Source organism: Mercurialis annua, linkage group LG1-X (genome assembly GCF_937616625.2).
Source record: "Mercurialis annua linkage group LG1-X, ddMerAnnu1.2, whole genome shotgun sequence".
Classification (NCBI taxonomy): domain Eukaryota; kingdom Viridiplantae; phylum Streptophyta; class Magnoliopsida; order Malpighiales; family Euphorbiaceae; genus Mercurialis; species Mercurialis annua.
The window spans coordinates 40,991,947-41,064,035 of record NC_065570.1 but is presented as its reverse complement, the minus strand read 5'-3'; the positions used below and the strand labels follow the sequence as shown (position 1 = coordinate 41,064,035).

General features: G+C 34.8%; 2 protein-coding genes across 2 annotated transcripts; one reads left to right on the top strand and one right to left on the bottom strand.

Moving 5' to 3' along the window:
- Positions 1 to 27,330: 27,330 nt before the first annotated feature.
- Positions 27,331 to 31,930, top strand: LOC126662254 (ras-related protein RABA5d-like). Its single transcript, XM_050356183.1, has 2 exons — positions 27,331 to 27,786; positions 31,140 to 31,930. The coding sequence occupies exons 1-2, from the start codon at positions 27,453 to 27,455 to the stop codon at positions 31,460 to 31,462; spliced, it is 657 nt and encodes a 218-aa protein (XP_050212140.1). The 5' UTR covers positions 27,331 to 27,452; the 3' UTR covers positions 31,463 to 31,930.
- Positions 31,931 to 32,548: 618 nt separating this feature from the next.
- LOC126662245 (pirin-like protein) lies at positions 32,549 to 34,393 on the bottom strand. The gene is made up of 6 exons (XM_050356171.1): positions 34,106 to 34,393; positions 33,917 to 34,005; positions 33,797 to 33,825; positions 33,650 to 33,712; positions 33,457 to 33,560; positions 32,549 to 33,267 (listed from the first exon to the last, which is right to left on the bottom strand). Exons 1-6 carry the CDS (start codon positions 34,228 to 34,230, stop codon positions 32,781 to 32,783), a joined length of 897 nt encoding a protein of 298 aa, XP_050212128.1. The 5' UTR covers positions 34,231 to 34,393; the 3' UTR covers positions 32,549 to 32,780.
- Positions 34,394 to 72,089: the final 37,696 nt, after the last annotated feature.

The window sequence follows — 72,089 nt, the reverse complement described above, 5'->3', positions numbered from 1 at the left end:
CATCAAGAACAAAAACCCATAATTTCAGTTTAACTAAACAACCATAATTTGATTAATAATCCCAACGAAGGGTTTAGCTAGACATAATAATAACAATACTAAAAGCAATCATAAAAGAATTCATACTGAGATTAAAGAAAATATTGAATATGAAATCGATATAAATCGTACCTTGTTCGAAAGTAAACTAATGATAATCGACAATAGAATAATGAAGAACTAAGTAATTTGATAATGAATAAGAAAAACTACTAATCTAGGGTTTATGTCTAATACAAAATTGAGCGAACCCTTGTTCAATGTTACAAATTAGTATTTATACGGCTTCCAACTCTAAAATCTGATGTTAGGTTGAAGTTGGTGGATACCCAGAAGTGCCCTCGTGTTTTTGCGGCTTTCGGAAGTGATTCAGGGGCATTTTTGTCCGTCTGGCAAAAATCTTCACAAGGTGTGCGAACGGGTACTGGAGTGTGCGAACGCACACTCCCTGCCTTTGCCAAATTCCACATTTTTATCAATTTGCTACTAAGTTCCTTGAAATTTGCTCGCACACCCCTTCAGCACTGGGTGTGCGAGCGGGTTGAGGTGTGCGAACACACACTGAGGTGTTAGTGTGTGATCGCACACCTCCTGACTTGTCTAATCTTCAATTTTCTTCATAAGCTATTGTACAACCCATGTTTGCTCGCACACTCCTTTGGCAAATTGTGTGCGAGCGAGTCAATTATGCCTTGGGACCAAAATCTTCACTTTCAATCTCTTTCCAACTCTAAACCGCTCCTTAGGCATCATGACTTTTTGAAAACACCAAAAACCCTCCAAAAATAGTCATAGTTGCATTTTTCTCCTGAAACACTCAAAATGATAATAAGCCACTAATAAAGTCTAAAACGACAAATATAATGCAAATAATGACTCAGAAACGACCTACAAATAGGAGTATTTCTACTCCTATCAAACATCCTCACACTTACCTTTTGTTTGTCCTCAAGCAAACATAGAACAATGCTACAGTGTCAAATGTCATACTTTGTCAGAATTGAAGAAATCAAAGTGTTTTTACCCCCCTAAGTAATGAACCAATCAAAATATGTTTTTGAACCAAACAACAACAATGTGAAAAACATCAAATAACCAAGTCAATTGCCACACATGATTTACTAACACTGAGACTACTTTGATGAATTCCTTCAAACATGGTTTCAAATTCACATTGGAAAAAAGACAGTCTATGCAAGTCAAAAACAACTATTGAAACTTCAACCAAATGAGCAATATCACAAATTTTGTATAGCAAAATCACCAAGTACTCCTCACTAGGTATTCTCTAGCACACAAGTGTTTGAGGTTAGACAATTTAGACTCTCAAATCAATAAATATAATTTTTCCATAAGCTTGCCCATAATCCACAATTCCACTACTAAGTTAAGCTAAACAAAAAGAATCAAATTGGACTTGTTTTAGGGGTTGTAACGTGTTTTAGGTTAGGGTGTGGTAAAAAGGATAAAAATAAAGGGGTAAGAGTGACTTGACAAATCTCAAAAACATACAAGGAACGAATATTTACTTTCCAAGCTCAAACATAATTTCAATCTCTTTTTCTTCATTTTTCATGCCTTAAGTTCATATTTTTCTTTAAATTCTTTTCAACTCAAATTTTCTGCTTCTTAATCATCTTTCTTTTATTTTTTTCTGAACTTCATAAGGCAATTATTCACATAATCCAGAGATAATTAATTAACACATGAGTTTAGGATGTTTATCATCCTCACACTAGTTCCTTTAATACTTATTCAATTTGTCAAGCCAAAAGTGGTGAAAAAGAGAGAAATGCAAAAAGGTAAATGTAAAATGTGGGGTAAAAATAATAAAAATAGGCTAAGGCTCAAGTTGGGTAAACTAAGGGAATAGGGAGTAGTCTATTTAAAGTGGTCTAAAGAATGGATTATCCTAATTGCCATTTACCACTTTCTAATTGTTCAACCTACAATGCAATTTTACTGCGGACACAAGACAAGTTCTAGAAAATCACAAGTATTGACTCACGCCATAATAAAATGAGACATGAAAAGTATGCTTGATAAGACTCAAATAAAAATTCATCTCATAAATTGGGTAAAAACTAGGTGATTTGTTACAAATACAAACTTGTTCAAATTGCTCAAAATTTTTGTTTTTCAAAAGATTGCTCCAGTCAAGATTTTCATGCAAAATTTACAATGTTTAAAAGAAAATCGTGCTTTTCAGAATATAAATTTTCACCCCAGTCATGTTAAATCATGTCAGCTAAAGGCTTTGTTATTTAATAGCTTTTCACAGTTCCATTGTTTAAAAACAAAAATATAATTAACCAACTCATTACAAAGGGGGAAGACAACACAGATATTTCTAAAATTCTGACATGACATTACTGCAGCAATAATAACAAGGACAAAACGCAAAGTAAGCATGAACACGTCTGTGATATCAGAATAACAAGCATACACCCCACGGGTTCACCATATCAATACATCAACATAACAAAAATAAGGGAAATCCTAAAACAAACTACAGACATAAATGAAATAAAAACATAAACATAAAGCAAATAAAGTAAAACATAGTTTTTCCCCTCCCTCGCACTAAAACATGCATTGTCCCCAATGCATCAAAAATAGATAAAGCATGAAAAACGGAAAATAAAGTGAAAGGGATAAAAAGAAAAACTCTAGATGTCCTCCAGTGGTGGTGATGGTGAGTAGACTGGCGATGGATAGTCGCCCTCGGGGTCTGTGGCACGCATGTGCGCCCTCTGCATGCGGAAATGATCCCGCTGCTCTCTGTGCATCCTCTGCACTCTCGCCTCCACCACTAACTGTCGCCTCTTCATCTGTTATCTCCACTCAGCATTCGACTGTGGCTGCGCAGGTGCGTCTCTAGTATGTGGAATGCCAGCTTCTCTCGCCGCAAATTCCTCCTCTCTCGCCTCCATATGCATCGAGGTGCCCGGATAATCAAATGCCTGCCTATGTGCTAGACGAAGTCGTCGTACCGTGGCGGTACCTCTCGTGCACTGCCTGAAGGTTTCCGCTCTTATCTAGTAAAGCGGTAGCCTTCAAATGCTTCATCCTGAACCAAAGTGGTGCGTGGCGATCCATTGCCTTGCACTCGTCATCTGTGTAGGCCTCCACACTGATAGCTATGGCCCTGACAATGTTACCCATGCCCAGACACTGTTCTTTGCCTGTCCTATCGTTCATCCCCAATAGCATGTCAAAAATGCGGAAGCCCATGTCAATCTCAAGCGACTCAGGATGCATCAGACTGTTGAGAATAAATAAGTCACCCCTGTTAACCTTATTGGACTCCAGACGCCCACACACAGTTTCAGCATACCATTTCTGCATCAGGTACAAGGATGGATCCATGATTGACTTTGTCTTCACTGTCCTGGTATTGAATTTCACATGTCCGTTGAGGTCTTTCCATATGGCATCTTCACTAAACTGAGGCGGTATGCGCTGCAACCCTCTCCGCTGAGTCTCAAACAGTTGTCTAATCTCTCCAACATTAATGGAGTATTCTTGTCCCTTGAGGCAAAATGACAGAGATCCGACACCTGGCTCAGGCTGACAAACAGTAGTGAAGAACTCTTTAACAATATCAGTCACAAAATCGTGGCTCATGTCTGCCAATGAATCCAAACCCCAGCGTTCTAAATGGCTCCCAACCTCAACATCTAACCCTAACGCTTCCAGAACCTCAAAATCAAACGCCCTAGCAAGAATAATCTGGCGCTTATCAATACACTGAAATAATTCACCCTCCTCCTCAGACCAAATATCAAATGGATAGTTATAATTGTCCTTCAAGTTCACCCTCTCATCCTCACTCGACGAGTCCACTGCCCTAGATGGACTACCAGTCTGAACCCTAGGCATAGTTTTTGCAATCTCAATCAACTGAACTCAATGGGTTATGGAGGTGCGGAGGACTTACTAATTTGTAACTGAAGTGATTTCCTCACGTAGAATTTGCTTGAATGAGATTGAAATGACCGGAATTGATTTCTATAAGGGACCCAAGTGCTAATTCTGCCTTATCTTGATGTTGGAGTTGGATGGAGGTGGCTTTTGTGGCTGCTGTTAATGGCGGGTAGTGGTGATGAGAGGCTTGGTGGTTAGCCTTGGCGATGATGGGTGTTGAGCGGTGGTTATCGTGATGAAGGTTAGGGTTTGGCGGCGGTGGAGAGGGTTGTGGTGGTCGACTAGGGTTTCTCTCTTCCTTAACTAAAGATTGAAAGAAAATGAGGATAAACCCGCTGATTTTTAAAAATAAACCCCACGTGGCAGCAGTCATAAAGAAAAGTGTGCGTTCGCACACTCCAATGCGTGCGTTCGCACACTTTAAAATTGAGGTGTGCGTTCGCACACTCTGATTTTAGCCAGAATATCACACTTTGCACCTGTTACCTGCAATTACAAAAACAAACCGATATCGGGATCAATTTGAACTAATACAAATAAAAATAAAACGACAACATAAAACGAATCAATAAAAACATAAAAGACTGAATTAACAAAATAAAAACTACTGATGCATAAAATAAAACTGAAATGCAGTAAACATAAATGATTTGGAATTTAATCCAAATACCGCTAGTTTATTATCGCTAGCGTTGACCGTATGGTACCTGAATCAGTTTGGAGCATCGAGAGTGTAGCACTCTCATCCTTCGTCTGTCAACGGACCTAAGTACGGCTTGCACCGCTGTCCATTGACTTTGAAAGTCTCTCCACTCGCGTTTTCTAGCTCAATTGCGCCATGTGTAGCTACGTGTCGCACTTTGAAAGGTCCGCTCCATCTCGACTTCAGTTTTCCCGAAAATAGACGCAAGCGAGAGTTGCACAGTAGCAAGTGACTGCCTTCTGTAAACTTCTTAGGGACAATATGAGCATCGTGCCATTTTTTGATATTTTCCTTGTACAACTTTGCATTCTCATATGCTGACAAGCGAAACTCATCAAGCTCATTTAGCTGTGAAGTCGCTTGTGCTTAGAAAGCCTTGAGTCGAAATTAAGCTCTTTAATGGCCCAGTATGCGCGTTGCTCAAGCTCCACAGGCAAGTGACATGCCTTTCCGTAGACCAGTCTGTAAGGTGACATACCAGTTGGCGTTTTAAATGCCGTTCGATATGCCCATAGCGCATCACCCAACTTTTGAGACCAGTCCTTGCGAGAACTATTCACTGTCTTTTCAAGGATGCGCTTCAACTCTCTGTTGGACACCTCAACTTGTCCACTTGTCTGGGGATGATATGGGGTTGCCACTCTGTGATAAACATTGTATTTCTTCATCAGTGCTGCAAACTGCCGATTGCAGAAGTGTGAACCACCATCACTGATGAATGCCTGCGGTACCCCAAATCAATTTATTAACTTCTTCAGGAATGCTATGACCACCTTTCCATCATTAGTAGGTAGAGCAGCTGCTTCCACCCATTTCGACACATAGTCGACACACACCAGAATGTATAAGTTGCCACATGACATAGGGAATGGTCCCATGAAGTCTATACCCCAGACGTCAAAAATCTCTACTTCTTGAATAGAAGAGAGAGGCATCTCGTCTCGTCTCGAAATGTTGCCTGTCCGCTGGCATCTGTCACAATGCTGCATAAAGTCCCTCACATCCCTATACAACGTAAGCCAGTAGAAACCACTTTCTAGTACCCATGCTGCTGTTCTACTTGAAGCGTAATGACCCCCATAATCCGAAAAATGGCATTGAGTCATAATAGCTAACATCTCTTCCTCTGCGACACATCTTCGAATCATCTCATCTGCACAAACTCGGAATAGATATGGCTCATCCCACAGATAACGTTTAACATCAGAAAGGAACTTCTTGCGCTGATGACTGCTCATGTCAGGAGGCATAATATTAGCTGAGAGATAGTTGGCGAAGTCAGCATACCATGGATTCATCGTGTCCTTAATGAGCATAAGTGCCTCATCAAGAAACCTTTCATTGATGACTTCACCTTCTATCACTGGCTCAGGGACCTCTAATCGCGACAAGTGGTCTACTGCCACATTCTCCGTCCCTTTCTTGTCTCTGATCTCCAAGTCAAACTCTTGTAGGAGCAACACCCACCGAATCAACCTAGGTTTGGCATCTTGCTTGGCAAAAAGGTATCGCAATGCAGCATGATCTGTGTAAATGATAACCTTTGAGCCAAGCAGATACTGCCTAAATTTATCCAGCGAAAACACTACAGCTAGCATTTTCTTCTTTGTGGTAGTGTAGTTCAGCTGAGCTCCTGCTAGTGTGCGACTAGCATAGTAGATGACATGAAGCTATTTATCCTTCCTTTGCTCCAGAATGCTTCCCAAAGCTTGATCGCTCGCATCGCACATGATCTCAAAGGGCAGATCCCAATCCGGACTAGATATGACTGGGGCAGTGACCAATGCTTCCATTAACCTGAGAAAAGAAGCTAAACAGGCATCAGTAAACAAAAAAGGCGCGTCCTTGACACGTAAGTTAGTCAAAGGACGCGTTATGGAAGAGAAATCTTTGATGAACCTGCGTGCCCAAGAAAGGCACGGACTCCCTTCACTGTGATTGGAGGTGGAAGCTTCTCGATCACCTCTGTCTTTGCCCTGTCAACCTCGATACCCTCTTTGGATATCTTGTGCCCTAAAACAATGCCCTCTTCCACCATGAAGTGGTATTTTTCCCAGTTCAGCACCAAGTTTGTCTCCTCGCATCTCTGCAGGACTCGGTCTAAATTTCAAAGACAACACTCGAAGGAGTCCCCGAAGACTGAAAAGTCGTCCATGAACACTTCCATGATGTCCTCAATCATATCACTGAAGATTGAAGTCATGCACCTCTGAAATGTAGCAGGTGCATTGAAGAGACCGAATGGCAATGCGGCGGTAGGCAAAAGTGCCATATGGGCAAGTAAATGTGGTTTTCTCTTGGTCATCTGGAAAAATAATGGTTTGGTTATAACCAGAGTAACCATCGAGAAAGCAGTAAAAAGCATGCCCTGCCACTCGCTCTAGCATCTAATCAATGAAAGGAAGCGGGAAGTTATCCTTCCTAGTTTCTGCGTTCAGCTTCCTGTAGTCAATGCACACCCGCCACCCAGTAACTGTGCGAGTAGAAATCTGCCCCCCCTAGTCATTCTCTACGACTGTCATCCCGCCTTTCTTAGGCACACACTAAATTGGGCTCACCCATAAACCATCTGAAATGAGATAGATGATGCCCGCATCAAGTAGCTTCACAATCTCCTTGTGAACCACTTCCTTCATGTTTGGGTTCAGCCGTCTCTGTCTCTGCGCAGATGCCTTAGACTCATCCTCTAAATGAATTTGATGCATCACTACTGAAGGGCTGATCCCTCTGATGTCTGAAATCTCCCACCCCATAGCCTTGGTGAGCTTGTTGCTGATGATAATCGGTAAAGTGCTATCAGCTCCCAAGAAGGCATATCACAAATGTGCAGGTAAGGTCTTGAGTTCCACTTTTGGTGGCTTCTCTGAAGAGGGAGGAGTAATGTGCTTGCTCTTTAACAATGGTTCGAGGACTGGTTCCTCTATGTACTCCTCCTCTTCAGCTTCTTCCTCTTTACTCGGCATAGAAGGCATGATGGCTTTGTTCTCTGCTAGTTGCTCTTCCACTAACTCATCCACCATGTATACCCGCATACATTCTCCTCTAGAATTGGGATGACGTGTGATCTTCCTCATGTCAAACTCGACGCTTTCATCCCCAATCCTCAGAGTCAGCTTGTCAGCATGAACATCAATAAGTGCTCTGCCGGTGTTCATGAATGGTCTCCCCAATATCATCGGGAACTCCTTGTCTGCTGCATAGTCAAGGACAACAAAATCCATAAGAAATATGAATTTTTTGACCTTAACTAAGACGTCTTTCACAATCCCATGTGGCTTCTTCAGAGAGTGATCCGCTAACTGCAGCATCATCGGCGTAGCCTGTACCTGTTGATCACCAAACATACTACTGAAAAGGGATAAGGGCGTCAAATTAATACTAGCACCTAAATCGCAAAGGCAATTAACAGATAGTACAAGGGATAGTAAAACTCCCTGGATCCTTGAGCTTGGTCGGTAGGTTGCTTAATATGATTGAGCTGCATTTTTCTGTCATTAATACCGGTCCCTCTACATCCCAACTCCTCTTGTTGGTGATGATCTCCTTGTAGAAATTTTGCATAGTGCGGCATCTCTCTCAGTGCGTCTTCTAGGCTGATGTTTATCTACAGCTTCTTGAAAGTTTCAAGAAATTTGTGAAACTTCCTAGTGTCTTGCGGCTTCTTCACTCTATGTGGGAATGGCACTTTTGGCACAAAAGGAGGTGGTGGAGGTGGTTTTGTAACTACCTTTTCAGGCTCGCTACCCTCACTCTGTTCCTTTTCCACCTCAACTCTAGCACGTCCTGCATATGGATCATCCAGTGCTTTCCCACTTCTCAGCTCAATAGCCTTGAAATGCTCTCTAGGGTTTTCCTCAGTAGTGGATGGTAAACCCCCTTGATTTCTGCTTTGCAGTGCTTTAGCCATCTGCTAATTCTGCACCTCAAGATTATGATTTGTGGCAGCATGATTTTTAAAATTCTGCTGCGTCTCAGCATCCTTCTTCATTATCATCTCCATCATTTTATCAAACTTGATGTGGAGAGACTCGCCCTGCTCTCTCTGCTGAAAGCCAGGTTGATGCTGCGGTCGGTTGTTCTGATGTTGGACGTTCCCTTGATTCTGAAAGTTCCCTTAATTCTGGAAGTTGCCCTAATTGTGCTGTGGCCTCTGTCCTCCTTGAAAAATCGGACCTGCCTGATTGTTGGCATTACCCCCATTATCCTTCCATGAGAATACGGGTGATTCCTCCATACTGGATTGCAAGTGACTGCGTATGGATCATTTTGTGGTCTCTACCCTCCAACGAAGTTAACTTGCTCATTGATAGGCTGAGACCATATAGAGCATTCATTCGACATATGACCATGCTCCCCACATACCTCGCAGTTACTCTGAATTGCAGCTACACTGTTAATATTGGTTCCTGCAGCTTGCCTTGTAAGAAAATCCACTTGATTTTGTAGTGCTGCAGTCTTCAATTTCAAGGTGTCCATTGCAGGATCAACACTATCTGCCATAACCCCTCTCTGCACGGGTGCGTTCGCTCTTTCCTTTGGCCAGAAACAACCATTCACTACCATCTCATTTAAAAGGTCGAATGCTTCATCGGCCGTTTTTCTCATTAGAGACCCTCCTTGTCACGACCCAAAATATTGAGCCGCAACCGGCGCTAGGGAACGGGAGTGGTAGCTCCGGAACCCGTAGCAAGCCTAAAATCACAATTAATTTTTCGCAAATATAATATAAACAAATAATATCAAACAACGGAAGCAAATATACATATATAACATATAATCATACATTTACACTAACTGTTTCAAAACCTCGCGGGCTCTAGTTACCGTACCCTATACGCACTGGCCTCGCGGTATTATATACATCAGTTAGTGTTTCAAACATCTCACCGGCATCTGGGGCTGTGGATCATATACTAAACACGTAGCCTATCAAAATGCATATAAAACAATAACAGCAGTTAATATATACAATCAAAATGAACTGCTGTCTAGGCTACTATACTATCGACGAAGGACCACTACTGCAGCATTCACAGAAGTCAGAAACTAACATATACAGCTGACTTCTGGACTTTAAAATTGGCCTCTAGCTAAGTCCACAGGCTAAACACCTGAAAGACATCAAAGGTGAGGGGTCAGTATTTGGGGAAATACTGAGTGAGTGTGCATTTACTAACGGTATTACCATAAAAACCTAGCATCGCATTTCAAGAAACGATAATACAAAACATATAAACATGTATTTGATCCGTACGAAACTAATAACCTAGCATGCGACACATTTCTCAATAATCATTATCATTCAACTCAATCGTAAACATCAATCGCGAGTCTAACTCGCTAGTGACCCAGCCACTAAATACGGGGACTCCAGACTACATCGTAGCCGAGTACTCACTCGTATCAAAAACCCAATCGTAAATATCAATCGCGAGTCTAACTCGCTGGTGGCCCAGCCATATAAATTTTATAATCATCATCAGCTCCCAGCTGTGTTAAGTCATTTCTCAAATGCAAATATACTAGACTGACTCGATACTGGTGATCACACAGCCTATTGACACCCAATAGGTAGCTAGTTTCTTCGGATCGCATACTAGTTCTCGTATATAGAAATTAATGAAGCATATAACATTTCAATCAATTATATAACATGCGATGCGTATAAATAGTATATATATATATATATCTATACAAAATAACTTTATATATATAATACACGAAAGTAAAATGCAACTCACAGTGACCGCAATCCAAGAAATGATATGATCGATCTGATAGTACGCTCTCGCTAGTCCGCTTCTACTAACTCCACTACTTGCTGACACGTCTGATAAATCGTTTAATAGTTAGACGTGATTCTCGCATTCTTATACGTATGATACTTTTAAGTTTTAGGATTTAGTTTCATTTTATACTTATTTACGTATTCAATAACTTTAGTCGTATAAACGACTTAGCGAATACTATTTCTCATAATTGAGAATCGCTTAACGTCCTTGACGTTTTCCATTATTATTAATTATCTAAAACGTCGAGCTAATCTCGAGATTAATGATTCTCAAAGTCCGAAACCCGTCCTTTAGAGTCAAATTACTCAAAACGTCACACACCTAGATCAATTACAACTTGCATACGCGTGGAGGCAAGTCAGGGTGCACGGGCGTGCCCTTCAGTGGGTACACGTTCGTGTAATCAAGTACACGTTCGTGCACCTCACTGGTGCACGTTCGTGTAATCTCAGTACACGTTTGTGCACCATGAAAAGTGCACGTTCGTGTACTTTAGGTACACGATCTTGTACCTTGCTAGGTGCACGTTCCTGTACTTCCAGTACATGTTCGTGCACATGTGGTGCACGGTCGTGCACCACGTGCACAGCTCCCCGGAAGTCGATTTTCCGGGGTTTTATCACCATTCCGACGTGCTTCACACACCCATACTCAATACCCATCTCTCGGTTTCTTCAAAAACACCATAATAACTTCAAAAACGTCAAAATTCAACCTAAACTCGATCCTAATCAAAACAGCCAACAAACCCATATTTTTATGCCAAAACCCGACCTCTTACCTTAATTTGATGGCCGGAGATGATAGAGCTTTCGGTTCTGAAGAAATCGCCGCTTGAATCGCTTGAATCGGACGTCGAACGGAGAAACGGCGGCGAAACAAATCGATCGAAGGTTTTCTCTCAACTCCCTCGCTCTCTCTGGAAGTCTCTCTTCCCTTCTTTCATATTTTCTTAATTATATATGATTTGGCTAAAAGCTCACTTGAGTCCTTGTTCTTTTTGATTCTTATCATTTATCCTTTAAACTTTTCTTTCGCACGATTTAGTCCATAGCTAAATCGATAACTTCTTTTATTACGACTTATACGTATTATTTTATCCCCGATAAATAATACGAAACTCGATATTAATACTTTCCCGTTAAAATCCAATATTTCCATTTTCGACACAAAGTGGCTAAATTACCACTTTGGTCCCTGTATCTTATTTTGGACTTTTCTTGCCATTTTTCCATTTAATTCCAATTCTAATTTTAGAATTGAAATATAATATAAATTTTCTCCGTAATAATCTTTTCTAAACCGACCTACTAAAACTTATTTATCGGAAAACTTTCCGATATCGCCACTTCTGCGACTCAAAACTGGACACGTGGTCCAGTTAGCTAATTAAATACTTTGGAGTATCACATTCTTCCCCCTTAAAAAAAATCGTCCTCGAATTTTCATAAATCTTGTTGGGATCTTAAGATTATCCTTATACTTCTCTTAATGTTCATTACTACGCGTTAGTGAAACCATTAGTTTTTCCCATGCACGGCTATATCATCATATTGGTTGCCTAGTTGATAATCTTCTCATTGTCACTTCTATCCTATTCATCATTCCTAAAATAGTGTGGCTTCAGGCGTATCACTAATATTGTAATCCCGACGTCCTGTACAACTAGTCTTAATCTTTCTTCTGTTCGTCATTAGCGTCGATCAATTCTCACTCGGTATTCTCCAAGTTTACTATTTCATTCTCAATCGTCCTCGGGTTGCTACTTGTCTCTTTTACACGTGAATAGTGACAACGTGTCGGCTATATCCTTAATGATGTACTTACTTCATTCTACTAGTATCTAACACTTCGTTCTTTATCAATCAATCTTTTCTCAACTTATATCTTGTCTATCATATTTGTTGTTTCTTAACGTAGTTGAGTCTGATACTTCCTTTACTTCCTCCAACTTTTCCTTGCTTTGCTTAAGTTATTGTGAACTTTATGTTGTTCTATTGGTCGTGATCCTTCGTACATTCCCCATTGCTATATGCACTTTTCTTTGTGTTGACTTTAACCGTGTAGCTTATACGCTCGTCTTCGTTGACCGATACTATCCGTATTTTTATCTTCTTGACTTTCTCTGATTAGTCCTTAAAGATCCTCTCGAGTCATTAATTGACTCGTCAGTCAAAAATGTTTCTCCTTTATGTCACAATTCCCTATTTATAATAATCTCATAAGAATCTCGTATGTTTCTTTAACATTTAACTGTTTCGAGAACTTTTCTCGTTAATTAACTTTCGCTTAACTTCTTTCTTATTGATTAAACGACTTCCCCTTTCGTCTTATACTTCTTCTTCTTACTTCGACTAGCTTCATAACTTCATTCTCATTTTCCAAAGTATCATTTCTCATTCTTATCACATAGTGACTTTTTAAATATAATTCACTCATATCTGTCCAATAGCAATAAAGTATTATCTTATCTTTTACTTACTGTATTCACTACGCCTTTCCTTCTTTTATAATAGCTCCATTACTGCTGTTCTATTCTGATAATCCTTCTGACGTATCTCTAGAACTTTGCATTCTTTAATTACCTTACTAAGTTCTGAGGGTGTTTGAATTTTACCCTTACACTTTTCTTCACATTATCCACCATTCATACATTTACTGATACATATGTCTATACGTGTGCCTTTCTCCTTTCTGTTAACGTAACTTACAATTCTTAAGGCTGATATTAGTAACTTTACTTAATACCAGTTATATAGTATCATTACCTCTTTTGATCTATCTAATTTAAACTTTCATATCTTGCAGAATCGTATGCTTCATTATTTCGTATCCTTTCTCTTTCTACTTCTGTATCTTTAAACACTGATATTGATAACGCTATATCTCCTTTAAATATCGCTTAATGTTCATCATTCATACTATTGTCTTCCCATCCTTATACTTTTAGTTCCTCTCTTCTAATATAACTTTCGATCGCTACGTCGCCTATCTCAACATAAGAATAATCATTACATTTATCTTTCTTATGTATTCGTTACGCTTCTTTTGTCTAATATGACTCTCTGTCATTTCATCATTTATTCTGTTATAAGGATAAATATTATATCCTTAAATATTACCAGTGCATCGCAGCTTATCTGCGTATGCTTTCCGACGATCACTCCTTTAGCTTCATTAGCCTCGTTGCAATAATTATTAACATGACTTTATTCTATTATTGGAGTTTATTTTACAAATCTTATTCTTATATAATAATAATCTTTTAGTTTTCGTCGCAGGGCTTTATATCCGAGTTTACTTACTGAACAAAACAAGTTTAAAACTTCTTTTGGCTGCGCAGCTCTTTCTAAACCACTTTTCATAAATCATTTAAAATCGTTAGTACAATTGTAGCTCAGAGTGATGACACCTCTCATCACCAAAGAGTTGCTTAAAATCGCATTTCCTTTATCATTATAAAGATATGATGCATGATCTAGAGTTTGAAAATCGTTCTTTTATGCATTCCTATCGTGATTATGCAATATCATATGCGATGTCTGAGCACAATTGTACTTTGAAAATCATAAAAACTTTCAAAATTTTCATAAAATCGTAAGTCTTACTCTAGATTATACGCTTTGCGACTATTAACGGCTCTCTTTATATTTATTGGGTATATTTTAAATTTTTGTATTGCTGTCATTTTTCTATCATTTACAAACTGTTCTTCTGTCACATCCCTTTTCTCTTCATATCTCCAATATCTCAATCACATTCAAAATTTTCTATTGCTGTAATCACCATATCCACTTCTGCAATACTATGTACCACGTCAGATACAAATACAGGTATCGATGTTCCACATCGATTTTCCTTTATAATAATCTATCTTTCCCTTTTACAGCCTCTAGAACGTAATATAGGAATTACGTTCACTACAAATGTACTATGTAGTATATATTATATTATTGTTTTTGTGAGTTATGTTTATATGTTCTTTTATTAGGCGCGTGTTTAACTACAACGCTTCCTATAGGTTCTCTCTTTCCGAGGCATTATCCTATAGGCATAACCTATTACTGACATTCTATTATGCAATGCAGCAATTATTTAAACACAATAATGCAAACACATAAACACAATTACTTAAAGCACGTAAATCACTAATACCTGGAGATGCCTGGTGCGGAACGTTAGATTCCCTAATAACTACGCCAGTGTGTCGGCCCCTAATTGTTCTACCAGAGTTTCTTCCACCTGTTTGCACAAAATAGGGGTTGGTTCTAATTCTGGAGGACGTACTGACGTAATCTGGGTGATACTCACGTCTAAAGTAATAGGGTCGTACCGGATCACCCGCCCACTCATGCTCTATTTCAATCCTACGGGCCATTGTAGTAAGTGTGCTAAAATGTTCGTCCACGTGCTCATACAGCTCATCAAACTGAGGTCCTAAACCCCTGACATACCTACGATTAATGGTTCTATTTCTTTCGTTCAGATCAGGGACTCCCTCTGCCATCCGCAGAAAATCAGTAGAGTACACTCCTACAGTCAACATCCCTCTAGAAAACGAACGCATATGCCTCCTAATCTGATTTAGGGCTATATGCGCCTGACCGTTAGCTATGTCCGCATCTTCCCTCAAATTGTGGTATCTCCGCACACTTGACCAGAAATAGTCACCTCTGTATTCTTCGACGTCTAACTCATCTAATTCTTCTTCTTCTTCATACTCTTCTTCCTGAGGATTTTCCTCCTCTGTTTCTTCTTTTGGATCCTCCTCAGGGTCTTCCTCAGGATCTTCTTCAGGATCCTCTTCCGGATCTTCCTCCGGTTCCTCTTCCTTTTTTTCGCTGTACTCTATTACCGGCGAATGCACTCTAACTCTGTTTCCAGAAAAACTATCTATCTCTGACACAGACATATAGCCATTTTGACATATCTCTGGTGATGCTCTAATATTTGCGTGGAATCCATTCTGATGGACCCCAGATGGTTCGCCTACTTCATTATGAAACCTGTTTTGAAATATAGGAGGCGCTTCCTCCCGTTCTTCCTCAGCATGCGACTGAGCTCCGTTTTGCCCAGACATGCTGAAAAGAAACAATTTCAAACGTAAGCGACCATCTGAGCCCATTTCACACGCAATCCCAATCATCAATGTATAGCATGCTGTAAACATCTACCATTTAATCTCGTCACACATAATTCGCAAGCATAAATCCACTTAATAACCTCAGCGCAAGAAATAAACACTTACTTACCTCAATCGTTCGTAATTTGTGAACATATAACCACTTTCTATTTCTTAGCGCAAGCAACAAATACTTAGTTGCCTTAGTCGTCCATATAAACAATTACTATTCACTTACCAACTTAATAGTCCTGGTTCGCGCGCGTAATGCCACATACTACTAATGCACATATAACACAATTACAGACAACCGAGGTCTGACTCATTGCTGCAGTAGTTCCTAGGTATACTTACTGACAACGTACTTCCAGTCAAACAGACAATCAAACAAATCTAGCAGTGGTAACTGGACCAACTGCTCTGATACCAACATCGTCACGACCCAAAATATTGAGCCGCAACCGGCGCTAGGGAACGGGAGTGGTAGCTCCGGAGCCTGTAGCAAGCCTAAAGTCACAATTAATTTTTCGTAAATATAATATAAACAAATAATATCAAACAACGGAAGCAAATATACATATATAACATATAATCATACATTTACACTAACTGTTTCAAAACCTCGCGGGCTCTAGTTACCGTACCCTGTACGCACTGACCTCGCGGTACTATATACATCAGTTAGTGTTTCAAACATCTCACCGGCATCTGGGGCCGTGGATCATATACTAAACACGTAGCCTATCAAAATGCATATAAAACAATAACAGTAGTTAATATATACAATCAAAATGAACTGCTGTCTAGGCTACTATACTATCGACGAAGGACCACTAATGCAGCATTCACAGAAGTCAGAAACTAACATATACAGCTGACTTCTGGACTTCAAAATTGTCCTCTAGCTAAGTCCACAAGCTAAACACCTAAAAGACATCAAAGGTGAGGGGTCAGTATTTGGGGAAATACTGAGTGAGTGTGCATTTACTAACGGTATTACCATAAAAACATAACATCGCATTTCAAGAAACGATAATACAAAACATATAAACATGTACTTGATCCGTACGAAACTAATAACCTAGCATGCGACACATTTCTCAATAATCATTATCATTCAACCCAATCGTAAATATCAATCGCAAGTCTAACTCGCTAGTGGCCCAACCACTAAATACGGGGACTCCAGACTACACCGTAGCCGAGTACTCACTCGTATCAAAAACCCAATCGTAAATATCAATCGCGAGTCTAACTCGCTGGTGGCCCAGCCACGTAAATTTTATAATCATCATCAGCTCCCAGCTGTGTTAAGTCATTTCTCAAATGCAAATATACTAGACTGACTCGATACTGGTGATCACACAGCCTATTGACACCCAATAGGTAGCTAGTTTCTTCGGATCGCATACTAGTTCTCGTATATAGAAATTAATGAAGCATATAACATTTCAATCAATTATATAACATGCGATGCGTATAAAAAGTATATATATATATATATATACAAAATAACTTTATATATATAATACACGAAAGTAAAATGCAACTCACAGTGACCGCAATCCAAGAAATGATATGATCGATCTGATAGTACGCTCTCGCTAGTCCGCTTCTACTGACTCCACTACTTGCTGACACGTCTGATAAATTGTTTAATAGTTAGACGTGATTCTCGCATTCTTATACGTATAATACTTTTAAGTTTTAGGATTTAGTTTCATTTTATACTTATTTACGTATTCAATAACTTTAGTCATATAAACGACTTAGCGAATACTATTTCTCATAATTGAGAATCGCTTAACGTCCTTGACGTTTTCCATTATTATTAATTATCTAAAACGTCGAGCTAATCTCGAGATTAATGATTCTCAAAGTCCGAAACCCGTCCTTTAGAGTCAAATTACTCAAAACGTCACACACCTAGATCAATTACAACTTGCATACGCGTGGAGGCAAGTCAGGGTGCACGGGCGTGCCCTTCAGTGGGTACACGTTCGTGTAATCAAGTACACGTTCGTGCACCTCACTGGTGCACGTTCGTGTACTCTCAGTACACGTTCGTGCACCATGAAAAGTGCACGTTCGTGTACTTTAGGTACACGATCGTGTACCTTGCTAGGTGCACGTTCGTGTACTTCCAGTACATGTTCGTGCACCTGTGGTGCACGGTCGTGCACCACGTGCACAGCTCCCCGGAAGTCGATTTTCCGGGGTTTTATCACCATTCCGACGTACTTCACACACCCATACTCAATACCCATCTCTCGGTTTCTTCAAAAACACCATAATAACTTCAAAAACGTCAAAATTCAACCTAAACTCGATCCTAATCAAAACAGCCAACAAACCCATATTTTTATGCCAAAACCCGACCTCTTACCTTAATTTGATGGCCGGAGATGATAGAGCTTTCGGTTCTGAAGAAATCGCCGCTTGAATCGCTTGAATCGGACGTCGAACGGAGAAACGGCGGCGAAACAAATCGATCGAAGGTTTTCTCTCAACTCCCTCGCTCTCTCTGGAAGTCTCTCTTCCCTTCTTTCATATTTTCTTAATTATATATGATTTGGCTAAAAGCTCACTTGAGTCCTTGTTCTTTTTGATTCTTATCATTTATCCTTTAAACTTTTCTTTCGCACGATTTAGTCCATAGCTAAATCGATAACTTCTTTTATTACGACTTATACGTATTATTTTATCCCCGATAAATAATACGAAACTCGATATTAATACTTTCCCGTTAAAATCCAATATTTCCATTTTCGACACAAAGTGGCTAAATTACCACTTTGGTCCCTGTATCTTATTTTGGACTTTTCTTGCCATTTTTCCATTTAATTCCAATTCTAATTTTAGAATTGAAATATAATATAAATTTTCTCCGTAATAATCTTTTCTAAACCGACCTACTAAAACTTATTTATCGGAAAACTTTCCGATATCGCCACTTCTGCGACTCGAAACTGGACACGTGGTCCAATTAGCTAATTAAATACTTTAGAGTATTACACTCCTGCAGCTGCATCGATAGTACTTCTGCCCAGTTCAGTTGATCCATTATAGAAAGTTTGGATCAGGTTCTCTCGAGTGATGTGATGATGTGGGACTTGTCTCTGCATCTCCTTATACTGCTCCCATGCTTCATGAACTGTCTCTCCATCAAGTTGCTGATGGAGCATAATGTCTCTTGTCAGCATTGCAGTCTTTGCCATGGAGAAGTATTTGTTCAGGAAAGCCTTTGCCAAATCTGCCCAAGTGTTCACGCCTGCTCTAGGTAAAGCATGGATCCATTGTTTCGCATTATCCCTAAGAGAAAATGGGAATAGGCGCAACCACACCTCATCTTCAGTCATGTTACTGATCTTGAATGTGCTGCATACTTCCAAAAAGTTTGCGAGGTGTGTGTTAGGATCTTCATTAGGTAGCCCATAGAACTGGCAGTTATCCTTCAGCCGCTGAATAACACTAGTTTTGATTTCATAATAAAGAGTCAGCACAGGGTGTGCAAAATAGTCATGAGTATTATTCCCCACATTTGGCTGAAACAACTCCATCAGTGTTTTTACTCTAGGCCCTTCATTGTTCTGTCCTTGTGCATTCTGCTGATTCTGATCCTGCGGGATCACTCTGTTATCACCTACATTATTGAATCCAGGAGGAACATCATCTTCGTTAGCCATATCAAGGTTCCTTTGAGTTGAGTGTGTTGATTTTCTGACACTGCGTTCAAAGGTAATGAGGTCTTGTTGAAACGGTTCTAGCGGTAGTCCTTTGCGTCGTGTATTATGCATACACTAAGAGAAGGGTACCTGAAACAACACAATTAACAAACCACACGCGTAAAACAAGAAAAATAAAGACTAAAACAAGCCAAGCAATTCTAACTTAGCTGTTAAAGATATGTTTTCCCCGGCAACGGCGCCAAAAACTTGTTGGTTCAAATACGCAAGCGTACGTAGCCAACTTTTAATATAGACTGCGAAGTCCAGATATCATACCCACAGAGAAATCTCTAAAGAAAACCAGTTAAGAGACTCGATTCGAATAGTCGAAAAGACAATTTTTGTTTGTTTGAGTAAATTAAAAGACAAATTTAAACTAATGTAGATTAAGTAGACTAAAGCTGTAATTAAATTGGTGTTTAACAATAATGAGAAAAGCAGGGATTTATTAATCTTTGTTATGCTGTTTATATAATTCGGGTTATAGATTGTATTGTTCTGATATGGTTCGGACTAATCGAAGGCACCTAAAATTCTCTCTCGAACAATTACAGGCAAAAGCATAACACTAATAATTAATAGGTTAATTAACTCACTCTCGCACAATGATTAACCTAATTACTAATTAATTGAATGATTATGAAGTGAATCCTAAGAACATGCACTCGTTAATTCACTCTCGCGCAATTAACTCCTACGTTCTTAATTATGTTGTTCTATTCCAATTTTACTCTCTCGAGCTAAAATTAAAACAAAAGGCATAGACTAAGTGATCAATTCAGTCTAAGCATTAAGCACAATAATTAAAAACACATTAAGAACAAAAACCCATAATTCCAATTTAACTAAACAGCCATAATTTGATTAATAATCTCCAACGAAGGGTTTAGCTAGACATAATAATAACAATACTAAAAACAATCATTAAAGAATTCATACTGAGATTAAATAAAATACTGAATATGAAATTGATATAAATCGTACCTTGTTCGAAAGTAAACTAATGATAATCGACAATAGAATAATGAAGAACTAAGTAATTTGATAATGAATAAGAAAAATTACTAATCTAGGGTTTATGTCTAGTACAAAATTGAGCGAACCCTTGTTCAATGTTACAAATTAGTATATATACGGCTCCCAACTCTAAAATCTGATGTTAGGTCAAAGTTGGTGTATACCCAGAAGTGCCCTCGTGTTTTTGCGGCTTTCGGAAGTGATTCAGGGGCATTTTTGTCCATTTGGCAAAAATCTGCACAAGGTGCGCGAACGGGTACTGGAGTGTGGGAACGCACACTCCCTGCCTTGGCCAAATTCCACATTTTATCAATTTACTACTGAGTTCCTTGAAATTTGCTCGCACACCCCTTCAACACTAGGTGTGCGAGCGGGTTGAGGTGTGCGATCGCACACATCTTGACTTGGCCAATCTTCAAATTTCTTCATAAGCTATTGTACAACCCATGTTTGCTCGCACACTCCTTGGGAAAATTATGTGCGAGCGGGTCAATTATGCCTTGGGACTAAAATCTTCACTTTCAATCTCTTTCCAACTCCAAACCGCTCCTTAGGCATCAGGACTTCTCGAAAACACCAAAAATTCTCCAAAAATAGTCATAATTGCATTTTTCTCCTGAAACACTCAAAATGATAATAAGCCACTAATAAAGTCTAAAACAACAAATATTATGCAAATAATGACTCAGAAACAACCTACAAATAGGAGTATTTCTACTCCTATCAGTCTCGGCCCATGAGATTGGGTCGTGGCACCGGCAGTACCACCGGCGCTGAGTTACTGCTTCCCAAATTTTTCTCCCAAATCTTCCAAATGCCTCGCATATTTTCAAATTAGGTTTTTATGCTCGTTTGATCTCGAAATTAGGCACAATTCGAACATAGATTTACTGTTTTTTATGTACTTTATTTTTTCTGCTTTGTAACGGGCCAAACTCGATGTAAAATGGACCCAAAAGTCCAATAATGTAACATAAAATATAAACTGGTCCCACGAGTCCGAGGCCCAGCAAACCAACAACTTCCAAAGTAGATTTCGGGTTCATTAGAATCCGGAATCGACCACGGTTCACACCAGTAGAACCAGAACGACGAGACGCATAACTCTCATGATCTGACCGAGAGCCAGTTCCGACCAGACCGATGGTCAAAACCCGTGCGAGTGCCAGACGCTCAAAGTCAATGAGGTTAAAAAGTATCTATGATCTTGCATGTATACCAATTGCACTTGGGTATGCCAACAATTTTTACTACTTTCCAAAAACATATCCATTAACCGGTCAAAGGACTAATCACTTAAATTAGTTAAATGCAATTCCAGCCCATCACCTAGACATCGTAGGACTGCCATGAAATGAGTAGTAACGGTTGTATAGGTTTTTCAAAATCACCTAATAAAATGAATCAATCAAACTTAGACTCCCGGTTTAGATTTTGTGCATGTTATTATTTCAGACCAGCCAAACTTTTGATACTTGTTAGAAACCTCTAAGGTTAGATGTATGGAGTACCTACTACTTGATATGCATGTCAAGTCCAAATCGAGTCATATGCGAGTCTAAGTGTTTACCATACTTTCATACTTGTTTATTTCCAGCTTTTATATCCTGTGAACTGCATATACTGTTAAGATTAGATAATGCAAATATGTCAAACAAATAAAACTAGTAATCGATAAGCTAGGCACACGAGTTTCGGGGAGGTCCAAAAACTCGGTCTTTAGGTCTGATATATGGTAATCTTACCCATAAGCGAGTAAGGTTACCTCGTCGGTTTAAAAGGTATTTTCTAGTTGAACTAGGTGTCAATTTCATCTTCAAAATTCATTTCTAGATCAAGAAGTTAGCCATAAGCCTTGGGCGAGCGGTCCCCGAACTCCGCTCCGCTCACATCTACCCAATCGGTATAAAAAGCACTTCTTATCTTAGTTAGGTGGCGACTCAATTTTCCAAAACCTTTCTCGACCCCAAGCCAACCATTAGTTTGAACGAGCGGCCCTCGAACCCCCTCCGCTCACTGGTCTTATAATGTATATTCATATTAATTAACATTATGCGTACACATACCTTGAACTCTAAAGTAGTTTGCAAGCTAATGCATAATTCAGTTGCATTCTATATCTATTAAAGACATATAAATCATAAGATTTTATTGGAAATATAAATTGATGCATATGTAATAATTAATGATGGTAAATACTCAAAATCAACCTCACTTTCCATAAATTGTTTAAATTTTATACGTGCAAAAAGAATAAAGTTCAGATTAAATATTTATTTATTAGAAATCCAAGGTTATTAGCTTATTTAGACTCTATACTATATGCTTGCCATGATTGTTTATTATTAAATCATATGCCAGTTTTATCTCATGTTATCCATTCCCCTCTTATATCTAGTATTTATTTATGGTTATTTACCTTATTTCTAAGTTTTCTAAACCGATTTTTTATTGTAAATATATGACATAATATGATGTTGTATGTAAATGAGGGAATTTTATTAAATTGATAAATTTGATAATGAAAAATTATTTGATCAAACCATGTCTTAAGAATCAAAAAATTTAGTAAAATGTAAGCTACATTATGGATTACAGATAAGGAGGGGAGTTCGTCGACTCTGGAGCCGATCGACGAGAATGAGATGTTTTTGTCTCTCGAGGCGATCAAGAAGCAGCGAGTATACGAGATTGGTTCAGCTTCAGCATCCTATGTTGGCGAGAGCAGCCGATTGCGCCGCGGATCATCCCAGACACAGCCGGGGTTTGTCACTAAGGAGATCGAGCAGCGGATTGCGAGAGAGGTTGAGGAACGGGTCGAGCAGTGGATGCGTACTGTGGAGGCGGGTTTCGAGTAGCGGATCCGTACTGCGGAGGCGGGTTTCGAGTAGCGGATCCGTACTGCGGAGGCGGGTTTCGACGAGTGGATTCGTACTGAGTTTGCACGGCTGATGACTACACTCCTACCGGAGTTACGACTGCAGTTCCCCCCCACCCCCAGCCCCACCTGTCGATGACACTACCGGAAATTTTAAAATCTCTATAAATTTTTTACATTTCATACCAACTTTTTTTTTATACTATTTTTCTAAAATTTTATTTTCTATTCTAACTTTTATTTTTCAACATTTTCTTTTATTATTTTCAATTTTTTTCACCATTATATTACTGCACTTAATATTTATCATATATTTAATTTTTATAATTTTTCATTTTTTTCATTTTGACCTTTTTTAACTGTTGACGTTTTCGTCAGTTTTAATATCAACACAAAATTAACAACAATTAATAAACTAACTAATTAAAATTTTTTAATCTTTTTTATACTAATTTTTATTTTTTTCAACATTATTGCAACTTAATTTTAATTTTTTTTACTTTATTTCACATATATATGGTCTTTTTTGCAAATGCTAAAATCAATTTAATATCAACATAATATAAACATAATATCACACAAAATCAACATTGTAACATCATAATAATTCAAAATTATTATTGTCTTTTTCACCAATGCTAAAATCAACACAAAATCAACCGAAAATCAACACAATATCAACATTGTAACATTATAATAATTTTATATGATAATTTGTCTACTTGCCCAATACTAATTTTATATGAACAAAGGGTCAACGCGCCCCCTAAACTTGTGTCACGGGGTCATCTAACCCAATTTATACTTTTTTGAGCAAATAACCCAAAAACTCTTCATTTTCGGATCAAGTAACCCCATAATTGTATTTTTAAAACGCGTAAAATACAAATCGGAGGTGAGGGATGCAAAAAAGTAATTAGATACTTCCCTAATTGTTGCTATATAATTATGCTAAATCTGTTTTTTAAAATAAAAATATAAATTATGGGATTATTTAACCCAAAACTAAAGAGTTTTGGGGTCAATTGCTCAAAAAAGTATAAATTGAGCTAGATGACCCTGTGTCACAAGTTCAGGGGGCGTGTTGACCTTTTGTTCAAAAGAGAATTGAATGATAAAAAAAGAGAAAGTAATTGAAATAATGATTGTTTATCTTATCAGGGTGATATATATATAGAAAGTATATAAATATTATATTTGTGTGTGGTAGTTTTGAGATATCTGTATGTACAATTAGAATTTGGATGAATATTTGAAGCTCAATTTTAAAAGGCAACATTAATAAGATCATAAACCTTAGATTGTTGCTTATAAATATATATCCACCAAAAAAAACGGACAAAGGATCACTTTATCCCCTGAACTTGGCGCAAAGTATCAAAAACGTCCAACTTAGCAAAACCGGATCACTTTTACCCTGAACTTGTCAAAACCGGTACAAAAACACCCCTACGCTGATGTGGCACCTTAAATGGAGAATGAGTTTCTAATTAACCATTATTTATTCTAATTAATTATAATTAACTCCTAATTAAACTCTAATTAATCATAATTAACTCCTAATTAGTCTAAGGACCCTTTTAGACATTTTTACACAAAAAAATTATTTTTTTCATTTCCGGCGAGGAGGAAAAATCCTCGCCGGAGAAGAAGAGCTGCTGCTCATCTGAGCAGCAGCTCCTTCAAGAACAATCTGTTCTTGAATCACTTGATTCAAGAACAGATCGCGTGGATCTGTTCTTGGCAAGAACGGATCGCGTAGATATCTGTTCTTGCCCAAGAACAGATCGCCGGAGATCTGTTCTTGGGCAAGAACAGATCACAAAGATCTGTTCTTGCCTAGAACAGCCAAGAACAGATCGTTGGATCTGTTCTTGAAGAGAGCTTCTCAGGTGAGGAGGAGCTCCTCCTCGCCTGAAAATGAAATTTTTTTGTCCGAAAATGAATTTTTTTTTGTTCCGAGGGGTCGATTTTAATTTCTAGTGTATAAATATTTTTTACGGTTTTTGATTTTATGAAATTATTGATATCTATATAAATTAAAAAAAATTGTAAAAAAACTAAAATTGAAGGGTTAATTTGTCATTTTAAACTTATTATTAAAGGGGTGAAATTGTTTTTTTTTTATATTATTAGGTATTAATTTAAAATGTTTAAAAAAATTAGGACCATTTTAAACCTTTTTTTATTTAAAACCACCTTAAAGAAAAAACCACCTTTGAAAACCGGAAAGTGTATCTCACTCTTTTAAGTGAGAGTGGAGAGGGGGGTTTTTGTATCAAATTTGACAAGTTCAGGGTAAAAGTAATCCCATTTTACTAATTTGGACGTTTTTGATACTTTGCGCCAAGTTCAGAGGGTAAAGTGATCATTTGTTCACCAAAAAACTAACTATAAAATAAATGCAAGATGAAAAGAAAAATTATTGTGATAATGGAAAAAAACGGATTCAAAAGAATTGAGAGAGAAAAGAAAAAGAGCTCTCCAAAGGTAATTCATTTTGAGAATATTTAAATTATCTAATTTTTTGTATTTTAATGATTAAATTTTTAATTTATTTTAATTTGATTATCAAATTTTAATTTATAATTAATATTATGTATAAATAACAAGTTTCTAGGATAGCAAAAGTAACAAATGATCGCCATGTGGAAAAATCGACTGCCACATTGGCATTTTGACCAAATATTGTCAGTTGCAATAGATTTAAATTCAATAATTAAAATAAAACCAATCACAATTCAGTCATTAAAATTCAATAATAAAACAATATAGATATCTTTAGGATTAATTATTTAATTTTTGGAAAAGAAGAACTTATCATGAATTTATGTGATGAAAGTCTTAATCTAGATAAAAAAAATTCTATTATTTAAATGATAAAATAATAAAATTAATAAATTATAAATAGCATGTGCAATCATAGCATCATACTATAATAATCATCAATTTTATCAAAATCATAGCATGCCTTTAAAATTATAGAAAAGTTAAATTTTAAATTTTTATAATCTAAAACATATCACCATTAGAATTGACTGTTTAAAATCTATAAACTTTATTAAATAGGTGCATTTTAAATTTATTAACTTAAAGATTTTACTATTTGGATATAATAAACTTTTAAAGTCATAAAACAATTTAATATAATAAAATAGTAAAACAATTATCACCATAATGATGAAAATTTACAAAATTATTTTTAAAATAATACTTATTTTAACTTTTTATTAGACGGTCATAGTTTAAATGACGGATTTTATATAATTTATTATTTTATTAGATGAAAATTTTATTTAAGCAAATTTTTTTACAAAAATTATACTAATTTCTATTCAATTCAAATTACTAAACTCAAATAAAATCTAATATAAAATTTAAATAAAATAAAATAATAGATACATATAAAATTATGCAATAAATAAATTTTTCGAACATATGCCTCGAGGTCAAACAAATCATTTTTGTTTAAATTAGATTCCGAACTCTTTTAATCTAAGCTAAATATTGTCTATTTATAATGCAAGACTCTTTTTTGAAAAAAAAATTGAAATTTAGTTGACATAAATAACTTATTTGATTTTGGTATACAAATGTTAAAATTCAATTAACTAAAAAATTAAAAATAATTTATTTAAATTCGAAAGCCAAACCCTTTTCTAATAAATGTAGTGTTAATTTTTGAAAACGGTCTGAAACATTCAAGGAGCGGTTTAGGGCCGGTTTAAGTGTTTTTTAACTACAAAGTTATAAACTGTGACAATTTTTACATGTAAGTGCTTGTTAATGGTATCAATAATTAGATTGAATAAATAGTGATTCTTCGTTGTTAAATTCTTAAATTATTTTTTTAGTATTTTTTTAAATTTGTTAGATAAAAATATCAATTAGAAAATTGTATTTTTTAAAAATTATTTTTAATAAAGGAAAAATAGAAAAACATCTTTTTCGTTTTTTCCAATAATTAGTTATAATATGAAAAATTATTAACAATTTTTAATTTTTTAAATTTAAAAATATTAGAACTAAACACCAAATCCAATTTTTCAATTTTTTTTAATAATTTTCTATAAAACATGCAATATTACAAAAGAAATTAATAAAAGTGAGCCTTTTAATAGCATCATCAGTCCCACTTCATGCGCAGTTTGTCTTTGCCAGCTTGACTACCCATTACATTACAGCCTCTCCGCCTTCCTGTCTGTCTTTTTCTCTTGGAAACGACACACCGTATCAGCAAGAAAGCATGTCATCGGACGACGAGGGGGGAGAGGAGTATCTATTCAAGGTGGTGATAATAGGAGACTCGGCTGTTGGGAAGTCAAATCTGCTGTCCAGATATGCCAGAAATGAGTTCAATTTACACTCCAAAGCAACCATAGGTGTAGAGTTTCAAACTCAAAGCATGGAGATTGATGGGAAAGAAGTGAAAGCTCAGATTTGGGACACTGCTGGCCAAGAAAGGTTCCGTGCTGTTACTTCTGCTTACTATAGAGGTGCTGTTGGTGCTCTCATTGTTTATGATATTAGTCGCCGTACCACTTTTGAAAGTGTTGGTCGTTGGCTTGATGAGCTCAAAAGTAAGTCTTTTTTTTTCCTTTTTTTTTGGTTGGTTCATTCAGATTTAGTTGATTTGATGACTACCCATTTAAGGGTTTTGTTTATTGGTTTAAAAGATTATGTGGGTATTTAAAATGCTGATCCATTGTTGTGTTTTTCAGTGGCTTAATGAGCTTGTACTATCTTTTTGTTAGTATTTGGGTTTGTTTGATGAGTACCCTTTTGGGTTTTCTTTTGCTTGTGGATTTTCTTTATTGAGTTAATGATCTAGTGAGCATGTTTTATCTAATGAGTTCATAAATATATTTGCTTCATTTGGGTGTTTTTTTGTTGATTTATGGTTCCTATGGTGTAGTTTTTATGGATCTGAAGTTCCAATAATAGATTTGTAAGGCTTAAGTGAGAAAAAGCTACCAAATTAACCTCTTTTTAAAGAAGTTTGCGAGCATTTGGTAATTGCTCACATTTTTGCTTCTTCTATTTTCTTTGCTGATTAATGCTTTTGACTGCATCATTTATTCTGGTATGCTAATTCTGTTCTATTTTTATGTTCTTTTTGTTGCATTGCTTTAGATGATATGCATTTTTGGATATTGCTATTTTGGTGCTTGTTGCTTAAGTGGGAAATTCTTCAGTAGTTAGTCCAACTCCAACAGATAATGTGGGGCTGTTTAATTTAATTATGGTGGTGTCGAATTAGCATATTCGATAAATTCTGCATCCAGGCAATTAATGCTGTTCAGCCAAATTGTGCTCCAATGATAAAATTTGAAAATGTCATCTTTAATTATTTTTAGTAAGTCATATCATATCTCAATAAATAGCTGGCAGAGCGCCATAATGTGCTAATACTTTTTGAGCTATGCTTATTTGTTGGTAATTCAATTAGATTTCAATAGCAAACCAAATAGGTGAAAGGGAAGAAATGGATGTAGCTCACTTTTAACAGCCAACTATTGCTGTGGATGTATTACCATGTGAGGTTGTGTTGAAGTAGGAGAAAAATCTGAGGTTGTCTTGATAAAGATTTCTTGCACATGTCAAATAGTCAATTGCTTAGTGAGGAACCATCTATCCCGTGGAGAAAAACTTTCTTGTTTCAAGTAAAAAATTCAGTAGCACCTTGAATAACAAAACATATGCTTATTCAGAAATTACATTTGTCGTGTTATACTAATACAATATTAGAGCTTGTCTGATATAATTCTCTAGGTTTGAGCATGTGCTTCACAGAAACATCCTACTATGGAAACTGAACTATTTTACGATGTGCAACTGAAAACTTTCAAAAAAACAGTTCCGTGGTGCCTATTTCCATGTTTCAGCATTTAGTGTTTTTCGTGAAATCTAGTAGTTGAGGTGTAGCAGTATGCTTTTATTTATAAGATTAAAGAACTCCTCAGCCATGCAAAACATTCATGCATGGTACTCATGTACTTGGTTTTTATTTACTTAGTCCATTTATAATTAAAAAATTTGAGCGTTAAAGTATGGTAGAGACACATATAGCAGTGTGAACGTTGTTTGATCTTCAGTGAAGTGTGCATCCGAACTTTTCCTGCTATGCTTGAGCGAAGTTGTGAGATCACATCATTTTGTATCAGATTCACTCGTTTCTTATGTCAAGAGTTTGTAGCAAATATGTCTAGGCTGCTGAATTTGTAGAGTAGACAGGTTGTGCATCTTGTAGCGTTTCAAACAAAGTTCTTCAAGTTGAGATTTCTACCTCTGCAAAATATGAATTGGGGAGTTTAACCAAATGAACCATTTTATGTGGGTTAGTGTTCTAACACACACAGCCGCTGGCAGGCTCAACAAGTGATTTGGTTTAACTATTTCTATGCTTTGCCCCTCCATATTCTTAGAGTTTTAGGTTCTCCAACACAATGAAGACATATATTTCTTTTTAGCTTCTAAATATGTAGAATAATTCAATCATGAGCACTGAGCAAAGAAGGTTTCAGCTTGATGTGCGGAATTTAATGTTTGTATCTCATACTTATAACATAGTATGGAATTTGTTTTCCTAATAGGATTCATTAGGAGTGAAAATGAGTTTGTTAATTTACTGTTGGCGTATCTGTCTTGGATTCATGGCACTACTGACTACCATTTTCAAGGTCAATTTCTCTCTAGCACTTGGGCTCCCTACCTTTAAATTTCAGTCTTTCTTATCCAATCAATCTTTAAGTTGTCATACTATCAATGTTCCAAAAAACAAAAAACAAAAAGGAGAACTTGTCATGCTATGAAAATCTACATTTAGTTGTAGCTTATATATATGATATTGCTAGGATTCAGACTAATTGATCATTATGAAAAAGTCTTAGCCATCAAGAATTTGCAGCTGTTATATGTTAGTTGTGCATAATGTAAAGAACTTTTTTGGAATCCTTCTGCACTAATTTATAATGAAGAGTGTAGATTGATTGAACATAGGTCATGTTCAATCACTAGAGATGATCCTTATCCTTTTAAAAATAGGCAGTGAAACCAATGCTTCACAAACTAGCACTTCATGGGAGTAGTTTCACTTTGGGCACCAAGTCTTGACCTGAGGATTGGAGTGAAAGCAAATATATAAAGTCTTACATTCACATGCTTACTTATTGAAACTTCATTTGATCACGCTCCTTTATGCATCTGGCATCTGGGCCTGCAAGTTGAATTCTTTGTGTTAATGAAGAGTAGTTTTGCCATTTTTCGTATATCCACAAATTGATTAGTTACCAAGTGTAGTGCTTAGACTTTGTTCCTTGAGCTCTGGAAACATATTAAATTTGGATCTTAAAAATTGGGATGATTTGCGTTGATAATCCCTCGACTTCCTTCTCTCTCCTATCAGTCTTTTTTCTTTGATTTATAACATTTAAATTCTTCAACTTTGATATTATTTCACCAAAAATCAATGCCGTCACTTTAATTTTATTGTTGTCAATCTTAGACGACATGACCATGAAGTTCATCATGTCATAAAGTAAGGTGACCGAGGACCACATCGGCTGTATGTTATGCCTTTGTTCAATATTTAAATGAATAAAAGTGCTGGTTACAAATTGCTGGGGTATTTATTAGTTTTTGTTTTTTTTATTGTTGATGAGTTGTCTTCTTTACGTGGACTATAACTCACTGTTGTACGTCGATAATAGATTTTTTATCTATCCGGTAATCAAAATTATTTATCATACCTTATATTTTTTAGTAGTGAATGTTTCTTTTCAGATGCATGAAAAGATTTATTTTATTCTAGTTTTCTAAAGTACAGGTTTGATCATCAATTAACTTTTAACTATGTTCCATTTGGGCGTCGGTATTTCATTCTAACTTTTGAAATAGACATCTGATGGATCAATTTACCTGAAAAATGATGCAGCTCATTCTGATACAACTGTCGCAAGGATGTTGGTGGGCAACAAGTGTGATTTGGGAAACATCAGGGACGTGAGTGTCGAGGAAGGTAAAAGCCTTGCTGAAGCAGAAGGATTGTTCTTCATGGAGACATCGGCCCTTGACTCAACAAACGTTAAAAAGGCTTTTGAGATAGTTATTCGCGAGATTTATAACAACGTGAGCCGGAAGGTTTTGAATTCAGATACATACAAAGCAGAATTGTCGTTGAACAGGGTAACCCTCGTTAACAATAGTGATGGATCAAAACAATCCCAAAGCTATTTATCGTCGTGCTGCTCCAGGTGAACTCTCATCTTTCTCGTCGACAAAAGTTGTACAAGTTGAGGGGTCCTTTTCATGGTTGGTTGTTTTATTTGTTCCCTTCTTTATGATTTGTGTTCAAGCTTCTTTAATTGGAAAATAATTTAAAAAAAGATTATAGAAATGAAATTGTTTAGTTCAATACAAAAAGGGCAGTCAGAATTTTTGTGGTTTAGAATTCTGTAATAACTCATAGTAAAGCAAACAGTTTTTCTTTACTTGGTGAGGCTGTATAATGTTTAAGGGTCATTCATAGTAATTGTATTTGTTAGTTCTGCTATTCAGCAGCCACTGGATTTTCTTTTTTTCTTTTTTTGAAGTCACTGGATTTTTTATAGCAAGAAGGAACTTATAGTTGGGTTGTATCTGTAAATTTATTGCAACAAGCTCTATTGTGTATTTTGTTGGTACAAGTCTGTTGTATAATTTAAAGTTTAGATTGTTTCTTTTTAACTGTAATCGCTCTTCCCCGGTAATGGAGTCTAAATTAGCATATTGTTGTATTATGGTGATCAAATTTTAATTTGTTTCGGTTATTAAAGTCTAATTTCATCAGGTATTCCTAGCCGAATTGTACTCATTTTTGCCACATGGCTATCGGATGTTTTTTTTTTTTGAAAACTTATTATGCATAATTTAATTTCATCAGAAACTTTGGATCAAATTGTGAACATATGATAAGCTTTTAATGAAAACAAATCTAGCTGCCACGTATATATTTTTGGACGAAAAATCTACGGTTGAAACAAAATTAGAGTCTGGTAATCATATTGAAATGAATCAAAGTTTGATCATCAAATGATTCGTTTAGGACTGTCTTTGGACAATGATAAAATGTTCTATTTTGTGTTATAAAAACTGTAGGTAAATAAATATATATTTAAAAAATAGATAAATAAATAAAAAAAACACATTTTTAAACCAAACACTAATATCAAACAGCACCAGTGGAAGTAATTAAAGTAGGAGTGGGGGGTGTAGTAGTATATGAATGGGAACCCAATATCTACTACTATCATACAACATATAAGAAAGTAAATGATAAGAACATTAATTCAACAAGAAAATAAATTGAAAACACAAAAAAATGTAATTGATTAATAAGCTTCAACTACCACAACAAAAAACTTTTAAATTGGAAAGATCAACTAAGATGAGCTGATCCATCATTGACTTTGCTACTCTAGCAGCTTGTAGATATTCTAGAACATATTTGATTGCTATTTTATAAAAATGGAACATTTTTGACTGATAAAGACATTCATAAACATGGTATCTTTGTTTATTTTCTTCCAACTTTCTTTCACTTAGAATTCCAATACTTTCCCATTTCAAATCCATTTCTGTTGTAATGATAATCTTGAATTGTCTGATCAATTTCCTCCTTTGTGTTCATCACAAAAGGTCCGTGCTGAACTATTGGCTCGTTAATCGGCTGCCCTGCAACTAGCACGAATCTTAATGTCTTCGACGAGGATTTGTTCCAAATGCTTAAACCATCTCCGGAGCTCAGAACTAGAACATGATGAGCTGCTACAACTGAAGTGTTTTTGACGCCAAATGCTCCTTCGCCTTCGATGATGTACACGAATGCATTCCATGATTCTGGAATACTTTGATGCATTTGAGTTTTCGGTTTTAGAGTGAAATCCAAGTACATTGTTGGCGTTCTGGTGTAAACTGGAGACCTTACGCCCATCGATTCTCCTGCCAGTATTCGAACTTCAACCCCGTCTTTCTCTGCATATTTTATGTCCTCGCTTAATAGTTCTTGATACCTTGGTTCAATCCTGCAATAATGAACCAATTATGAGTTCAAGGTTCCATGTGTTTCAAGCAACTGAATCAATTTATTCACTACATGAATTTAAAATGTAGAAATTTATTCAAGTTGACATTTGAACATCTTTAAAGACTAAATCTTTTATGATGTTAGCTGCAAATAAATGAAGAGTATTATTATGGCTGAAATTGCTTACATTTTGTCTTGAGAAGAAAGATTGATCCAAAGCTGTAAGCCATTCTGTACTCCCTCACCAGCAGGCATTTCTGAGTGAATTATACCTCTGCCTGCTGTCATCCACTGCAGATAAATAAAATAGACTAAAGAAATGAGCACATAATTTAATAAAAAAAAATGAATGAGTAAAAGAAAAGACAAAATTGATTGACCTGCACATCTCCAGTGTGAATGGTACCCTTATGGCCTGCAAAATCTTGATGAGTGATGCCCCCCTGATTATTCCATTTCACATTAGTTTCTTATTTTTAACCAAAATCAGATTCTTGAACTAAACTTTTAACCAAAATCTACACTACCTGAAGCATGTATGTAACAGTCTCAAACCCTGTTAACAAGCAAATTCTAATATTAGTATAAAAAGATCCCAATCTGTAAAAAAGAAGAAGAAATAAAATGGATGGGAATGTTTGAAGAACCTCTATGTGGATGATCAGGAAAACCAGCAGGAGCACTCACTGAAAAATCATCCAGCATCAGAAAAGGATCCAAGAACCTCAATTCATGGCTGCAAAGAATTAAAATTGATGAGTACCCACATAACAAAATTTCAAGAAAACAACAACCCAGAAATCAGAATCTGAAAAACAAATCAAAAAAATGATTACCATCCAATGCCCCTCCTAACCACAGCACCATCACCTTCATGTTGAGGCTTAGCAAGGACTTTCTTGGTCACAATTCTTGGTTCATTAAAACCAATGGATTGATCATGATCAGAAGCAGAAGACATGGTATTATAACAAGCAAAAACTTTCTTGAATTTGATACAACTTTTCTTGGTAGTTGTTGTTGGGTATAATCTAAACAATAACTTGTTATATAAAGCTATTGTAAATTTATAACACAATCAAGCACAAGAGTTGTTTTGGTAAATGTTAATGGATATATAGAAATTCTGAAGCAAAGGTGATGTTATGGGGTTTATATAGGAAATTATATTAAGAGTTTAAAAGTTTTGGTTTGTTTGTTGGAAGTTTTTTTTGAAACATTTTTATTTTTTAAAGTTTCTTTGGGTGTAATCCTTGGACCAATCATCATCATGATGTAAACCTATTGTCATCATCATCCAGATGGCTTTTTCCTTCTCATTTTATGTTTATTTTTTGAAATATATATTGTACTATTTTTTCAAATTTTCAAATTTTATTTTTCCATTAATTTTTTACTTTTTAAAATATATCAAATAAATATTTTCAATTATTTTCGGTTATATGTGTGCAAAATGATAAAAATAAATCCTTTTTTTATTTAAATTTTTGCATCATATTTATAAAAATATAAATTTGATAATATACTTGTGTATATAAATTAAAATAAAAAAATATCAATAGATTTAAATGTTATTTTTAGCCTAATTAGTATTACAATGATCGAATAGGATAAAATATTCATTTGATACATCTTTAAAAAATTAAAACACCAAAAAGAAAATTAAACACTAATTAACATTTTATGAAAAGTTCAAACATCTTTTTTTTTTTAATTTTACCATAAAGATTCTGATCTTACATTTAAATAATATATTCAGCATATTAGTTTTATGTTTAAGTTATTGATTGCTTTAAACAATTTAGATCTCCATATGTCAAGAAATCAAGAATCAATTATTCAATTTGATCCCAACTCAATGTTCACACGGATGACACTGATTTTCATTATAATATATGTTTTTTTTTATCAAAGCATCTTTTGATATGGTTGGTCTAAGGAAATAATAATGGAATATATTTTGTGGAATTATTTGTTTATAAAAAAGAAAAATTAATTTTGGCAGGTGGAATCAGATTTAAATTGTGCATATCATATGAGATTTTTTGTTACTCTCCTAATTAGAGGCATAATAAACATAATAACTGTAAGAGATTTTCCTAAATAGTACAGTATCACAAATTCTTAAATCACCCCCAAAGTAATTTAATATTACGGACCTACTGTTCAAACGTATATGTTATAAGTTTCAACGTTTTTTATGTAACTACAAATAATTTTTTAAATCACTGGATTTTAAAAACAATTCCTAAATATTACGACATTGCTCTGGTTGACATTTGTAAGTAAATTGCTAATTCAAAGAATACAAAATTGGAATTTGCAATGCAATCTTAAATTATAAGGTTAGTTATATAAAAATCACCAACTTTACATATAATTTTATTTTAATCACGATTTTTAAAAGTTGACATTTATTTACGACCCAATTTCATGGACCGCAACCGGCGTTAGGATATGCGTATGGATACGCCGAAACTTGTAACTAACCTTACGAATAACATACAAACACAAAAACCTGCAAAAAAAACCAATGCTCGGGGCAACCGAGACTCCAACCTTATTTTAACAGCTTATAATATCAACAATTAAATAATAAATGCTCGGTCAACTCCGAGTCTCTAGACATGACATAAATAATAAAACTAGAGTTAACAAATATAATGTCAAAATAATAATAAAATTAGTCGGACCAATCCGACAACAAATTAGAGAGATTTCTAACTACTACTGCGGTATAAGAGTAAAATAAGTTTGACAACTTTATTCAAATAAAGAAAACTTCCGAGGAAAATAAAGAATCGGATACCAGCTGACTCGCTCAAAATTATAAACCTGGAAAATGGGGTAAACAACGGGATCAGATATTCTGAGATGAGTTCATACCACTATTTATATTTATTAAGTGAAAAACCTTTAAAAATAGTTAAAATATTTTATATATGCATTTCGATTAATAGTTGGAACCCTAAAACACAAATATTCTAATTTGTATAGTTTAATTCAAAAGGCCTGATCCCGAGAGCTGAGTTACACCGAGTTACCACCGACTGCACTTAATCTATAACCAGAGTCCCGAGAGCTGAACTACACCGAGTTACTCTACTAGGTCCCGAGAGCTAGGCTACCACCGAGTTAACCTAACCATATCATACCTTACCAAAATCAAACTGGTGCGCATGCGGTACTAAGGATGCCCATTAGATAGCATGTTCTAACTAATAGCGATAATGATAAAATAGTTCAAAATATGCGTAGTATATATATAAAACAAAATAACAATTTACTTAATAAATCGGTAAATAGTAATTATAAACTCACTATTAGCTATCCCCGTGACAAACTGACAAGGAACTAAACCTGGTTCAACTTTGACGCACGAACAATCGACAAGTTTAAGAAAGCATAAACTAGAACTAAAATATATCCCAACTCTATGGAGTATTAGACACCACATAGGACTAGCACAACACCAAAATCAATGCTAAGATATAAGCCAATACAAAGTACATACTCATACTCAACCCATAACCAAAGTCATATAACAAGTTAAGTCCTATTGAGTTCCACTTGAAAACATAATCCATAAACCTTTTCAAGCAACTTGATAAAACAATTCAAAAACCAAAATGGTACTTAGGCGAGTCAACTAAGACTTCCAAACTTATCTCATATGTCGGGCGATCCAAGTCTGACCGACCCAACATAACCAAATTGTAAATCAATATTTAAAATCCGAAATCAATTAATAATTTAAAACCCAAGTTTGAAAAGCAAGGAACTCAATATCACTTAACCAACCAATTAATCAACACGCAACAAAGTGTTTGATAAAAAACCATAATGAACCAACACGCTTTAAAAGACAACATAAGTCAGAACATGTCTTAGGAAACAAATTAATCATAAGTGTATTCCTCATGCCCAATCAATGCCAATAACCAAACTAAACATCAATCTCATACATAAAAAATAGAGAATGGCAAAACACAACATTTCTTAGCTTAGTGAAGGCATAAACCAGCATGAAATGAACACCACAATCCAAGTATAATATTATCCTAAAAACATTATACAAAACAGCCCTAAACATTTAAATTAAGCAAAACAATTTATAGGCATTCATCAACATACCAACTCATTTAACAATCACCAAACCTGAATTCCAAACAACAATAGATAGCCCAACAATTATGAATCACAAAGACATGCAACTCAGCCCTATAATCATGCTTGAACAAATCAAAGCAACCAAACAATTTACGATATCCAAATGAATCCATAATTCTAAACCACACATGAACTAGCAATTAGATAACTCAATTCAGATTCAATAACAAACCAAAGGCGTACAAATTAACAAGGTATAACAAAATAACACATTAATAGTCCTAACCTTCCTAATATGAATTGACATAATTGAAATCCAAACAATAGTATCATAGCAATTGGATTACGGGCAGCCCAAACATTTTAATTTAAATGAAACCCATATACACACATAAACGAAACGAAGACAAACCAAGCATAATCAATTACCTTAACAAATCAATATGCCTTGAAAATTCAAATATGATATATCATTTCTAGATCAAGAATAAATCAGCAACTAAACATACAACCAAAAGCCACAACAACATACATCTCAAAAATACAACACAAACGATAACCACATCACACTTAATTCGCAACAATAGAGATTAGAAAGGATTAGATATCTTGTCAATCCAAAGAGTAAGAAAATCTCAGAAACAAGGTAAATCCAACATTATAAGAACGGAATCAAAAGACAAGATGAACCACTAATCGAATCAAGTGATGAATCAAAGATTTGGAATGAAAAGAGATGGATTAAACACTTAACAAATGTTTGAATCACCAAGATTTGAGAGGAAAACGACTGCAAATAGTTTAGAAATGAGTTTAGGGTTTAGAAAGGGGGTTGATTTGGTCGCAAAATAGAGTTTTTATTGGCAAATACGAAGTGAACCAGCCTACGGCCTGTTCTACAGGGCAAAACTGGTCATAGAACCGGTTGACTCACTGCCACAACAAAAAAACATAGTTGACCGGACATACGAACGGTTCTACCCAACAGGTCCAGATATAGGTCCGCTTGACCCCAAAAAAGGTCAAAACGACGATTCGAATGGTCGAATGAAAGACAATCCTCTATAGGGACAAATATCCATAGGGCGGCCCGATCCGACGGTTCATTTAGGAGATATTAGCGTTTTACTATAGCATGACAGATTGAAAAAACATGTGAACATTGTTTCGATAACAACCCGAAAATAAATCAATTCAAGATCAAATACTTAAAGGCTCAAGGGGTACACATAAGTCACTCAACATGACACAACCAAGGTACCACATATGCTAACCGAACATAAATCAATCCGAAAATAAGTCGGAATCACAACGAGAACATGTTGAAGCGAAAACACGACCAAAGTCCATCACAAACCGAACTTTATACGAACAACCAAACTACCAAAACAAGTTTGAAAACTCGGGGTATTACATTCTCCCCAACTTAAAACAAAATCGTTCTCAATTTTAACACAAAGCATAACAAGCATAAGACAACAAAATAGATCGCACATAATAACCAAAAATAAACACGCAAGTAATAATCCCAACGTATCACAAGGAAGAAAAATATAACAATTATGCATAACGAGCTTTGTCTTCCAAGTGCACTCCTCAACCGAGTGACCAACCCAACTGAAACCAAAGGAATACGTTGTAATCCCAACTGATAAAGATCGTGCATTGCTTGCCCCTTATTTAACAACTCAACACCAAGTATCCCATATCAAAACATTTAAATAAACCCGTTATAGCAAACGAACAATTTAGTATAATATATCATCTAGATAGGATTCTCCACAAGACCAACAACCTTAACGAATCAAGAATCAAGAGATCACAGAATAACACTCCAAGAGTACACCAATTTAACTCATGATAACAAATGTTCCAAATTGTTAAACAACAAAATCATCTAGAAAGACTCTTCCAATCCTTCGAAAGTGTAAAGCCCGTATCCATGACATTTCATTTTGTTTCAAATCTATCATCAAAGTAAAATTTTGTGTATTTTTTATGACTAAAAATTCACAATCCTACATACTCTAACCGAAAGGTGTCAATTTATAATTTAAGTCTTTAATAATGGTTTATTGAAGAATTTAGTCAACAAAAATACATTGAAATGATGAATTTTTTAAAAATTGAAAGGTCGTGCATTTAAATGTCACCTTTTAAAGGTCATGATTAAAATAAAACTACACGTAAAGATCATGATTTTTTATGTAACTAACCCTAAATTATATATTAGAGTTGTTGATTAAAATGTACATTAATATTTTTTTTTTACAATATGTACATTATAATTCAATATTGCGTGAGTTTAATTGAGAAGTATTGTTTATGAAATTCTTATAGCAACTTAAGTGGGAGTTGGATTAGGTTTTTTTAGAAAATTACAAAAGTATTTGAATTTAGAGAAGATAAACATGGTATTTAGAGTGTTTCGGATCGGCGGGGGGGGGGGGGGGGGGGAGTGCTTATCAAGTCTATTGCACAATATATCCCTACGTATATTATGAGTTGTTTTTCTTTGCCTATTTCGTTTTGTGATGAAATACAAAGTATTCATATCCAAATAAATACTTGACCCAATTCAAAAACAAGCATCTTACCTTCTTCGTATATGAGTTATCTAGAGAATCGAATTTGAAATCATGAAATCGGTCGTTGGATAATGAAATTATGTCGCCATCGTGAAATGGGCGCAAAGAAGAGAAAAAGGAAGATGATGATGCATTCTTGATAAAAATGAATTCTAACAACCTTAAAATGTTGGTTCATGTGGAATATACTTATAGTGATGGCTAAATTCCACTTTAGCTCAAGCAGGTTAAACACGTACTTTAACCCAATTTCCTAATTAGCGTCTGCAACCAATTTTTAAAGCAGTTTCGTAAATTCACGAAACTTTGCCGATAATTTTTTAAAAACATTTAACAAACTTTAACATAATACTTATTAACCCGTAACCTATCTTTTATTTTATATTTAATCCTATTGATATTTGAGGTCCCGCTCAGACCTACTTGATGAAATAATGTACACCCAAATGCCATGCTATTTTGACGATAGTTTTTTAGAATTATATTACGAACCTCGACGTAAAAATTATTAGTTCGAGATTCATAAATTATTTTATTTTAATTTACGGGCCTTTTCTAAGTACTGTCTGAACCCACTTTAAAACGAATAATAATTTACAAACTTAAGTGCTTATCAAGTCTATTGCACAATATATCCCTACGTATATTATGAGTTGTTTTTCTTTGCCTATTTCGTTTTGTGATGAAATACAAAGTATTCATATCCAAATAAATACTTGACCCAATTCAAAAACAAGCATCTTACCTTCTTCGTATATGAGTTATCTAGAGAATCGAATTTGAAATCATGAAATCGGTCGTTGGATAATGAAATTATGTCGCCATCGTGAAATGGGCGCAAAGAAGAGAAAAAGGAAGATGATGATGCATTCTTGATGAAAATGAATTCTGACAACCTTAAAATGTTGGTTCATGTGGAATATACTTATAGTGATGGCTAAATTCCACTTTAGCTCAAGCAGGTTAAACACGTACTTTAACCCAATTTTCTAATTAGCGTTTGAAACCAATTTTTAAAGCAGTTTCGTAAATTCACGAAACTTTGCCGATAATTTTTTAAAAACATTTAACAAACTTTGACATAATGCTTATTAACCCGTAATCTATCTTTTATTTTATATTTAATCCTATAGATACTTGAGGTCCCGCTCAGACCTACTTGATGAAATAATGTACACCCAAATGCCATGCTATTTTGACGATAGTTTTTTAGAATTATATTACGAACCTCGACGTAAAAATTATTAGTTCGGGATTCATAAATTATTTTATTTTAATTTATGGGCCTTTTCTAAGTACTGTCTGAACCCACTTTAAAACGAATAATAATTTCTAAACTTAATTTATTATTTCGCGATAATTAAAATAGACTCATTTTGGCGATAATTAAAATAGATCCTTATTATTTTAACTTAATTTGGGTTTCTCAATATTAATTATCCAAACTAGGACATGTGGCACAATACTTAGTATTCTAAGAAGTACGGGGCATCACAAAAAAAAATCTCAAAAAGCTCCTTTCAAGCATATCAATCTCCTTAATGATAAAATTCATACGGTCTTCATTTATGAGTTTGGTAAAAATATCGGTAAGTTGGTTAGTTGCATCAATAAATTAAACTACAAAAACCCCATTATGCACATGATCACCTATAAAATGATGGGGAATATCTTTGTGTTTACTCCTAGAATGTTTAATAAGATTCTTTGATAGATTAATTGCACTTGTATTGTCATATTTAACGGTAATATGGTTGTAGACACCTATTTTCCGGATAGGTAAAAAGTGATAAGGGACTGAAGCGTCCAATGATGATTTTCAAAGAAATTCATCCGGTTGACGAGTTATCGATTTGTTTGCTGGAATTCAGGGAGACGCGATCAGTGAACAGTTGCGAACTTGAAGGATTAAAACATAATTAGCCGTGAATAGCTCATAAAAATCCAAAGAGATTGTAATCTAAATCCAGAAGTTGGACTAATTGAAATATCTTAGTAGTTAATAAGCCGATTTGAAAGTTTTACAAACTAAAATTGACAATACTCAAACCCATAGGGCCCTATGAGACTTTTTATATACTTTCGGGCATCAAAAATGACTTTTAGGCATGTTTTCTTAGCCAACAAGCATAAATACATGATTAATTCTTTTTAATGTAGTTTTGCTCAATCCAAACTCTTTTATTAATTAGCTAATTAATATTAATTATTAATTAAAAAGGTATAACGATAATTTCACTTTAACCTAACCCTAAAAACCCTACGTCACCCTTAACCATTATAAATACAGCTGTTAGTCAGCTTAGCAAAGGACTATAAATTTAACTGAAAATCAAAGACCAGAAAAAGGCACAAACCCTAATTTGTTTTGCCCCCTCCACGCACACACACACACACACACATACACACCAAAATCAGTCAATTTTAGTCCTTAAGCCGAAACTAGAATATTTTAATTAATCAAGTACAAGCTGTTCGCGCAGATTTAAAGCTAGATTTTGCATCCAATTAGCCCGTAAACGAACCAAGGATTCAGAACTGTACTTCAGAGGACCCTCAATTATTCCCTGTCACTTTTATACCATGTTAATTGCAATTGCTGAATTTTTGTCAATTAGGATGCATGTTAGCTTATTTTATTGATTTTTGCCATTATTACCAAATTTGGTGTTCTTGATAAAATCGTTATGTAAATTCAAAAAAAGTATGTTAATAGGCTGTTTTAATACACCTTGTATGCCAATATCCACATTTGTGTACAATGCTTAGAATGCATGCTAGGGCGTTTTTGTGCTTATTTACCTCAAATTGTTCTTGCTTAATTTGCAAAAAAATCAGCTATTTGAGTGTTTTAATTTGATGTTAAACACTTCAAAACAATCCCAATATATGATATGTGCATTCCCTGTCCTTTTTATGCGTTTATGAGTGTTTTTGAATGAAAATCTGAGCCAAAATGATGAAACGACGAAGTTGCTGCCCTTGAGGACGACGACGCTGTCGCCAATACGGACTGCCGGCGCCGCTAAAGCACAGTGCTGCCGTTGGCACTTTGAGTAGCATCGTCCCTTGTTATTGTCCTCCTCCAGAATCGATTACAGATCTTCCCATATTCCATCCAACCTTCTTTTTGTGTTTCCGGACTCGTTTGACATCAGTATTAGGCTCGGTTGAACCCAAATGTATTGTTTTAGTTGTAGGACCTGTATTTCTGGCCTCGAAGCCCAATTTATAATCTGTCCAACCAACCGAGACCTGAAGCCCAGATCCAGCATTACCAGTAACTTCCATACCCAATTCTGAGTCCATCCAAACTCGGAATCGATCCCGGTTCAAACCAGCAGACTTTTATTCGACAAGACGGACATGTTTCGTGCTATGCTCGAGACCTAATTCTGACTGTATCGACGGTCAAAATGCATCAAGTTCCAGACACTCTGGTATACAAAGTTTAAAAGTATTTCCAACCTTGTATGTATATCAGTTGCCCTTGTGTATGCTTGTAATGTTTAGAACGCTTTCCAAAAGCATGATCTAATCCATTATTAACAGACTAAAGGACTAACCACGTTAATTACCTAAATCAAATTAAAATCAGCAAATCACTTAGAAATCTTAGGACTGCCATGAAAAAGTAGTTGAACGTTGAATAGGTATTGAAGATGGCTAATAATAAAATCAATCAAATCTAAAAACCCAGTTTTAAGCTTTGTGCATGTAATCAATCCAGACCAGGCAATTCTTTGCTAATTGTTAGAAACCTCTAAGGTTAGATGAATGAATAGGAGCATTTGCTACTTCCCAGAATCGAGTCATATGAGCGTCTAAATTGGGTCCCTTTACTTCTTTCATCTGTGTTTAAATTTCCGCAATTTATACTGTGAACTACATGAATGTTGAGATGCGATAAAACAAATACATCCAGTAAAAGCAAACTTAACTGATAAGCCAAGTACAAGAGTTTTGGTAGAATATCCACGAATTCAGTCTTTTACTCCGGCGTACGATAATCTCACCCATAAGCTAGTGAGGTTATCCAGTCGCTATAAAAGGCATTCCCAGCTAAGCTAGGTGGCGACTCCAAATTTTTACAAACCTTGTCCAGAATAGAGTTCTTCCATATGCCTGGGTGAGCGGCTTCTGAAACCTGCTCTGCTCATAGTGGCCAAGTGCAAGACCATAAACAATAAGTTGCTGCTTAATCCTTAGGATTTCAGCACAATAACAACCTACCGTTACATATTTGGTCTCTTCTGTCGACAAGAACATGAATACTTGGTTTTTACTTCTCCAAAAGATCAAACTTTGAACTAAAAAATTGGCAAGTCCTGGAGGTACCTATACAGTCTAAAAGACAACCCGCAAAGACGACATCGGATTAAGCAAGCAACCTAGGGTCCATATTTCTAAGGTACCAAATTCCTTGGTTCAAAGTGTCATATAAATACTTGAAAATACATTTAATGGCATGCAAATGAGATTCCTTCGGATAACCTTGAAAACGAGCACAAAGAGAAACACTAAACATGATTTCAGGTCTACTAACGGTAAGATAAAGGAGAGATCCAATCATACCTTTGTACAATGTAATATTAATGCATTTACCTGATTCATCTTTGTCCAATTTTGTGGTGGTACTCATTGATGTTTTTCTACTAAAAGAATTCTTTATGTTAAACTTTTTGAGAATATCCTCAATGTACTTGGATTAGTTGATAAATATCCTATCATTGTCTTGCTTGATTTGAAGTCCAAGGAAGAACTTGAGTATTGCGAACCAACTCTAATCACCTGTTAGTTGCTTAATTGCTTCACTCATCTCCTCAGTATAATTGTTGATAGAGGAAAAGTTTGTCACCTTGGAAACAAACACTGTATCATTTTCTAGATTGATAACCACTTATTTATCTCATGAGTCCGCGTCTTGATGTATTTCTAGAGTTCATTCCATAGATGATCCATTACGACCTTAACCGATGTTAATATTTCTTTGACTTTCCCTGACATACTGGCTGAACTGACTGATCTAGAGCTTCTACTAGAGGAAGATCTTCAAGAGGAGGACATGTTTCACTGTCTACTGATCTATCTAACTTTATGTTGCACTGATGTTTGGATCCTGGGATACTTTATAGGACTAGGAAGTTTGGACAACCTTCCCCTTTGTCTTGGCCAAAGCGCTGTTGGACGTACTTTTTTAGTAGCTGCATCCACAAAAAATTAGTACATAGATGTATTGCATAGGGGATGCATGATATGCATTGTTAGTTAACACATAACATAGAACACAATTTATACTTCATGGAGACATGTTGTTCCGTCCAACCTTATTACTCCCACACACGTGTTCTGGCGAGGCATGAATCCAAGGATTGTTTTTCCGGAAAGTTACATCTTAAATGCTATTATTGACTTGTACATGTAAAACTTTAATCTACCTATTTTTATAAAAGACAAGAGGCATCATTGGTGTAAGAGCTGTTGACCCTTAAGCGGTTATACAAATCGAACCTCTCGGACAAACCCTGAGGAAAACATATCAAACACAAATATAAAAGCTAACTACTACGGTTCTAGAGTTTAAAAGTTTTATAACATTATATAAAATTCTTTTGAGAATTTCGGAAGTACCATGCCATGATAAAAACACCTGAAAATGTTTAAAATCCATGGGTCAGATAAAAATATGAGTAAGTATGTACAAATATATATATAAAAACATTAATATCATTGTTACATAATTAACTGGAACCCTAAATCTTGATTCAAGGTATACCATATATCAAAAATCAAAGTGATTGGAAAGCCCAAGAAATTAATCAATAGAGTGCCTCACCGATCAAACTCTTAATCCACAAATCTGATCAATATCCAAGGAGTCATGAAACCCGATAAATTAGTGCATTAAGTACATCACTGACTTCACTTAAACTACAAGTTGTGAATCCCGATAAATTAGTCAATCGAGTACATCATTAGCGAAGCCCGAGAAATTAATCCATCGAGTACATTTCTATAACAACATCCACAATACGCGTATATCAAAATCATATTCCAATCCAATCAAACTGGTGCGGCATGTAGTCCAAATGTCATCCATTAGGAAATCACATTTCTACTCTTCTATAACGGTATTCAAAAAAACATTTCGTAAAAACGTCGCTAGCATTCGAAATACTACTTAATAACAATATATAAAAGTACTACTCACAGTTTGATGATCCCCAAAATAAACTCTGACGTAAGCTCCACGTCGAGCAGGGTCGGACTCCGCACCACGGGACGTCAAAAGATCTACCAAAAACTTAGATTAAAGTATGGAACACAAAATCCCTAACTCTAGAGATTTTTAAACCACGCACATAACAAGCAACATAGGAGGTAGCAATCAAAGCTCAAAGAAAACCCAAGTGATCAAGCTAGCAAAACCCCATGAATGTGAAGAAAATTCCCAAATATTTGATAATCAAAGTCCAAGGATCAATAAAAACCTTCAAAGGATCAAATTCTAGCCTTCTGATCAAAGGATAGGGTTTGAGTTGAGAGCAAACAGAGTTTGAAACTGAAATTCGAGTAAAGAAATGATTTTCGAACGATTTTCACGTTTTTATACAAATTAGGATAGCCGTTTGTCCAAATTCAGATGATCGTCCAAAAATTAAAAATTGGATGATCATCTAAACTTTTTTTAGGCGATCGTCCAACACCAAAAATACACCTTTTTAATGAACGAAGGATCACTTTACCCCATGAACTTGGCATAAAGTATCAGAAACGTCCAAATCAGCAAAACATGATCACTTTTACTCTGAACTTATCAAATTTGGTACAAAAACCCCCGACCCACTCTCACCTAAGAGAGTGAGATACACTCTCCGATTTTTATAGTGGCTTCATTTTACCAAGGTGGTTTTTAATAGAAAAAGGTTCAAAATAGTCCTAATTTTTTAAAAATATTTTAAATTAATATCTATTCATTTAAAAAAACAATTTAATCCCTTTAATTAAAAACTTAAAATAGCAAATTATTCCTCCAAATTTTACATATATAACAAATTAACCCCCTAACTTTTAAATTTAATAAAAAATTCAAAATTTGAAGAACAGACCCGTCAAGAATAAACCTGTCGGTCTGTTTATCACTTCCATTAAGAAAGTGAAGAAATTTTTTTCGCTTCCTTAATGGAAGTGAAGAATTAATTTTCTTCACTTCCATTGGGAAGTGATGAAGAGACCCATCTAGGAAGTGATGAAGAGACTCAGATGGGTATCTTCTTCTTCACTTCCTAATGGAAGTGATGAACAGACCCATCTAGGTCTGTTCAAATCCGCTCCTCGGGGAGCAGATCTTCTCCGCGAGGAGCAAATTTCCGAGGAGCTGGTGCTTTTTTGAGAAGAGGAGCAACAACTCTTCTTCTCCGGCGAGCAGGATCCTCCATACCGGAATAAAAAAATTAAAAAAAAGTTGAAAAAGGTTTTTAAAAAGACCCCTAGATTAATTAGAATTTAATTGTGATTAATTAATGTTTAAGTATGATTAATTGGAGTAATTTAAGGTTAACTAGAAACCCACTCTCCAATTAAGGTGCCACCTTAGCATAAGGGGGTTTTTGATTTGGTTTTGCCAAGTTCAGGGTAAAAGTGATCCGATTTTGGTAATTTGGACGTTTTTGATATTTTGTGCCAAGTTTAGGGGGTAAAGTGATCCTTCGTTCCCTTTTTAATTGGAAGAAACTAAGAACTGCCATGGTTTAAAAACTCGATTAAAACCTATATGCAATCATGCATGAAAACACATAAAAACTCAAATCAAACCATTTACTAAGCATCACACCAATCAAAATCTAACACATAAGCTATCAAAAACTATCCGAAACCTCGATAAAACTAGCTAAAAACACACGGGATATTACATATTGGGTTTTCAAATCCTCAGCACCAGAGTTTTGGGTCTCTAGATCCTCAACACCAGAGTTTGGATTTTCAGATCCTAGACTTGAAGACCAGACCGAATTTCATCTTCGGCAGAGCAGGTCAATCAGATTTCCATAGTACAGTCAGCATAGAAGCAGGCAACCTTCTTATTGGACAAGTCAGATTACCAGACTAGATCTTACCCTCGATAAAAGGATATGGTGGCGCCAGCGCCACATCATGGTGGTGCCACCGCAACTCTTAGTAGCGCCATGATGGTCCTCTATTCTTCGTTCCAGCCGCTTCCAGATCTTCCAAATGCGATCAAATTTTTATTTTTGTGTTTTAATTTCATTTGAACTCAGAATAGGGTCCCGTTTGAGCCAACAGACATGCAATTAGTAATAGGATCTTTTTTAAAAATTTGTAATGGGACAGACCCAATTTATTTCGGGTCCAAAAGCACAAATTTGTAATGGCAACCGAGCCCTGAAACCCAAACCCGTTAGAGACTAGAAAGTTCCAGAAGCAATTACGGGTTTGTTTGAACTCGGAATCGACTTTAGTTTAAACTAGTGGATCCATATTGACGAGATGAAAAACTTCTGTCTTCTGACCAAATTCCGATCACAGAGACTGCCATATGACGAACGAGTTCCAAACACTCCGGGATCTACAAGGTTAAAAACTATTTCTAACCTTATATGTATATAAACTTTCCATGTGTATGTTTATATTGTTTATACACTTTCCAAAGCATGCCCATTTCTAATATTAACAGGCTAATAAACATAATCACGTTAAGTTAGGATTAAATCCAGAAAGTCCAGCAAATCACATAGAAATCATAGGATTTCCATGAAAATGTAATAGTGGTTGTATAGGCATTCAAGAGAACTTCATGAAATCAACCTCACGTATACATCCGATTTAGACTTTGTACATGTAAAATAGTAAAGACCCACCATTATATGCTACATGATAGAAACCACAAGAATTATATGCTTGTTTAGGAGTACATGCTACAAGTCTCACATGCCATTACAAATCAAGTCAGATGCGCGTTTTACATGTTTACTGCTTTCCAGACTTGTTTATTTTTCTAGAACATATCCAATGGACTGCATGAGTGTATGAGATAACTAGATATGTCATGAAAATATACGAAGTATTCGATAAGTCAAGTACAAGAGTTTTGGTAGTGTTTACGAACCCGATCTTTTGGTCTGTTGCACGATAATCTCACCCATAGGCGGGTGAGGTTATCTAGTCAGTAGAAAATGCATTTTATAGTTTAGCTAGGTGGCGACCTCATTGTTTTTAAAATCTTTCCATATATGACATCAACCATAAGTCTGGGCGAGCGACTCCCGAACCCCACTCTGCTCACAAATAGTTGATAAAAATAAGATTATATTTAATAGGCCTAATTACTTAAAAACCACCCATCTTGTAATTTTTTTTTCATTTATACCATGACCTAGAAAAAATTTCAATCGTACCCTATTTTCGATTTTTATGTTTCATTTGTACCCCCTAATAAAAAAATTTGATAATTTAATTAATTTAAAGATAAAAATATTAAAAACAAGATACATAAATGATTAACATTAACGTTTATCAGAATATAGGTTAAAAATGAAGGACTAATTTAAATTCTTTTTCAAAAGAAAATAGGTCAATTCAACTCATTAGGGTAGAGATGAAACATAAACATCGAAAATAGGGTAGAATTGAAAATTTTCTTAGATTATGGTATAAATAAAAAAAGTTATAAGGTGGGTGGTTTTTAAGTAATTAGGCTTATTTAATATAAAGCCAATAAAATACAGAGTTTTTAACACATCGTTACTTTTAATTAAGATGAGTTTTATGATAGAATACCTCACTTATTTAATATACTAGTTGTGTCTTTTATTTTATTTTATTTTAAGATATTTTATTATAATTATGAGAATATATTGGATAATTACTTTTTTTTACAATCAAATAATCTCATTAATATCAAGCAGTTACAAGTGTAAGAACTTAATAGGATATAACTTGTTATTACTTTTGCAGGAGCTATGACGTCATTACTTGCTTACAAAATCAATATCAAAGTTACATAACTGTTTTACTATAATAAGAATCTAATTTTTCGCTGTCTAATAAAAAAACTCACTAGAATTTTATAAAAAAAAACAAATAAACATTTCGATATAGAAAGGATAACAAAACTTTCAAAAAAAAAAGAAAAGACAATCACCATAATAAAAAATATCAAAAAAAGCTAATATAACCTCTAAACAATTTCATTTTCAGTTTTGAAAAGGTCTTGTTTTAGTTCTGATTTTTGATTCGATATATATTGATATGATATGTTTCGTCGATAAATGTACCAACAAAACAAAAAAGATGAAAAAAAGTCGGTTATTTATTTTATTCTATATAAATAAAGTAATAAAAAAAATGGCTAGCGCCAATAGTAAGAATACACCATTGATGATAGTCAAAGCAAAAAGAAAATCTTGACAGTTAGGGTTTTTTATTTGAAAAGAAAAAGGAAAGAGAGAAAAAGGCTAATGCCGGATAATTACTTAGAAAATAGGCTTAATTACTTAAAAACCACTCACCTTGAATTTTTTTTCGTTTATACCCTGACCTAGGAAAAAATTCATTTATACCCTGACGTATGTATTTATGTTTCACCTCTACGCCGAATCACTAAATTAACCTCTTTTCATTAAGAAAAAAGTTTAAAATAGTTTTTAATTTTTAACCTAAGCTAATTAGAGTTTAATTATAAATGAATTTTTCTCGAAATGAAGGACTATTTTAAACATTTTTTTAAATAAAAAGAGGTTAATTTAGTGTATCGGGGTAGAGGTGAAACATAAACACATACGTCAGGGTATAAATAAATTTTTTCATAGGTCAGGGTATAAACGAAAAAAAAGTTTAAAGTGGGTGATTTTTAAGTAATTAAGCCTAGAAAATAACAATTGAATATTTATAATTAAATTAAAAACAAATATGCAATAACACTTATCAGTTTAGGACAAATATAGTATTTATCAAACTCAATTTCAAATCCTTTTTTGTAGTTAGTCTATTTGACAAGATTGTTTCTATTCAATATTGATGTGAAATATGTGTTAATGGAATTTTGCATATAATTGTGTCCATTTAAAGAACTTTTTTCTTAAAGAAAACATTTATAGACCATTTAGTGATATAATTTAGACTTAATGTCTTAAAAAATTCCGATTTTTTATTGCCTTTTCAATTCTATCGTGACGTTTAAAATTTGTCAATTTCATCTTATTTTGTATTTTTTTCATTTCAATTATACCCTAAAACATAAAATTAACCTTTTTTTATTTGATAAAAGTTCAAAAAACTTCTTCAAAAATGATCACTTTAATATAAAAAAACTAGTCTAATGTAAAAAGGGTCAATTTAGAGAATTTTTCTAAACTTTTGCCAAATAAAAAGAGGTCAATTTTATGTTTTAGCATACAATTAAAATGAAAAAAAATCCAAAATATAATAAAATTGACTGATTTGCAACGTCAGGGTAAAATTAAAAAGGGGATGAAAGGTCTGAATTTTTTAAGATATTAGACCTATAACTTATGATAAACGAACTATTAAAAATTAAATTGATGTTTATAGATAAAAAGAATTTAAAACTAATAATGTAAAATTTCAGAATGAATTTTGCCTCAAAGTTTACAGGACTCTCTATATATGAAATTCGGGATTGAGAAAGTTGGACTACTTCCTAGGTGTACTTTGATCGGCATATTAGATTTTTAGCTCTTCCATAGATAATAATTATTAATTTTAATATTTGATGAGAGATTTATTTACTATATTGTTTTTATATTTTAATGTGAAATTTCGAATTCATAATCATCCATTGCAGAGGAATATAATACCTATAGACACTGTTTAAATTAAGAGAAATCAGATGATTAAAATCCATAAATTTTATTTCATTTATGTTCGGAGAAAAACTCAAGATGTCTCTTTCTTTGAGAAATCTCTCAAACCCTAATAAGATTTATTATTATTATTTTCATTCAACTTTAGTTTTTTTTTATTTTTTTTAGTCTTTTTATAAATTTTGTTTTTAGTTTTGAATAAATTTTCTCTTTTGTGTCTAATTTTGGTCTAGATGTAGAAATTATTTTCTACCCTAGCATCTTAATTGGATTCGATATGATCTAATTGGAATTAAAAATAATTTTTTTTTATCTTTCGAGATGATATTGTTTTTTGCGGCGCAAACGACTTGAATCTCTGAAATAATTAGAGTTACCATCTTAAGACGGATTTCACCAAATATAGGTATGTTTCACATCAATATCAATGATATATTTAATGTTTAAGAGAAGATATATATCACAAAAGATGTTATAGCTGCTAGTTATAGCAGTCGTGAGATTCAAGTGAGTATTATCATGGTAAGCGTAGCTAATCTGATTCCCTTTATTTCAAAGGTTGTAATGGATGATTTCAACAACTTTTTATTTTGTAATATTATCAATTTGGTAGCAAATAACTATTTTATCTTATTTAAAATGCGTAAATGTTGTTTTAATTACCATAGAAAATATCATGTGGTAGCATATGACTATTTTAGTTTATCTAATTGGTTGGGGTGAATCCCTCCAATCATCAAATTCTATATACTAGATAATCAATCAGCTTTTAATTAATATAACTTTTTAGGGGTATTGGCGAAACAAATTCCAATGTTTCTCATTTTGAGCGAAACAAATCCCAACGTTGAAAATTTTACGAAACAAATTTTAACCTTTTCAATTTTTGTAAATTATAGCCCAAGTTCTTATTCCAACCATTTTGCCATCTTTTTTTAGGTTACAAGTTGTAAAAATATGAAACATTGGAATTTTATTTGTAATTTTAAAATGTTAGCATTTAATATGCCAATAATATGGCTGCCACATAAGCAAATAATGACTGGAAAACGGCTTAGGCTACAATTTGCAAAAATTGAAAATGTTAGGATTTGTTTCGTAAAGTTTTGAATTTTAGATTTAAATCGCAAAAAAATGAAACGTTAGAATTTGTTTTACCATACCCAACTTTTTATTTCAAAAAAAAATTCATAGATTTTATACATTTCATTGATTTAAATAAAATTCAGCGTTTAGTATGATAAAAAGTGATGAGAATCTATAAATTGTCGTGATCCATCATCCTTCAAAATCTTTCATTTGATTTTCCACTTAAGAGGTCCATCATTTTTTTATATATGATGGATTGTTAGAATATTTTGTTATTTTTAAAATTATCCCTATAAATCTACTGATTTTAAATGTGGTAATTTCTGAAAATACATGTTTCGGCATTTTATTTACAACTTTACATTGCAAGTTTTGACTTTTCTTTTTTGACTTTTTTTATTTACGAAAAATACCTTTTTTATAATTTCACAAAATACCTTTTTCGATTTTGAATTTCGGTTTTCGGTTTTTTCGGTTCGGTCGACCGAAACCGACCGACAGTTTTTTTATATAGTGTAAGATTAGTTTCTATAGTGTTAATTTTTATTTTTTATAGATTTTTTTCTGGAATTTTTTATTTTATTTTTTATAGTGTAACAGTAGTGTATATATAGTGTTTTTATGGTGTTTATATAGTGTAAGATTAGTGTATAAGTAGTGTATAAATAGTGTATTTATGGCATTTTGTAGTGTTTTTTGTGGTTTATACCATGAAACACTGCAAATACACCATAAACACTGTAAATACACCATAAACACCGCAAATACACCATAAACACTGTAAATGCACCATAAATATACTAAAAACTGCAGAAATACACTATAAATACCAAAAATACACTAAAACGTAAAGATATTATAAAATTACTACAAATGCACCATAAATCAATTTTTTCTTTACAAAATCAGTAGCAATAAACAAATCTCTGAATAAGAGAAGACAAAATAAATAATTATATGAATACTAGAGCAATTTTATAAACAAAAAATTATAGATCTAAAATAATTTATTTACAAAATATTTAAATCATTACAAAAAACCTAAAAAACTATACAAATCTAAAAACGAGTCGAGAAATCAATAGCGCGAACGGAAGAGACGAACGGACTAGCGTGAACGGAAAAGACGAACGGAAGAACGACCGGAAACGCGGAAAAACGACCGGAAACGACGAGAAATCCATCGGAAGTAGACGAACGGAAGCACTACCCGAAAGACGAACGAAAAAGTAATCGGAGGAGATAAATTGAAAATCAAATGGAGAAAAAGAATAAAAGAAAAGAAAACTTTGAGAGAAAAGAGAGAGAAAAAAAGGTGGCTATGTAAAAGTTTAACTTAAAATGAGATAAGCCTTCTTTATATAGTGGATATTTTTGGTAAATAAGTTAGCTTATTAGGTATGCAGGATAAAAGGAAAAGATGGATAAAAATGGTGTAAATATTTTACCCAAAACAGGTATTTGAAAAATAATTCCATTTTAAATTTTATCTAAACAAAAAAATTTATTAATCTACTAATTTTATATTTTATGGATTTTAATTTATTGATTTGTCAAATTCATCTATTTCAAAAAATTTCAATTCAAACGGTGTCAAAATTAATACTTAAAACAATATAACTTATAGGGTGATAAGGTGAAATGGACATAAATCAGATATATATATATATTTATTGTGTTGCATTCCTTTTCAAGTGGGAAAGGAGAGGAAAAGGAGGCTAATGTCATATAGTAGTCATCATGGGTGATCAATCATCAAATATATATGCCAACTATTGTCATTGGTTGACAATTTTGTTTGTAGTCTTCATTTGTTTTGTTATGTGGTTTTTTCTTTTAATATCAAAATTTTATTATGCGTTGAATTAACTCAAAAACCAAAAAGATAAAAAGATGTCAAGTTTTGGATTTTGTGGTTGGATTCAAAGGATCTCCAAAATACACATTCGAAAATAGGGTATCATCTAATCCCAAAACAAAAAATGACATCTATTATACCTAAGCATTGCGTTTCCACTATTTTAAATCTTAAATTTAAAAGAACTATAGATAAGGGGAAAATATTACAAAAAATCCATTGACTTTGATTCATGTAATTAAATAAGCACACAACTCCCATTCTTATCATAAAATAAAATAAAATGGGAATGTGACCCCATAATCCTCTAGTTAGAACACGCCCACACAAATAGAAGGCCAGAAGGAATAAAAAAGAATTTTCACATGAAAAATCAATGAATTGGCTGACAGTTCGTTTAGTTTATTGTGGACAAATAATTATTTTACACCTTAAATTTGTTAGTGAAATGCACAAGGTCAATCATATTTGACCATGTTTTGACTTTATCATTTTGTTATTTATTGATTGACAGTTTTTATCATTTTATATTAATGATTAAAATACTTGAATGGTTAATTTTTTCTAAGGTCATCAAGTATGTGACTTGATAGTAGAACCCTTAAGTTTAATAAAAGAATTATATACCATATATCCCTAATCTTAATAGAACATTAAGACTAGTATGATGTTGACTGATGATTATGTATAACTAATCATGTATGTGAGATATTAAGTCAAATCATAGGTGCTATTTGAGAAATAAGGCACTGAATGACCCACTGTGAGAATACTACATAGATCACTGTCATAAGTAATTCTCATTACAGTTCTATTAGTATAATCCTTTGACCTTGAAATCATCATGGATTTCTACATAGATATTTCATATTTTGATACAGTCTTACATTATCTTTAACAGGATAATGGAATAGATTGTCATTGGATATGAAAGTAACTATTGGGAAATGTGAGTGACTGAGAAGGAATTTGTCCCTCATTTATTTGAGTAAGATATCTATGGATCCATTGAAGAAGATATACTGAAGGAAATGCATGATCATACTAAATGAATTGATAAAGAGTTATCATTTTCAGTCTACTTAAAGTAAAGAAACTAATGATTGAATATTATAAGGATGACAGGACTATGCCTTATATTCAATCTGGATATCGAGAGACAAAGGGATTAAAATATTATTGTAAATGGTTAAATCGGATTGTCGATATTCGTATAACTTGGATAGTCATAATGTCTTGCTAGAGGCCACTTATGACTTGTGGGCTGAAATAGGGATTTCGAGGCTACTGCCAACGTTATATGAACCTACAGGGTCGCACAGTAAGAACAGGCCTAAAACAGTTATGGGTTGTACAAGCCCAATGTGATTAAGTGATTAATTATTATTATTATTATTATATATATATATATATATATATATATATATATATATATATAATTCGTAATATATATATATATATTAATAAATATATATATTAATTTGAAATTTAAGAATAAGTGTTTTCCTTAATTTATTATTTTTGGAAGATAATAAATATAGTAATTAATATATATGGATGATTATCAAAAAAAGAGTTTTTGATAAACATAAACTTGTAGAATTGCAATGAGATTGAAATTCGAATTTGTCTCAAACCCTAGTGTTGTTGTATCACTATAAATACACATTAAGCAATTGGTTTGAGAATTACGAAATCCATTATTCACTAAATCACTAAAATTCGAAATTGCTTGTGAAGCAATAGTGCTAGCACACAAGCCCTAGTTTTGGCTAAGGTCTGTTCGTGTGGATACTCGTAGAGGACGCATTCTTTTGGAGGCGTTTCTGATCCGAGGCCAGGTATCACCAAAGTGAACCACCTCATTCCTTCCTACATTGCTGTTGAATTCGACATACAAGTAAGTATTAATTCTGTAGTTAATCTATTTATTCGAATTACATGGATCTTGGTTTGGGTTTTAGATAAAGTTTTGAAATTCCGCTGCGTTACGAACCTAGAAAACCCAACAGTGGTATCAGAGCTGCTTGTAATTTGATTAATTAGATTCTAAGTATATATGTGATATATGCTTATTGTATGTTCTGTTTTGAAAAAGGGGTTGTTTTTCGAAACTGTTTTTGAAGGAATTATAATTCGTTGTAATTATACATAAAACGTTTATGTGATTAATTGTATGAAAAACAGTATGAAGAATAAATTTGATTAATCGTTTAATGTGATTAAAACTTCGAATATACTGTTCTAAATTAATATTACGTTTTAATTTGATTAAAGGTTTCGTATTATTAATTTTCATACGAATTGATAAGAAAAGGGGAAACATATTAATAAAACTGTTTTTGAATAAGATTAGTAAACTGTTTATGAAACTGTTTAATTCTATTAGGAAACCCGTTTTTGAATAGGATTAGTAAACTGTTTGTGAAACTGGTTTTAATTCTATTAGTAATTCTGTTTTGAATAGGATTAGTAAACTGTTTGTGAAACTGGTTTTAATTCTATTAGTAATTCTGTTTTGAATAGGATTAGTAAACTGTTTGTGAAACTGTTTTTAATTCTATTAGTAAAACTGTATTTGATTATGTTGTGAACATAATTTATAAAACTGTGCTTAATTTCGCTATGAGCTGAAATAAAGAAACTGTTGTTATTTAAGTGTTAAATAAATTGTTTCTGATCAGTTTTTAAGATGCAGTAATTAGGGATTTGGGGTTATTTTAATCTGTCCCTTGGACCCCGCTGGGGGCGCTGCCCCCAGACCCCGCCAAAGGGCCGCGCCCCTTGGACCCCGCTGATACACCCCATTAAGGACCGTTATCCTTTTAAGCCGGCGTGTTTTTGTCATGTATTTTATTTTAATACTTTAATGATAAATTTTAAATATGATTTAAATTATCATGAATAACATATTTATGTGATTGTTGTTAAATATGATTTAAAATAGTGAAATAATATGTTTTTAATGTTTATCTTATTAGTTATATGCTCTGCATGATTATTTTATATGTGATAAGATAGGATAACTAAATAGGATAAATAACAAACCCTCATTTAATATTAAGTCTTTAATATACCTCCCATTGTAATAACACTTATCAAGACTTAGATTGCTATGTATAGGCTATGCCAAAGCATGATGTATAAAGTCATCTAAGTAAGATAAGTTGGATAAAAGTGATATCCATATGTTTGATTTGGTTAGACTTAACTAGGTTATCAAAATAGTTTTGAACCTAGGGTATAAGATAGAATATCAAGATTACATGTGATGTTAATATTCTATGTTCAAAAATTGCATGAGATGTAATTGGTAAAGTGTTACCTACCTAAATAAACCACACTTAAAGTGATAAGTCAAAACTTACTTGAAGTAGGGTGAAATATGAATCTTGTCCCACTATTATTTTTCAATTGTTGAAATTATCATTAAGGGTTTTTATATGAATTATGGATATATGTTGTGGGAATTTTATTGTGCCTTTTATTAAATGCTATTTGTATATTTATTGTTGTAGAGATGGCTACAACACTTAAAGTGATAAGTCAAATCTTACTTGAAGTAGAGTAAATTTGGATCTTGTCCCACTATTATTTTTCAATTGTTGAAATTATCATTAAGGGTTTTTATATGAATTATGGATATATGTTGTGGGAATTTTATTGTGCCTTTTATTAAATGCTACTTGTATATTTATTGTTGTAGAGATGGCTACAAACACTACACATACTTTATCAGTGCGATCAATCCTTGACAAGGATAAGCTCGATGGCACTAACTTCCTGTACTGGTACAGAAATCTAAAAATTGTTCTTAGGCAAGAAAGAAAGGAATATATCCTTGATCAACCCCTCCCTGAGGAACCAGCTCCTGCTGCTACTAGAGCTCAAAGGGATGCTTATACGAAGCATCTCAATGACTCTACTGATGTCACTTGCATTATGCTTGGATGCATGGAGAATGAACTCCAAAAGCAAATGATGGAATTGGATGCGAACACCATGATTACTGATCTCATGGAAATATTCCAAGAGAGAGCAAGAATTGAAAGGTTCAATACCATCAAGGATTTGCTTTCTTGCAAGTTGACTACTAGCGGCTCAGTTAGTCCTCGTGTTTTGAAGATGAAAGGTCATCTTAAACATTTGGACAAGCTCGGTCTCCCAATTGCCCAAGAGTTGGCTACAGACATTGTTCTCCAATCTTTGCCTGAGGCTTATGATGGTTTAATCATGAACTTCAATATGCATAATATAGAGAAGACCATCACAGAGTTGCATGGGATGCTTCAAACTGCTGAAAAGAACATCAAGAATGAGATTAATGATGTTCTTATGGTCAACAAGGGAAAGGGTATGAAAAGGTCTGGTAAGGGCAAGGGAAAGGCTTTCAAGAAGTCTAAACCCAAATCCAAGCCCAAGACCAAGGATGAACCCAAAGCAAAACCACCAAAGGAAGGAACTTGCTTTTTCTGCAAGGAACCTGGACATTGGAAAAGGAATTGCAAGAAATATCTGGATGATCTGAAGAAGAACAAGGGTAGTGAGACTACCACTTCAGGTATTCTTGTTATAGAAATTAATCTTTCTACTTCTGATTCATGGGTATTAGATATTGGATCTGGATCTCACATTTGTACTAATGTGCAGGGTCTCAAAAGGAGTAGAAGTTTGACAAAAGGCGAAGTGGACCTACGAGTTGGCAATGGAGTAAGAGTTGCTGCTTTAACTGTAGGGACTTATGAGTTATCTTTGCCTAGTGGACTTATTTTATCTTTGAACAATTGTTATTATGTACCTACCATGTGTAGGAATATTATTTCTGTTTCTTGTTTGGACAAGGATGGTTTTGAATTTATTATTAGGAATAATAAATGCAGTATTTCGCATAATAATATTCTTTATGGATATGCTCCACGCAGTAGTGGTTTTTATATTTTAAATGTTGGAGACACTAGTGAAAAATCAATCTATAACATCAATGCTAAGAAGTTTAAGTCAAATGATTTAAACTCTACTTATCTCTGGTATTGTCGTTTAGGTCATATAAATGAGAAACGCATATCAAAACTTTAAAGAGATGGACTTTTGAATTCATTTGATTATGAATCATTTGAAACATGTGAATCTTGTCTAATGGGAAAAATGACAAAAACACCTTTTATTGGACAAGGTGAAAGAGCTAAAAACTTATTGGGCCTTATACATACATATGTATGTGGTCCATTAAGTACAAATGCTAGAGGTGGATTTCAGTACTTCATTACTTTTACTGATGATATCAGTAGATATGGTTATGTTTATCTGATGAAACATAAATCTGAATCTTTTGGAAAGTTCAAAATATTTAAGAATGAAGTACAAAATCAACTTGGTAAAAATATTAAAACACTAAGATCTGATCGAGGTGGTGAATATTTAAGCCAAGAATTTGTAGATCATCTAAGAGATTGTGGGATCGTTTCTCAATTGACTCCACCTGGAACACCACAATGGAATGGTGTGTCTGAACGTAGAAATCGAACTCTATTGGATATGGTTCGATCAATGATGAGTCAAACTGATCTTCCAATCTCATTTTGGGGTTATGCTTTAGAAACCGCTGCATTCATTTTGAATAGAGTTCCATCAAAAGCAGTTGAAAAGACACCATATGAGATATGAACTGGAAAAACTCCTAGTTTGTCTTTTCTTAAGATTTGGGAATGTCAAGCTTATGTGAAGCGACTAATTTCAGATAAATTAGCGCTCAAATCTGACAAATGCCTTTTTGTAGGATATCCTAAAGAAACTAAAGGATATTACTTCTACAATGCTTATGAGAACAAAGTGTTTGTTGCTAGAAATGGTGTCTTTTTGGAAAGAGAATTTATTTCCAAAGGAACCAGTGGGAGTACAGTACAACTTGAAGAAATTCAAGAACCACAAAGTAGCATTGTACCAAGTATGGAACCTCAAAAGAATCAACAAGCAATTGCTGAACAAGTACAAGTACCACAAGTCCAAAGGAGGTCTGATAGGACACGTCATAATCCTATGAGATATGGATTTCTCATTACTGAGAACAATGATGTGATGATTGTGGATCAAGAAGAACCCACATCCTATCAAGAGGCCATAAATAGTCCCGACTCTGAAAAATGGCTCGAAGCCATGAGATCTGAAATGCAATCCATGTATGATAATCAAGTTTGGACCTCGATTGACCCAACGGATGGTGTAAAAACCATTGGGTGCAAATGGGTCTTCAAAATGAAGACTGACATGGATGGCAATGTGCATACCTATAAAGCAAGACTAGTTGCAAAAGGTTTCAGACAAATACATGGTATAGACTATGATGAAACCTTTTCACCAGTTGCTATGCTCAAATCCATTCGAATTCTCCTTGCCATAGCTGCATATTATGACTATGAGATATGGCAAATGGATGTCAAAACAACGTTTCTTAATGGAAACTTACTTGAGGATGTGTACATGACACAACCTGAGGGTTTTGCCAGTCCAGAGAATTCTGGAAAGGTTTGCAAGCTTTAAAAATCCATTTATGGATTAAAGCAAGCTTCTCGGAGTTGGAATCTTCGTTTTGATGAAGCAATCAAAGAGTTTGGATTCATCAAGAATGAAGATGAACCTTGTGTGTACAAGAAGGTTAGTGGGAGCACGATTGTTTTCTTAGTGCTTTATGTTGATGACATACTACTCATTGGAAACGACATTTCCATACTGCAAAATGTTAAATCATGGTTATGGAAGTGTTTTTCAATGAAAGACTTGGGCGATGCTGCTTATATATTAGGCATCAAGATCTATAGAGATAGATCTAGAAGACTCATTGGCCTAAGTCAAAGCACTTATGTTGATAAGGTATTAAACAGGTTTAGTATGCAAGACTCCAAGAGAGGATTATTGCCAATGTCACATGGCATCAGTCTCAGCAAGACTCAGTGTCCTAAGACACAGGATGAGCGAGACCACATGAGTAAGATTCCATATGCTTATGCTATTGGATCTATCATGTATGCAATGTTGTGCACTCGACCTGATGTCTCGTATGCTTTGAGTACAACGAGCAGATACCAGTCAAATCCAGGTGAAAGTCACCGGGAAGTAGTTAAGAACATCCTTAAGTACTTGAGAAGAACCAAGGATGCATTCTTGCTATATGGTGGTCATGAAGATGAGCTGATTGTAAAGGGTTACACAGACGCTAGCTTCCAAACTGACATTGATGATTATAAATCACAGTCAGGATATGTGTTTTGTTTGAATGGAGGTGCTTTCAGCTGGAAGAGCTCGAAGCAGGACACCGTTGCTGATTCTACAACAGAAGCTGTGTATATAGCTGCTTCAGACGCAGCTAAGGAGGCTGTTTGGATCAAAAAGTTCATAACTGGATTAGGAGTTGTTCCTAGTATATCCGATCCAGTGAACTTGTTATGTGATAACAATGGGGCCATAGCACAAGCAAAGGAGCCCAGATCACATCAGCGATCCAAGCACATACTTAGACGTTATCATCTCATTCGAGAAATCATTGAGAGAGGAGACGTGAAGATATGCAGAGTTTCGACAAATGATAATGTTACTGATCCGCTAACTAAGGCTCTTCCACAGCCTAAGCATGAGAGTCATACTAGGTCCATGGGAGTTAGATTTAATGTAGATTGGGCCTAGTGCAAGTGGGAGATTGTTAGTGATATGCAGTAGGTCAATCATGTTTGACCATGTTTTGACTTTATCATTTTGTTATTTATTGATTGGCAGTTTTTATCATTTTATATTAATGATTAAAATACTTGAATGGTTAATTCTTTCTAAGGTCATCAAGTATGTGAGTTGATAGTATAACCCTTAGGTTTAATAAAAGAATTATATACCATATATCCCTAGTCTTAATAGAACATTAAGACTAGTATGATGTTGACTGATGATTATGTATTACTAATCATGTATATGAGATATTAAGTCAAATCATATGTGCTATTTGAGAAATAAGGCACTGGATGACCCACTGTGAGAATACTACATAGATCACTGTCATAAGTAATTCTCATTACAGTTCTATTAGTATAATCCTTTGACCTTGAAATCATCATGGATTTCTACATAGCTATTTCATATTTTGATACAGTCTTACATTATCTTTAACAGGATAATGGAATAGATTGTCATTGGATATGAAAGTAACTATGTGAGAAATGTGAGTGACTGAGAAGGAATTTGTCCCTCATTTATTTGAGTAAGATATCTATGGGCCCCTTGAAGAAGATAGACTGAAGGAAATGCATGGCCATGCTAAATGAATTGATAAAGAGTTATCATTTTCAGTCTACTTAGAGTCAAGAAACTAATGATTGAATATTATAAGGATGACAGGACTATGCCTTATATTCAATCTGGATATCGAGAGACAAAGAGATTAAAATATTATTGTAAATGGTTAAATCGGATTGTCGATATTCGTATAACTTGGGTAGTCATAATGTCTTACTAGAGGCCACTTATGACTTGTGGGCTGGAATAGGGATTTCGAGCCTACTGCCAACGTTATATGAACCTACAGAGTCGCACACTAAGAACAGGCCCAAAACAGTTATGGGTTGTACAAGCCCTACAGAGTCGCACACTAAGAACAGACCCAAAACAGTTATGGGTTGTACAAGCCCGATGTGATTAAGTGATTAATTATTATATATATATATATATATATATATATATATATATATATATATATATATATATATATATATATATATAATTCGTAATATATATATATATATATATATATATATATATATATATATATATATATTAATTCGAAATTTAAGGATAAGTGTTTTCCTTAATTTATTATTTTTAGAAGATAATAAATATAGTAATTAATATATATGGATGATTATCAAAAAGGAGTTTTTGATAAACATAAACTTATAAAATTGCAATGAGATTGAAATTCGAATTTGTCTCAAACCCTAGTGTTGTTATATCACTATAAATACACATTAAGCAATTGGTTTGAGAATTAAGAAATCCATTATTCACTAAATCACTAAAATTCGAAATTGCTTGTGAAGCAATAGTGCTAGCACACAAGCACTAGTTTTGGCTAAGGTCTGTTCGTGTGGATACTCGTAGAGGACGCATTCTTTTGGAGGCGTTTCTGATCCGAGGCCAGGTATCACCAAAGTGAACCACCTCCTTCCTTCCTACATTGTTGTTGAATTCGACATACAAGTAAGTATTAATTCGCTTTCAAAAAAAAAGTAAGTATTAATTCTGTAGTTAATCTATTTATTCGAATTACATGGATCTTGGTTTGGGTATTAGATAAATTTTTGAAATTTCACTGCGTTATAAACCTAGAAAACCCAACAAAATTTAGCTTAAAATATATATAAGAATAAGTAACAGTTTTAATAAAAAAAATTAAATTTTTTCATTTTAAATCAGTTAAGTGGTGTGTATCTTGTATTCTCTTTTGCAAATTACGCTTTGTATTTAATATTTTTCTGAAAATATTTAAAAAGACCAAGTAGAAATAAAGTTAATTGTACTGTCTCAAGTTTAATAGACTAGAAATTTAAATTATTAAAAAATAGTAAATTTAAACTTTCAAAAACAAATATCAGAAACATAGTTGTTTAATTGTTTAAGCCCAATATAGTACGCAAAGTGAAGCAACGAACAGAGCAGGAACTCGCTCGATCAATGGAAACCTTTTGAATCTTATTAACCAAAGAAATACGGTTTGCACTTCATCTGTTTAATTTGTAATAGATATTACGAAACTAAACCTAGCTAAGTGTTAATTTATTTTTCTTTTAATTAAAATTTTCAACAGAAATCTTAATGTTTGGAAAAGTGAGCTTGATTTTTTTTGTTTTTTTTTAGAAATATAATTGCCATAGATTAAAGAGCTGGTAAATCAGCCAATACAAATTGGATTACATCTGATGGGACATTCCCCATCCCGATCTCTTAGTTGTCAAAATTAATGAAGGCTAACTTAGCAATGTTGTGTGCTAACTTGTTTTTGTTCCTACAAACAAAAGAGTAAGCATTACATTGGCGCCCCCATCCATATTTATGCAATCTTGAGCCATCATTCCAATGTCATTACTTGGCAGCACGTCGCTGTTGAAGATTTCCACTACAACTTTTGCATCAGATTTGACAGCAAAAGGAGTTAGATTTTCTCCCAAAGCCAGAACAACACCATCACGAATGGCCATTGCCTCTCCCGATCATACATCTGTGATCCCTTTATATTTGCAGTATCCTGCAGCTTTCAGGTTACCATTCCAGTCTCTTATAGCCACACCAATGCTGCAAATCTTCCTTCGAGCATCAAACCCTTCATCTACACAAACACAGTAGCTGTTTTTCCTTAGAGGCACCCATCTCTGGTCCTCACTCGCTTGGCTTCCCCCATTATGCTGTTGACTCGAGGTCTTCACCTGCGTCAAATTTAGAGCTCTCTGATATTCAGCAACATAATCCTGAGCCCATAAGACCATATCACTTGTCTGCTTCCTCGTTGCTCCAAACAGCTGATTATTCCTCTTATTCCAGATGGACCACAGAATGACTCCAAAGACCATGAACTCTGCTTTCTGGAGTTAACTGTAGTCGTTGAACAGGAAATCCTTTACAGTCCAGTTGGGTCTTGGCTTTGTCTTTCCTGGGAAGCTCCAATAACTCCAGACTTTCTTAGCACACTTGCAGAACCATTCATGATTATCAAAACATGTAGGGCATCGAGTATCCACCTGCATCCCTCGTTTAATCAGATTTGATTTAACATGGATCCAATCGTGATAACACCTCCATAAAAAGATTTTGATTTTTGAAGGGATCTTTAGACCCCATATGAACTTCCACCACCTCACTATCCCCATAGAGTCATAAGGAGGAGACATTACCTTCCAAGTCCCTGGCCACAGAATATCCATTTCTCGTTGTGAAGCCCCCTTTATTGTCATAGTGTCATCTAAGACTGTCCACCTGAGCAGATTTAGGTAGAGGAATTTGGAGAATGCTCTCCCTATCTTCTTGATCAAAGTATTCCACCAAAAGGTCCCTCATCCACTATCCTCTTCCATCAAGGAGAGCATCAACTGTAGTATTTAACTCCAGCCTAGGAGGATTCATAATTCTAAAAGTTTTTTCTCTTGGAATCCATGGATCCAAATAGACCTTGACCTTTTTTCCATCCCCAATTCTCCATCTCATGCCTGCAATTAGGGGTGAGCATTAAACGGTTAAAACCGAATAACCGAACCAAACCGAATTAATCAAACCGAAATATAATTTGAAAATATGGTTCGGTTACGGTCTGAATTTTTAAAATTTTGACTATTCGGTTAGGTTTACGGTTTTTATAAAAAAATAACTGTAATAACCGAACCGACCGTATTTAAAAACTACGTTGTTGAAACTTTCATATACACACAATTATATATTAAACTTGTTTATTTTTATAGTTTTAAAATAAAAAACGATAAATATAGATTTAATTGAAAGCACATGTACTCTCTAGGTTAAATTTCTCCATTTTTTTAAAATTGTTTTTTTCTTTCTAAAAAACATACAAAAAATATTACGGTTTTCGACCGAACCGAACCGAAATATTTGAGTTTGGTTAATACGGTTTTGATATAATTTGGTTAATACGATTCGGTGACCGAAATTTTTAAAAAACCGAACGGTTTTGAATTTTTGGACGGTTCGATGACCGAACCGACCGTTGCTCACCCCTACCTGCAATGACCACCTCTCGATCCCATAGAATGCTTCTCCATGTATAAGATCCCGATCTAGGGCTTTTGCTTCCAAATATGAATTGTCCTTGTAGTATCCGTGCTTAGCTAGCAGACTTCTATTGAAGTTTTCCAAATTCCTGAATCCCATCCCACCTTGGCACTTTGGTTTACATAAACTTTGCCATGATGCCCAGTGTATGTCCATCTTGCACAGTTTCTCAATTGCAGAGAGGAGAGCTTTTGGGATTTTGAAGCAGTTCATGTAATAGGTGGGTATTGCTTGAATGACTGCTTTTAGAAGCACTTCCTTACCCCCTGCAGAGAAAAGACTAGACTTCCATGATTGGAGCTTTTGCCATATCCTATCCTTTATGGCTTTGAGACTGTCTCCCTTCCTTCTCTCTATTATTGAGGGAAGCCCCAAGTACTTTTCATGACATTGCACCACTAGGATTTGAAGGATCTGTTGTATGTCCATCCTGTCCTCTTGATTGATGCCTTTCCCAAAGGATAATGCAGACTTCTCCATATTAATAACCTGGCCCGAGCCTTTTCCATAGACTTGAAGGATTGTTTTGATAGTATGACTCTCTGCTGAATTGGCTTTAGAAAAAAGTAAGTTGTCATCAGTAAAAAAACAAGTGGGATATACTACATTCTGCACCAAAATTGACTCCCTGAATTTTGCTCTCCTCCACAGCACTGTTTATCAAGCTAGAGAGCCCTTGGCCACATATAAGGAAAAAGTATGGGGATAAGGGATCTCCCTGCCTTAAACCCCTCTTAGGCACTACTCTACCCTTCACTAACCCATTCAGTAAGAAAGAAAAGGACACAGAGGTGATACAATTCAACACTTTAGAGGTCCACTTTCTACTGAAGCCAAGTTTCAGCATCATAGCCTCAACAAACACCCACTCCACACGATCATAGGCCTTGGACATGTCAAGTTTAAGTGCCATAGGACCATTGTGCTTCCTAGTAGAATTTTTAATTACATGTATGCACTCAAAGCCAATAAGGGCATTATCAACTATGTTTCTACCTGGTATGAAGGCACTTTGTGTTATGTCAATGATTTGGTCAAGAACTCACCTAAGTCTATTGGCAAAGACTTTAGACACTATTTTGTAAATAACATTACATAGACTAATTGGCCTAAAGTCAGCCATCTTGTCCACTTTTTTCACCTTAGGGATAAGGGCAATCACTGTTTCATTGATACAACCTAAAGTTCTATCATTATTTAGGACATCAATCCAAATGTTTGTGATTTCCTTACCAATAATATGCCAATACCGTTGATAGAATAAGGAGGGAAAGCCATCCTTGCCTGGAGCCTTTGTGGGATCCATGTCCTTCAATCCTTGCACAATGTCAGCTGAGGTGAATTCCTGGTCCAGCCTTGCGTTCATCTCATCTGTCACTGCCTTTCTAACATGATTAGTAACAGCTTCGATGTCCATTTGATCTAACTTGGTAGACTCAAAAAGGGAAGAGAAATATCCCTGTATCACCCCTTCCACCTTTCCCGGTTCCTCTTTCCACACATCCATCTTTTAGCCCAGCAATCTTATTTCTAGCTCTGCACTAGGATGCTTTCCTGTGAAAGAACCTCGTGTTCTTATCCCCATGAGCTAACCAGTCTGCTCTGGATCTTTTCTTCCACAGGATTTCTTCCTGTCTCATGAGACTCTCCAGCTTCTCTTCTGCAACTCTAATCTGATTCAAGGCAAAGTTTCTATTCACACCGTTTATCAAAATCAGCAACTCTTCTTTTTTCCTAGCGATTTGCTTCTTCAAGTTTCCTATGTTCTGTCTGCCCCAACTCTGAAAATCCTTTGCACAATTCTGAAGCTTTTTTGGGATTGCATTCACAGTATTCACCGCACCACTTTTGTCCCAGCTTGGGTTAACCACTTCTGCAAATTCCTCCGAAGTAGCCCAAACTTCCTCAAAATGAAACCTGCTCCTCCTTCCCCCTCTCTTATCCTCCATCTTTCTTCTTCCATCACTGATGACGATGGGCTTATGATCGGAGCCCCAAAAATTCAGGGTGCTCAATTGTACCATTGGGGAACATAGTCCTCCAATCCAGGTTTATGAAAAAACGGTCCAATCTTTCAAGGATTAAACCCTTTCCTCTCTTGCCCCACCAAGTGAAGCCACAGTCTTTATTACATGCATCAAACAGAGTGCTCTCATCCAGGGGTTCTTTAAAATTTCTTATCAGATAATCTGGTTTCTTTGCTCCCCCCTGTTTTTCTGCATCCTCCAAGATCTCGTTGAAGTCACCTCCACACAACCAAGGCCCCTTGAACAATTTGCTCAATCGGGAAAGGAGAGTCCAAGAATGGGTTCTTTGGGATTGGATAGGATTCCCATAGAACCCAGTGAATCTCCATCTCCACTGATCCTCACTGTTAACCATACAGTCGATGTAATAGCTAGAGGAGCTTAACACCGACACCATACCCTCTCCTTTCCAAAACAGGGCTAAACCTCCCCCCTTATCCTGTCACTCTCACTAGCTGTGTTCTGTTTTTTAAATTTTGAACTACCTTTATTGTTCCCCCAATGTGTCTCTTCCCCCTTCCGGCTTCCTTCTCCGGCGTTACTCTCATTTCCACCGGCATTTCTCGAGCGTTTACTCCTTCCATTATTCCATTGGATGGGACCTACTCTTATTGCTTCATTATATCTGTATTCCTCCTCCTCAACTCCTTTCCTCCAACTGCATTCGAGAAGAGGATGCCCTATTACACCACACTTGAAGCATAAGTCCGGTAATCTTTCGTACCGGAGTATTGCCATCGCCATTGTCCCCTTGCTATCAACCCGAATTTTCAACGCTCTCTTAAGGGGCTTAGAGATGTTTACCTTCACCCACACCCGGATATATTTTCCGAGACAGTCCTCTGAGGCACCTGGATCCACTTCTTCCACCATACCAATCTGAGCACCCAGGGACCTCCTTGCTTCTTTATTCAGGCAAACCAAAGGCAAATTGTGGATCTGGATCCAAAAGGATGCAAACTCAAACTTCATTTCCTTATAATCACCTGACCCCGTGGAGTTTTCCAGCGCGATAAGATACTCCTTGTTGCTCCACGGACCTCCGGCCATAACTCTATTTTTGTCTTTTTGGGATCCAAAGTGAAAGATGAACTTATTTTCTCCCACTGACTCCACCACTAATTGCTCCTTGGTTCTCAAGATAAAGTTGACTGTTGAGATAACCTCTTATATGTTAACTCTCTTAGTCGCCATAATCTTGCCAACCAAGGACAAGGCCACTTTCTGTTCTCCACATCTCTTGCTTCTTCCCCCAAATCGTAGCATACCACATCCTCTCATCAGATAGAGAAAGAGATTGGCAAAGAGATAGGATATCCCTACTTTCACTTGTGAACTTCATATGACTTTCCCCCATTTTTCAGAGCAAACTATTCTGCAAGCAAAAACTTTTTTATTACCTAATTATGCTTGATTTTTTTGTTCTAGACAATAATTGTTGTAATCCAATTCGTCTATTTTCAAATAACAATTCCATTATTCTGTTCAACAGAATAGTTTTTTCCAAGTTTCTTGGAAGTCGTTTTTCTAATCATGGATTTGCTGTCACTATGCCAATCATTATCACTATCAAAGGAGGAAGATGTAGTGGTATGTAATTTAGGAGTAGAAGCCATAGAAGTGGAAGAAACAAAAATCGATATGTCCCTTTTTGGGAAAGTTCTGATAACAAAACGTGTGAATAGAGAGGGCTTCATATCAATAATGAAATTTGCATGGAAGACGAAGCACCCGCTGGTTATTGAAATGGTGGGAATCAATCTTTTTATTTTTCATTTTGGCTCAGAAGCTGCTTGGAAAAGAATTATGGTTGGAGGACCATGGAAGTACCACGAACATTTGCTTGTCCTAAAAGTCGCTACTGGTATACAGATGTAAAATTTAATATGGTCCCCTTCTAGATACATATACACCATCTATCACAGATGTGTTTGAATAAAGAGGCAGGAATATCCCTTGGAAAGCAGATTAGTGTGGTGGAAGAGATAAACCATGGCACTACAAGGAACTGTCTGGGAAAGTATAATCGTGTTCGATTTCAGGTGGATGTATCAGGCAGACAATGCTGGTAGTCTACCAGAAGAATTATTCCACAATTAAAAATGAAATTTTGTCTATTGTCTTATGCGTAACGAAACTTCAATCTTATTTATTAAATCATTTTTTTTTACTGAGAGTCGATTGTAAATCTGCAAAGGAGATTTCCAAAAAGATGTTCAAAATATTGCGTCTAAACAAATCTTTGCTAGATGGCAAGCTATTTTAAGCATTTTTGATTTTCTAACAAGAGAATTTTTGCAGAACACATAGAAGGATCCATGCCAAAAAAAGAAAGGAAAAGAGAAGGTTCAGCCTTCTGAGAAAAAACCTGAAGATGCTCCTTCTGAAATAACCCTTTCAGGAGCAAAACCCACATTACCTTATGTTGACATTGCAAAAGCCACAAATATAACTCAGTCCGAGGACAAAACTTTGCAGGTACAGGAATGGATATCATCCATTTCAAGACACCCAGAACTGGTAAGGGCCCTTCATAGCTCTACGCAAAATATAGAGAAATCTGGGAAACAATTAGAAATTCTAGAATCTCTCGAGGCTTGGCAAAGCTCTATAGCTTCCTAATCTATAACTATCTCAGGTAAAACTCCTATAATCATTGTAAATATAGAGAAAGGGGAATCTTCATTCTCTAAAAACCTTTCTCAAAATATTTAGGCTTAAAACAGTTCTTAAAATATTTTGGCTCAACCAAAACAGAAAACAGGTTTCATTGAAAAACAGAGTTTTCAAAATATTACTATCGAAAATGGATATTTTGATAAAAACCCATATTTGATATTACAAAAAATGTTTGGAAAAAATTGGTTTTACAAACCTTGAGATTTATCCAAAACAAGAGAATATAATTACTAGAGTATTCTTGAAATAACTGAATCAGTAGAGTTTAAACACTTCTACTACACCGGAAATCAATCATAGCCTTCATACTCTACCTATAAAATTTTAAAAATCCTAAATCCTTCTGATTGGGACAAGAACTTGCTAAGCCAAAATCGTCTCCAACAAACTTTAAAACCTCCCTAAACCACTGTAAAACTTTTTCCTACTGGATTACCAATAAGTCTGGTTCAATGTTTTCTTGATCCAAAAAAATAAAAATACTCACACATGGTTATTTTATTTTAATGACAATATTAACCCAGCCTTATTTTCCTCATGGTTATCACAATGGTGGACATATTATGGTTCAGTTACCGATATCTTAATACCCGAGGCCCAGGAACCTTTTCAACTTTGGAAAACTCACTTTAAATCTTTTAATGTGGAGAAAAAACTTGCTCCATAGTGTCTTTTTTTCTGCAAAATTCTTCGTCCCATGGGTAACTCAATGGTGCTTAGACGTGGGTAATGAATTGAAAAATCTTATTTTCCAAAGAAGATTTAAAGTCAAGTGGTGGTGTTCTTTCAAGGTTCCACAAAAACTCCTAAAA

Excerpts from the sequence above, each read along its gene's own strand:
- LOC126662254 (XM_050356183.1), top strand. The coding sequence starts at position 27,453 with ATGTCATCGGACGACGAGGGGGGAGAGGAGTATCTATTCAAGGTGGTG. Across the intron at positions 27,787-31,139 it reads TTGGCTTGATGAGCTCAAAA|CTCATTCTGATACAACTGTC; the intron begins GTAAGTCTTTTT and ends AAAATGATGCAG.
- LOC126662245 (XM_050356171.1), bottom strand. The coding sequence starts at position 34,230 with ATGTCTTCTGCTTCTGATCATGATCAATCCATTGGTTTTAATGAACCA. Across the intron at positions 33,713-33,796 it reads CTGTTACATACATGCTTCAG|GGGGGCATCACTCATCAAGA; the intron begins GTAGTGTAGATT and ends TGGAATAATCAG. Across the intron at positions 33,561-33,649 it reads TTCACACTGGAGATGTGCAG|TGGATGACAGCAGGCAGAGG; the intron begins GTCAATCAATTT and ends ATTTATCTGCAG.